The 60948-nt window shown below is 39.8% G+C and overlaps 6 protein-coding genes and 1 pseudogene across 8 annotated transcripts; 1 reads left to right on the top strand and 6 right to left on the bottom strand.

The window, feature by feature from the left end:
- Window positions 1–7174: 7174 nt before the first annotated feature.
- LOC133730230 (F-box/kelch-repeat protein At3g23880-like) lies at window positions 7175–8398 on the bottom strand. The gene has a single exon (XM_062157857.1). It carries the CDS (start codon window positions 8396–8398, stop codon window positions 7175–7177), a length of 1224 nt encoding a protein of 407 aa, XP_062013841.1.
- Window positions 8399–12559: 4161 nt separating this feature from the next.
- Window positions 12560–14126, bottom strand: LOC133733701 (cold shock domain-containing protein 3-like). The gene is made up of 2 exons (XM_062161343.1): window positions 12882–14126; window positions 12560–12696 (listed from the first exon to the last, which is right to left on the bottom strand). The coding sequence occupies exons 1-2, from the start codon at window positions 13597–13599 to the stop codon at window positions 12656–12658; spliced, it is 759 nt and encodes a 252-aa protein (XP_062017327.1). The 5' UTR covers window positions 13600–14126; the 3' UTR covers window positions 12560–12655.
- A 4833-nt stretch (window positions 14127–18959) lies between these two features.
- On the bottom strand, window positions 18960–20997 carry LOC133730229 (putative pentatricopeptide repeat-containing protein At1g12700, mitochondrial; annotated as a pseudogene).
- A 637-nt stretch (window positions 20998–21634) lies between these two features.
- Window positions 21635–26112, bottom strand: LOC133733173 (F-box/kelch-repeat protein At3g06240-like). Of its 3 annotated transcripts, none has more exons than XR_009857532.1 (2): window positions 25984–26112; window positions 21635–23379 (listed from the first exon to the last, which is right to left on the bottom strand). XR_009857532.1 is itself a non-coding variant. In XM_062160797.1 (2 exons), the coding sequence occupies exon 1, from the start codon at window positions 25680–25682 to the stop codon at window positions 24465–24467; it is 1218 nt and encodes a 405-aa protein (XP_062016781.1). In that variant the 5' UTR covers window positions 25683–25969; the 3' UTR covers window positions 21676–23379; window positions 24369–24464. The 3 variants fall into 3 exon arrangements, 2 of the variants coding, with proteins under 2 accessions (XP_062016781.1, XP_062016782.1); XM_062160797.1 differs by lacking the exon at window positions 25984–26112 and adding an exon at window positions 24369–25969 and having other exon boundaries at window positions 21676–23379; XM_062160798.1 differs by lacking the exon at window positions 21635–23379 and adding an exon at window positions 24169–25667 and having other exon boundaries at window positions 25984–26091.
- Window positions 26113–43304: 17192 nt separating this feature from the next.
- Window positions 43305–44537, bottom strand: LOC133730228 (F-box/kelch-repeat protein At3g06240-like). Its single transcript, XM_062157856.1, has one exon. It carries the CDS (start codon window positions 44535–44537, stop codon window positions 43305–43307), a length of 1233 nt encoding a protein of 410 aa, XP_062013840.1.
- A 3267-nt stretch (window positions 44538–47804) lies between these two features.
- LOC133731543 (nucleotide-sugar uncharacterized transporter 2) lies at window positions 47805–50869 on the top strand. The gene is made up of 7 exons (XM_062158911.1): window positions 47805–48069; window positions 48559–48710; window positions 48847–49055; window positions 49158–49251; window positions 49329–49495; window positions 49604–49774; window positions 49992–50869. The coding sequence occupies exons 1-7, from the start codon at window positions 47991–47993 to the stop codon at window positions 50263–50265; spliced, it is 1146 nt and encodes a 381-aa protein (XP_062014895.1). The 5' UTR covers window positions 47805–47990; the 3' UTR covers window positions 50266–50869.
- LOC133731542 (GBF-interacting protein 1-like) lies at window positions 50680–56542 on the bottom strand. Its single transcript, XM_062158910.1, has 9 exons — window positions 56285–56542; window positions 55219–55262; window positions 54577–54670; window positions 54310–54442; window positions 53696–54219; window positions 53067–53331; window positions 52547–52862; window positions 51601–52038; window positions 50680–51410 (listed from the first exon to the last, which is right to left on the bottom strand). Exons 1-9 carry the CDS (start codon window positions 56451–56453, stop codon window positions 51141–51143), a joined length of 2253 nt encoding a protein of 750 aa, XP_062014894.1. The 5' UTR covers window positions 56454–56542; the 3' UTR covers window positions 50680–51140.
- Between the last annotated feature and the right edge of the window lie 4406 nt (window positions 56543–60948).

Below are 60948 nucleotides of genomic sequence, written 5' to 3'. Positions count from 1 at the left end.
TCGGTCGAAAGGGAAAAAGAGCACAACACACTCTTCACGTTTTGAGACCATGTATGTAGACATCTCCCCCTCTGATTGATCTTTGAGGAGAGTCTGTTATTGCTGATTTTATGCTTGATGTTGTCGCTTTTGATGCAGCCTTGCTTCATTTGTTTCAAAATAAGCAGCATTATCTTAAATGCTTGTAGGCTCATCTGTGGTAGACTTCAAACCACAACTGTTCGAACATGCGTAACTATGGATCCAGTCCATATACATTCACGAACTACTTCGTGAAGAGCAATAATCTCTGCATTGTTCGAAGATATAGCGACTAAGGTCTATTCTGTAGACCTTCAAGATATTGCGGTCTTACCCATGGTGAACACTTTACCAGTCTGGGAAGACATTTGTATGGGTCAACAGATACCAAATATCAGCAAAACCTTCCAAAAACACTTATGTCATTTTGGGGTAGGGATAGAAAACGCAGGCCAGCGTTTGGCGGCGTTTCTGGTGTGTGATGGGTCTGATTCCATCATTTCTTTGTAGGGATAGAATAAGCCCATATCGATCGTACATCTCAAGTTATCGAAAGATATCTTTTTACACCAATCTAATGGCGTTGCGTTGGCGCAGAGCTATACCTTTAGCTAACAAGTTTATGGCAAAGTGAGATGTCCAGTCTTGTGCATTGAGCTAAGTACAATAATGCGCTTTATTGTACTTGAGTAAGGCACTTCAGCCTCTCTAGCACATCTTCGTCCGATCATCCATTCAAACGAAGAGGATCCTTTTCAGGATCAAGACTACGAATGATCATGGGGTGCTTGAAGGCTTGACTTTGTCAAAATGCCTAAGCATCTATCAACACGGTGCTCAAGTTCAAAAACTGAGGCTTAATCGTGTTTCCCCAAAAATCCTTCATCTCCAACTCGGATTTCAAGTGTTCAACGGTTTCCCTTAACTCTTTAAGGGCTTCTAATGAAGATCATGTCTAACATGAAAACCGTGATAGAATCCGAAACTTGTTATGGAAACGCACGGGCATATCCCTTCCCAATCAAGTAGTCACTTTAGTGAGCGTTTCAATTCTATTGCAAACGCGCTCCGTGGTCTAGAGCCACTTGATTTGGGTAAATAAAGTTTCACTATGAACTTTCTTGTATATTTCGTATTTAGATCCCCATAGAGATACGTAATGACCATATTTATAAGCTGCATGTTCAGTTATTTGGAAACTACCAAACTGACAGGGTAGTGGATGTAATGTCATCCATTACGTGAGAATATGTCTCATCGTAGTCAATTCCAGGGCGTTTTGTGAGAAGCCTTGCGCCATAAGGCGAGATTGCCATCTCGTTTTCTCAACACGCTTTCTAACGAAGACCCATTAATCAATAGGTTTTATGTAAGGAGGTGTTGGCATCACTGGCTCAAAGACCTTCCTCTTCGTTTAATCTGGATCGCATCTTTCCATTTAGGCTAAATTTCTCTACGTTGGTATTCATGCTTCAACGGAGCGTGGTTCGATATCATCGGTCTCAACAAACTCATGCGCAACAGAATGCGCAACTACATCATCAATTATGATGGAGTTTCTATTCCATGTCTCATGTACACTAGTGTAATTTTCATAGAGCTCTATATTCTCAGGAATAGGTTCTGACGTTGAGGCGTCCCCCAACGATAACCATAATCCAGAAGATACTCATGAGACGGATGTTGAGTGTCGATGATCTAAGGATGCCAAAATATCCTTCGAATCCACGGGCTTCCCACGCATCCTAGCTGGGGCCATGGCCTGTAACACCAGAGTGCCACTTTCTATGGCGTTGGCGCCTTGCCTACCTCTGTGTAGGGTGGCGCTACGTCCTTTTGTAGGGACGTCCTTCCTTGCAAGCATTTTTGCAGCAAATGTGTGTGATCTCGTCACTTTAATAGGGATCGAGATGAGACATAGTGGAGACAGACCACGACAATTCCTGTCGTTCCTGCTGAACATTCGTGTTCTTATCTCCCCCTAACGACGGGAAGACTGTCTCATCAAAGTGACATCCGTAAATCAAACGGGAAAGAGATCGCCTTTCAAGGGCATTAAGTGGCGGACGATTGTTGGAGTCTCAATTCCAACTAAGTTGCTGACTTGTTTTTAAGGACCTACCATAGGCGCTGTGGCGGCGCAATTGGCACATAAATGGCTCACATTGGCACATAAATGACTCACTCGAATGTGCGTAAGTACAAAATATTTGTACCCAGTCACTAGCTGTAACGCAGGGATACATTGAGTGGGGGTAGGTCATAGAGGAATTAGCATAGTTGTATGCGATATTGCATCACCCCAAGCGGATATAAAGAGATTGGTGCGCATCGCCAATGTCTGAACTACCATCGTAGTTATTTCCACGAGACCATTTAGGTGTGTATATGGGAATGTGATGTCCAACATCACTCCCTTTGCAATAACCATCGAAAATCTTCGATGTATACTCACTAGCATAGTCAAAATCCAAATGACTAAATAGGATGATCCGGGGAGTGAGCCCGTTGTCATATTATATGTGCTATGAGTATAGCATAAGCAGCTTTTATAGATGGACAATGGCACAACACGTGATTAGTGTGTTTGCGTGTCAACCAACATCATGAGATATTTAAATGTCCGCAAGTTGGTTGAATAGGTCCACAAATATCACCTTGAATTCTTTGCAAGAATGGCATATTTTCTTTAGTGTCCTTTGCATAGGATGGTCTCAATCCTATTTTTGCTAAAATAGCAAGCTTTGCAAAACGAATGATATCTTTTAGAAGTAACTCTTTGGACCAATCTTTGGTTCGTACTTCTTTTCGTTGTGAAGAATGGATGTCCGTGTGAAGTCTTTAATATACGGAGCATCATATCACAACCTGGATATCTCAAACGTTCTTGCCAAAGCCTATATGTGTCGGAATCCCATAAGTCATCTCTTATGACATGGTTTGATTCAATGACTTGAATAGTGGTTGCATGCAACCCACTAGAGCGACACATAAGTTTCTCTAATACTCGTTTTATGTTCGTAGTCATTAGAGGTGATGCAAAGGAACTCTTGTCCATTCTCACAATGTGTTTTCACATGAAAACTATTGGCTCTTTATATAAAGTTCGGAATTTAACACATGTCCATGACATTGAATAATAATGCGACACTTTATTAATAAGGAAAATAGCCAATGATTACATCAAAGTTTTCCAAAGTCTATTCCATAATAAAATCAAACTTTAGACAAATTGTAGTTACTTAATCCGTTTGGTAACTCCAATGAAATATGACCAGGAAAGTAGAGAGATGTTGGTGGAGCGAGGCTCGCTTAAGTACCCCGATCTCAATTACTTTCCTAGACATCATACTACATTGGATGCGCCACATGAGAAAAAGTTTTAATACAATTGTCATTTGACTAAGGCACATTTGCCATTCTTGGAAAATAGAAAGGACTATTCTAATCAAAGTCTGCGGCATCCTCGTGCTCTTTATCTGCAGCTTTGAAGTCCTCAGTGGTGAGAGTGATATCTTCACCATCTTCATCTTCAGCAAGATTGATATCTTCATCTTCAGCAAGATTGATATCTTCATCTTCAGCAAGATTTATATCTTCATCTTCAGCAAGATTGGTTTCTTGCTCTCTCAATTGCCTATACTCCTTGTAGCTTGCAGCTAGTTGGGTACTTGAATGGCATTTCTTGAACCAATGCTCAATTGATCCACATCGTTGTGGATATTGCCAAAGCGCTCTTCTAGCGCTACCCATAGGTCTCTTGCATCCTTGATCGACATGTACTCTAATCTGAGAGATTTATCCATGTGGCGTCGCATCAAGATGATTGCTTGAGCATGCTTTGTGGGTGTTCGTTGGAACACTAGGCCCTGGTCAGGTGCCTGGATTATGGGCAATATCCCACTCGCAGTGAGATGGTTCTCAACGTCGGTTACCCAGCCATGGTATTCCGAGCCTGTTGAGTCAAGCATTGGAAAGTCGAGTCTAGGTTCATTCGACATCCTGAAAAATAAGAAGGGAAGATATATTAGTTTCGGAGTTTAAACTTCCACGAAAACTAAAATAATAAGATTTCCGAGCTATGCTACCAAGAAATCAATTTCCAAGAATATTTGGATTTAGACCAAGCAATGATGTTTGCGGACGCTCTTAGTCCGAATATTATGAACACTCTTAGTTCATTGATTTACGAGCACTCTTAGTTCGTTTAGCGTGAATCCCCACGATTCCGCTTTAAGTCCATAAATTGATGTTTTGTGGACGCTCTTAGTCCGATTATTATGAACACTCTTAGTTCATTGATTACGAACGCTCTTAGTTCGTTTAGCGTGAATCTCCACGATTCCGCTTTTAGTCCATAAATTGATGTTTTGTGGACGCTCTTAGTCCGTTTATTATGAACACTCTTAGTTCATAGATTACGAACGCTCTTAGTTCGTTTAGCGTGAATTTCTATAATTCCGCTTTTTGATTACAAGTCCCTGAAAATAAGAGAAAGGAATAAAAACTCAAAAATGGGAACTTTAATCTTTAAAACTTACTTGTTGAAATTCAGAGCAAATTCGCTTCTGAATAGATCCCACTTCAAATGGTGTACATATCTCAAGACGGCTCCAACTTGGCTGAAATTTGGAGATCAGATATAAGAGACAGAGATTAACAACTTTGATGAAGAAAGGATTTTGATTAGATGTCCCGAAAAGGACGTTTCTCGGCGTGCAAGTAGGTTGATCTGCACAGGAACGAGCATGCTGAACAGCTCCCACTTTGAATAGTGTACATGTCTCAAAACTACTTCAACAGGGCTGAAATTTGTATGTCAGATAGAAGAGACAGAGATGAACAACTTTAATGAAGAAAGTATTTTTATCAGAGGTCCTGAAAAGGACGTTTCTTGGCGTGCAAGTAGATTGATCTGCACAGGAACGAGTATGCTGAACAGCTCCCACTTTGAATAGTGTACATGTCTCAAAACTACTTCAACAGGGCTGAAATTTGGAGGTCAGATAGAAGAGACATAGATGAACAACTTTGATGAAGAAAGTATTTTGATCAGAGGTCCTGAATAAGATGTTTCGGGGCGTGCAAGCAGGCTGTCGGCAGTGTCTCGGCAGCTGCTGCGCAGCTGTTCGGCAGGCCTTCAGCAGCGGTTCAAAAACTTCCGGCGGCCGGTTCAGGTGGTTTCCGGCCGGTTCCGTCGATTCTGAGGCCGGTTCTGGGCTTCTTGGATCAATGGCTTTGATATGAGCTAGGGTTTGGAGGCTTTTTGTAGGTTTGGAAAAATGACTTCGATTGCTTGATGAACTTCCTCTACTCTTGTCAATTTCGATTCTAAATCTAGAGCAACTTCGTGCTGATAACGTGTTTAAGGAAAAACGTAAATTAACAGAGAGATAGAGAGAGTAATGTTTCTGAGTGAATGAGGATTCATGTGTATTATTCATCTCCCAAATGAGTGTATTTATAGGAGTACATTTGTAGTGTGAAAGCTCAAAGATAAACTCAAGCTTGATATCAACTTGATTTACAGCTGCAGCTCCACATGGTGGCTGTGATGATGATAATTGCCATGCTTGTTGCCCTTTGGCATAAAGCTTGACACACAAGTCTCTATACCTACATTATACACTCAAGTACCTATTGTATACATGATATAGACATTTATACTATGACTCATATATACAACATGATGAGTCATATATACTACAACAGTTTTGATATTATGAGGTAAAATTTCACTAGAATTTTGAGTGTTTTGACTCCCATGACTTAGACCCAACACGAAAATTAATTGAACTAACTAACTTCACTCTCCGTAATCTGGTTACAGTGCAATAGATATATTTTGATGAGTATTTTCCTTTGTGTGGATTTCTCTAAAAGACCAAAAGCTTTAAAGTTGTAAAGATATAAATAACAATACAATCAGATCCCATATTATAATCAGAGTTTTCTAATTACTGAATAGAATCAAGAAAACTTACTGGCAAAGAGCTGGATGTGGTGGCCGGCCGCAAACTGCTCTAATGTGATCACAACCCAGAATCAAATCAAGGAATGTAGCGATTGGTTTTAGGTTTATGAATGATGGGCGGAAATGAAATGGAGGAGCTTTTGGATTATAGGAGAAAATGAGAAATGGCTTTAGGGTTTGCCTTGGAGCTTGTCATAAAAAGTTTCGGCTTTCTATTTGGACGGCTTTTACGAAGTGAGTATTTCGTCAACAACAATAGGGAGCATGCAGCTAGAAGAGAATGAACGGAGAAGTAAATAATAGGTTTGAAAGTCATCGTCGTTGTCAACACCAGTCAAATCATCGAATCCATCACCATTATCTTCTTCAGAGAGGTCGATGAAGACGGGGTACATCTTCTTCGTCAACGACATTGGCAAGACCTATGAACCTAATCAAAAAAGAAGATTTAGACTAGAATATATGAACTCGAGAGGTAACAACAAGACAAGAATCTTCGTGGCAAAAGAACACAACAGGAAATTATTTTAGGGTTTCTTCAGCCAAGATGAAATGAACAACTGAACTACTGCTTTTTTGGTCATGTATTTTGATTCTCTTCAATTCCTATTCTCCTACCTTTCGTTCTTCCTCTATATTAAGATTTAAATATATGAATATCACTAGTCGTTTCTGGTAACATTATGAATGTGAGTCATTCATTCCTTATTGACAGTGTGGGAAACAAAGCATATCTGGCCATGAAGTAGAAAAATACAATGGTAAAATCAAAATTTATCTGGTGGCACTAACATTTACTGAACTTTGGTAAGCAGTTCATGAATCGACCAGCAAGAATGAATAATTATTGTTGTTAAGAAGTTCAGACTGTTTAGTTCCAAAAGGTCAAAGACGTTTAGGGTAGAGAGACCTGGAATCACATATGATAAGCAAGGAGTTTCATACAAATAAACAGTACTAATAAACTAATAATGCTTCATAATTCCAGCTACTCAATTTGAAATAGACACACAGAGAACACAGAAAAACAATTAAGCATCAAAGATGGAGAATCCAAATTATATAGTTAAAGCTAAAAACAAGCCATGTTAAATGCACACAACAGCAATCCCTCCCCCACTTCGGTTCTGCTTCTTAGTTTTTCAGGCCATAAGAGTCCTCAGGCCATATGCTTCATAATCATTCAGGTACCGAAACTAAAGTTTCATCATATACAGTCGCGTCAAATATCGTACACCCAGGCACCTCCTCAAGTCTATAGTGGGCGCTGCAGACTGGACTCTCTCCTTGATGGCATTCAATCCAGACCAACTCCTTCTTGTCAGGCAGTTTGATCATAACAATACCGCCTTCTGTAACGTAACTAGGATCCCAGCTAGTGAACTCAGCTGGTGAATCAAGTCGACCAAATTGAATGAGTTTAACCCAAGATTCAGGCACACCATACTCTCTCATCACCCAAAATTCACTATTCGCATAAAGATCCCGAGACCATACACAAAGGCATCCTCCTAAAAGAATCTGAATTCTTACATGTCTCAGATTCAGATACATGCCACCTTCATTTTGGTTGAGAACAGGCAATGGCACTTGCCGGAACTCCTCCTCTGCTAAATTAAAAGCAACCATAGTTGGGTCAAACAAAGTTCGATCCATTTTACCATCTATGGGATAGTTGACCCAATGAATCGCTCCATTTGAAAGAGTCCCCTGTCCGTCAATCGAGCCGGTCAATGAAGAGGGAGCTTTAATAACTTTCCAAACGTTGGCTCTGAGTGAGAAGACATGAACATCCACAAAATCACCAAGGGCAGGTTTTATGAAAACAAGCTTGTAGTCGTCAGAGGCTGAAACTTGACCAAAACCATGATATAAAAAGCTACGGTTCTTTTTCTTCTCTGTTGATTTTTTCATGTCACGCCCAAAACTTGGACTAGGTATTTTGCGGAAAAATCCAGTTGATGGATTCCAGATAGACAAGTTCTTAAAAGAACTTTTATAGGATTCGCCTAGAAGTACCAAACCATTGCACGAGGCCAGTACTCGTTGGCTCTTCTCCACCGATGGGAAGGTGAGATTATTGACTGAAGAATAACCTTGGAAGGATTGAAATTGAGAGGGCAACCAGGGCATGTTATCTTCAAAACTATCGGGAATTTGACCTTCTACGGTTTTAACTGTAGGGTAGGTGGAGATGAGGAGTTTTCGACGGAGGGTTCCCTTCTGTGATGCTAGTTGAAGGTGAGACTTGCCAAATTGAGGATCAGAAATGATAATAGAACGCCATCGTTTCGACACACAAGTGAACCGGATCAAGGACTTGACCGGCAACCGGCAAAGAATTTTCACTATAACATCTTCATGGAGATCAAAGCTCTCCTCTTGTGTCTTTGACATTGACATGATTCCCGGACGCAATTAAACAAAAAAGAAGAAGAAGAAACTGCTGCAACCAATGCAACCAAGAAAGTATCAAGACTTCTGCAAAAGCTATAAACTGTCAAAGATCACAACAAGAATCCAATCAAATGTTTTGAGATTATGAGCTAACGTTTTATAGAATTTTGAGACTTTTGACTCCCATGACTTAGACCCAAACACGACAAATAATTGAACTGATTAACTTCACTCTCTGTAATCTGCATGCAGTAGAGATATATTTTCATGAGTATTTTCATTTGCGTGGATTTCTTTAATCAGTGTTTTACGGATACATAATAATTGAATTTAATCAAGAAAACTGATAACATTACCGCCATGAATGTAAAAGCTTAGAGAAGAAGAAGAACTTACAGAGAGTGAGAGAGAGTTTCAGACAAAATCTGAAGGAGAATTTCAATTAATGGAACACACAAAACAATTATTACCACAATAGCACTATTTATAGTAGGTCGAAAAACAAAGAAGAAAACCCTAGCTATTACAGCCTGTAAATCCACATCAGCAGAGCTTGACAGCAAATCACCACTACATGCGCTACAGCTGGACAGCTTCTTATTCATGCTTGAGAACCTTGACCTTTCACGTTGACTTGTTTAACACCTCCCCTCAATCTCAGTGGGGGATAACACACTGAGAGTGACACAGTGCTGCTTGAATATAGGACTATGAAGACCCTTAGTGAAGACATCAGCAGTTTGATTTTCTGTAGGCACATACTGCAACAGGAGATCTTGCCTTTGAACTCTCTCTCGGACAAAATGAAAATCATTATCAAGATGTTTGATCCTGGAATGAAAGACAGGGTTTGAACATAATGCAAGAGCAGAGAGATTATCACATTTCAACAAAGGTGGTGCAGGAATCCGGATATGTAAATCACAAAGGATATGTCTCATCCATGAAATTTCAGCAGCAGTGTTGGCAAAAGCTCGATATTCAGCTTCAGTAGAGCTTCTAGAAACTGAACCTTGTTTCTTTGATTGCCAAGACACAGGGCAATTCCCAAGATACACAATGAATCCTGTAGTTGATCTTCTTTGATTGATATCACCAGCCCAATCAGCATCACAGAATGCATTGATATATGCAGCACTATTACCATAGTTGTAAAATAACCCTTTTGTCAAAGTACCTTGCAGATATCTTAGAATTCTCTTAACTGAAGCATAATGCACATCAGTAGGTGTTGACATAAACTGACACACTGTGTTTACAGCATAGGCAATATCTGGCCTAGTGAAAGTCAAGTATTGTAATGCACCAACAATGCTTCTGTAGAGAGTAGGGTTTGACAAAGGTGTACCTTCATTTTTGAGAAGCTGACTATGAGGCAAACAAGGGGTATTACAATCTCGGCAAGTATCCAATCCAGCTCTGGCAATAAGTTCCTTGGCACATTTTTCTTGTGACAAAAACAATCCAGTGTCTTTGTATTGAACATTTATTCCCAGCAAGTAAGATAAAGGACCAAGATCTTTCATATCAAAAACATCATTGAGCTCGGATATAACAGATGTAATACCATTTTTACATGATCCAGTAATCACTATATCATCAACATAGAGCAATAATGCCACAATCCCTTCATTTGTAACTTTAACAAATAAACTCGGGTCAGAATGAGAAAACTGAAACCCCAAGGCAGGAAGAAAACTAGTAAATTTTTCATTCCAGGCTCTAGGTGCCTGCTTCAAACCATAGAGAGATTTTTTAAGTAAACACACATGATTGGGATTAACAGTATCAACAAACCCATGAGGCTGATGCATATAAACTTCCTCTTTCAGATCACCATGCAGAAAGGCATTTTTCACATCAAGTTGTCTCAATTCCCAATTATACATAGTAGCAAGTGAAAAAATGATCCTTACTGTGCTATGTCTCACCACAGGACTGAAAGTTTCATCATAGTCCAGGCCTTTTTCTTGACTATATCCCTGAGCAACTAACCTTGCTTTAAACCTAGAAACACTTCCATCAGGATTTTTCTTAACCTTGTACACCCATTTACTTCCAACAACATTTTTACCTTTTGGAAAGGGAACCAACTCCCATGTGCCTTGCTTCTTCAATGCATCTATCTCTTCATTCATAGCAATATCCCATTCTGGTATTCCAACTACAGCTTTAAAGCTTTTTGGTTCTAGAGGATCATGAATATCAATGATAGCACTAAGGCCACTAAAGAAAGACAACTCATCAAGCAAATTGTGCTGCATTATATATACAGGAGTAGGCACAGAACTCGTCAAATGACTTTTTCTTAACTATGCCATTCTTAGCTCTAGTTAACATGGAGTGATTATTGTAAGCAATAGTAGGATCATCAATAAACTGTAGCTCATGTGATAACACTGGACCACTGTTTTGTACTGACACAAGATCGGAAATATGATCCTGACTAGAGCTATGAATTTCACCTGAACTGTTAGCATTGGCATTTTCATCACTCACATAATGATTGTCACCATGATCATGATTTTCACCATCCATACCAGAAACACTACTTGCACTACTTGAACCACCACCTTCAGTTCCTGAAGAAGTATTAGAGTCACCAGAAAAACCAGAAGAAGTAGTAGTCCCCCCCCTCAGCCAATGCAGGCTCACCAGCAGGAGGCTGACAGGAAGGAGGAAATGGGAGAATTACTTGTAACTGATCAGAGGAGAGCACAGGCATAAGTGGTGAAGCAGGGATGATGTAGACAGGACACTTGCGTGAGGAAGAAGGTACAGGGGATGATGAATGAGAAGATGGGGGATGTCGAGCAGGAGAGTGAAAAGGAAAGATGGACTCATCATGAATAACATGTCTACACATCCAGAGTTTATTTTTCTCAATGCTATAGCAAAAAACACCCTTGTAACCTAAAGCATATCCCAAAAAGACACACTGAATGGTTCTTGGCTCAAGCTTATCAGTACAATAGGGACGAAGGAGAGGATAACATGCAGAACCAAAAACCCTGAGATGACTAAGACTAGGAGTAGAGCCAAAGAATTGAATGTAAGGAGAGGACATGTTCAATGATCTGCAGGGCATCCGATTAATAAGATAGGCAGAATGAGCCATGGCATGAAACCAAAAGGGTTTAGGTATCTGAACAGTGGACATGAGAGTAATGCAGGTCTCAACAAGATGCCTATTCTTTCTTTCTGCAACCCCATTCTGTTGGGGAGTATGAGGACATGTGATGAAATGCAGTATACCATGTTGATCAAGATAACTCTTAAAGACCTTGGTATTGTATTCACCACCACCATCAGTTTGAAGAGAAATAATATTGTGGCTAAACTGAGTAGAAACAAAATTATAGAATTTGACAAATGTAGCAAAAGTGTCTGATTTATTGATGAGTGGATAAAGCCACATAAACTTGGTGTAGTCATCAATGAAGGTCACATAATACTTGAAGCCTTCAATAGACAAACATGGAGCAGGACCCCAAAGATCAGAATGTACCTTTTGAAATGGAAGAACAGACTTTGACACAGACTCAGAAAATGGCAGTCTATGCATTTTGCCACTAAGACAGTGAGTACAAGTGTGAAAAGTTTTATCATTACTGAACTTGATCTGAGACAAAGACAACATCTTAGACACTATATCAGAAGAAGGATGACCAAGCCTATTATGCCAGATAGAACACTTGACAGCAGCTCCAACAAATGCAGTTTGAGTAGACTAAAATGATGGTGAGAATTTTGGTGTCTTGAAGAGGAAAAGACCATTCCCATTACTCTTGCCTTTGTATAGAAGAGCTTTTGATGCCTTGTCCTGCACACAAATATCAACATCATCCATGATGATGAAACAATGATTATCCTTGCACAACTTGTGAAATGAAAGCAGGTTAACTGCTAAGTTAGGAACATGAAGAACATTTTGCAGTTTAAAGGTATGCTTTGCAGGAGTAATTTGTGTGGCACCAATGTGTTTAACATGCAAACCTTCACCATTACCAATGGTAATTGTATTGTTGGACTCAAAGGGATAAGCAATTGAGAGATTCCTCAAATCAAATGTCATGTGATGTGTGGCACCAGTGTCTCCAATCCACACTTCAGAATTATTGCCATTAGAAGGATTTGAAGAACTTGCACCAGTGTATTGAGTGCCAGATAGAACACTTGACAGCAGCTCCAACAAATGCAGTTTGAGTAGACTGAAATGATGGTGAGAATTTTGGTGTCTTGAAGAGGAAAAGACCATCCCCATTACTCTTGCCTTTGTACAGAAGAGCTTTTGATGCCTTGTCCTGCACACAAATATCAACATCATCCATGATGATGAAACAATGATTATCCTTGCACAACTTGTGAAATGAAAGCAAGTTAACTGCTAAGTTAGGAACATGAAGAACATTTTGTAGTTTAAAGGTATGCTTTGCAGGAGTAATTTGTGTGACACCAATGTGTTTAACATGCAAACATTCACCATTACCAATGGTAATTGTATTGTTGGAATCAAAGGGATGAGCAATTGAGAGATTCCTCAAATCAGATGTCATGTGATGTGTAGCACCAGTGTCTCCAATCCACACTTCAGAATTATTGTCATTAGAAGGATTTGAAGAACTTGCACCAGTGTATTGAGTGTGAGCTGTCATGGCAGTGAGGGAAGCAGGAAGCTCAGAACCTTGGTAAGCATAGTTGCTCCTGTGGTGACAGTTGAGTGCAACATGTCCCTTGAGTCCACAAATTTGACATACTACAACAGATCGGGAGGGATGATCAGGAGGTATATCTCCTCGATAGAAACAGTTAATGGCTGTATGACCCTTCTTACTACAGATCTGGCATTCAGGAGAAACACCAATGTTGTTTCTATACTCAGCTCCTTGATTGTTGGCAGGATTCTGAAAACACTTGCTAGCAATGTGGCCCTTCTTGTGGCAAATATGACACTCAATATGTTGATAGCAATTGTTTGCATTGTGTCCCTTCTTACCACAGATTTGACACTCCATACCATTATAGCTCTTAGCACCACCTCCATTGGACCCTTCTCCCTGAGAAAACTTTCCATTGTGAGGCCAAGATTGTTGTTTTGAGCTATTATCACTCCAAACTGTCTTTCCCTTGTCACCATTGTAGTTGCTAGATGATCCAGAGAATTGTGAATTAGTATTCCCTCTGTAAGAAGATCCTTTGGCAGCCATTGCAGACAAAGATACTTGTGGCACAAGCTGCAGCTCAATATCTCTTTCAGCAGCCAACAGTTGAGCTCTGAAATCCTTCAGTCAGATTGGTGTATCTCTTGCCCTGATAACAGTCTTTATCATAGCATATTTCATCAGGTAAGCCATTTAATGTAACAACTACAATATCTTCATCAACAAGTGTAACTCCCACAGAGCTGAGTTGATCTCTTGCATGTTTGATACGCTGAAGGTACTTGTCAACAGTATAAGCTCCCTTCTTGATAGTTTGTAGATCAGTTTTGAGCTGGATGATGTTAGCTCTCGAGACAGTGGAAAACCTCTCAAGCAAAGCAAGCCATGCATCATGTGAAGATTTACTTCCTACTATAATTTCCATAATATCATCATCAAGAGTTGCCATCAGGAGACCAAGCAATGCTTTATCAGTTTTCTTCCACAGTTTATAAGCCATAGTGATCTCGCTTGTGATTTCACCTTCCTCAGTAAGAGCAAATCGAGGAGGACAAGGATATGTACCATCAAAATATCCACGTGGGAGTTATATTTTTCAAGCCAAAGGAGGGCAATGGATGGAGTGGCCCAAACCCTTATAAACTCATAAGCAAAGTTATATTTTTCCAATGTGGGAGTTATATTTATACACATTCTCAACACGCCCCCGCACGTGTGGCTATTTTTCAAGCCATACACGTGGACAAGTTATATTGGGTGACGGTGAGCACGTGTGGCCATCTCTGAAACCAAACATGTGGGTAACCCGCTCTGATACCATGATAACATTACCGCCATGAATGTAAAAGCTTAGAGAAGAACAAGAACTTACAGAGAGTGAGAGAGAGTTTCAGACAAAATCTGAAGGAGAATTTCAATTAATGGAACACACAAAACAATTATTACAACAATAGCACTATTTATAGTAGGTCGAAAAACAAAGAAGAAAACCCTAGCTATTACAGCCTGTAAATCCACATCAGCAGAGCTTGACAGCAAATCACCACTACATGCGCTACAGCTGGACAGCTTCTTATTCATGCTTGAGAACCTTGACCTTTCACGTTGACTTGTTTAACAAAAACTAACCGGGAAAGAGGCTGGTCCAGCTGGATGTGGTGGCCGGAAAATAAGGAACGTAGCGATGGATTTTAGATTTATGAAGATCGGAAAGGAAATGGAGGAGCTTTTGGGTTTATAGGGAGAAACGGCTTTGGGGTTTGGACGGCTCATACGAAGTGATGATTTCGTCAACAACAATTGGAGCAGCGAGTAGAGAATGAATGGAGAAATAAAAGGACTACTTACTACGTTACAAAAGGATCATATATAATAACACCAACATTTAAAGTTTTAAACTAGCTAGAAACAAGTCCAGACTGGCTTACAGATGATAAACAATTATAAACCAAATAGAAGGGTTTGATACCAAAGTTACTCGAAACAAAATAGAATGCTTGTCATGATAGTTACCCAGCAATGTGCCATTATTGGGTTATGGGGACATAGCAACAATTCTTCCTTTTTCATATTGAGTCTCCAGTGCAGATATTGTTGCATCACGATCATTCAGGTAGCGAGAATAGAGTTACCTCATATGTTACCTCATATAGAGTCGAGTCAAGAAAAGCTCATACCACAGCACCTTCTCAAGCTTATATCTACCACTGACAAGCAGCTTCTGTGCTTCACGACATTCACTCCTGATCATTTGCTTTAAGTCCTTCAAGCTGATCACAACTGTACCACTTTCTGTAAGGAGGAAGAGTAAATGGTAAAGCTGTTAGAAAATGAATTATCACAGTCAAGAATGAAACTGACATGCTTGTTATGAAAGTCATTCATTACATAAGGAATACGGATGTATATGAAGTATAAAACAATATGATTAAAGAACAAATATCAAAACAAGTTGAACAAGCTAAGTTGAAGGGCACATAATATCAATGCAGACTGTCAGACCAAGTTTGGGATGCAAAACAAGCATAATACACACAACATTCTTACCAACGGCAATTTAAAGGGAAAATGTGCATGCATCTTGCATCGGCTAGACTTCAGAGAGTTTTATACGCCACACGGTTCTGGCCACTCAATTACAATTTACAAACAATACACACAGAAATGGTTGAATGCATATACCAGTCCCTCTTCATTTCTGCTTGCACATGCACAAAGAACAATGGTCCATACACAAAGGCATCCGCAAACATAATGCTCCATATAGAAAACACATTTCATAGAAGGATAAAACATCAAAGGTGGTGAACCCAAATTATAATAGTTAAACCAATTTCTCAGGTGGTATGGGCAAAAAATGCACCCAAAATATTCAAGGTTACACTGTCAACAAAAATCCATATGCTATATATCTTTGCCGTTTAAAGCATTCTGGATATAGTTGGAGGCAATAAGCTAGAATGTCTAACAATCATAAAACAATGTCTTCAATGCACAGAAGCACATACAGTTTTAATGCTTCATACTTGATAGTTTTGGCTCCTCAATTAGAAATAAACTCACAGAAAAGACATTGAGGAAAACAAGATGAAAGGATTGAAACTCGATTAAATAAGCTCAAATAGCAACCAGCATTGGAATGCAAATAGCAACCTCGATCTCTTCATTTTTGCTTCTTAGTTTTTTCAGGCCTTGAGTCTTTATGCCAATGATTCACCATACTCATTAAGCTAGAGAAAGTAAATTTTCATCATATACAGTGGCGAATCTATATCGGCCGTTGCAGACCAGATTCTCTTCCTTACAGCATTCAATCCAGACCAATTTCTTCTTGTCAAGCAGTTTGATCACAAGTTCACAACCCTACCACCTTATGTAATGAAAATTATGTCCCAATTATTGGTTTTCTCCATCAGTCAAGTTTGTCATCAGTGGCCAATAGACAACCAAAACCATCATGTACAGAGCCAAGGTCTTGGTTTTCTTCATCAATCGAGTTTGTCATACCAATTCAAACCGAAAACTTGAACTTGGTATTTTGCGAAAAAATCCAGTCGATGAGTTCCAGATAGACAAATTTTCATAATAAATGTAATAGGATTCCCCCAGAAGTATCAGAGGTCCATTGCAAGACTCAATTACTGGTATTCACCTCCGATGGGAAGCTGAGATCATTGACCGAAAAAATATCTTATAATGATTGAAATCTAGAGGGTAAAGGACTATCATCGTCCCATGGTCTGAACTGAACCTTGGACCTGGTATCCGCAATACTAACAGAATTCCATGATAACCCAAGTCAGGAATCTTCAAAATCAAAGCAATGAGACAGAACATCCTTAAGAAATGGTTGAACGCAAATAGCAGTCCCTCTTCATTTCTGCTTGCACTATACCCAAAGAACAAGGATCCATACACAAAGGTATCCACAAACATAATGCTCGATACAGAACACACATTTCATAGAAGGATAAAACATCAAAGGTGGTGAATCCAAATTACAATAATTAAACCAATTTCTCAGGTGGTATGAGCAAAAAATGCACCCAAAATATTCAAGGTTACACTGTCCACAAAAATCCATATGCTATATATCTTTGCCGTTTAAAGTGTTCTGGATATAATTGGAGGCAATAAGCTAGAATGTCTAACAATCATAAAACAATGTCGTCAATGCAGAAGCACATACAGTTTTAATGCTTCATACTTGATAGTTTTGGCTCCTCAGTTACAAATGAACTCACAGAAAAGACATTGAGGAAAACAAGATGAAAGGATTGATACTCGTTAAATAAGCTCAAATAGCAACCAGCATTGGAATGCATATAGCAATCTCTCTTCATTTATGCTTCTTAGTTTTTCAGGCCTTCAGTCTTCATGCCAATGATGCACCATACTCATTCAGCTAGAGAAAGTAAAGTTTCATCATATACAGTGGCGTGTCTATATCGGTCGCTGCAGACACACCAATTCCTTCTTGTCAAATAGTTTAATCACAACCATACCACCTTATGTAATGAAAACTATATCCCAATTATTGGTTTTCTCCATCAGTCGAGTTTGTCATCAGTGGCCAACACATAACCAAAACCATCATTGACAGAGCCAAGTTCTTAGTTTTCTCCATCAGTCGAGTTTGTCATCCAAAACCCAAAACTTGGACTCTATGCTTTGCAAAAAAATCCAGTCAATTGGTTCCAGATAGACAAGTTTTCATAATAATTGTAATAGGATTCCCCCAGAAGTACCAGACCATTGCACAAACCAATTACTTGTATTCTCCTCCGATGGGAAGCTGAGATCATTGACCGAAAAATTATCTTCTAATGATTGAAATCTAGAGGGAAAAGGACTATCATCGCCCCATGGTCTGAACTGAAACTTGGACTTGGTATCCACAATACTCACAGAATTCCATGATAACCAACCTCAGGAATCTTCATAATCAAAGCAATGATCAAGTAACATGTTTACATGCTCTAGATAATATAACACGACAGAACATCCTTTAGATTAAGCACTCATCAGGACACCTGAACTGCAATAGGTAAGAGTAATCAATATCTTTCCTCATGAAGATTAACAACAATCTATCAGGGGTTAGCAGAAATGCTCAAGTTTGAATACAGGTCTTTATTGAATAAAGAACTTTGTGGATGTTCCTTTTTTTTTTTTACAAACTGATGTTAAACATCAGAGTTGCTGACACATAACTACAATCAAACAAGAATAACACTTTAGTTTGAAGAAACTACTGCCTTACAGGCATAAGAAATTAGAGACAAATTCACAAGAAAATAGGAATACTGACACCGTCAGATTGCCTATAGTTAAACATATGTCTTTTTCACATCTGCTATGTAACTAGACAAGCCAAGGTAAAATTCATCGTGCCTATAAATTAACCAAATCAGGTAAGAAAGAAGATACGGAGAAATAGAAAATTACAGAGCATGAGTAACACATTCTATGAGAAAGATGGCATGAGTTTGCGAAGTATTTAAGCCATACTGGGGAAGCACAGACACACAAGACACATCCATACAAACATAGATTATACAGATACAAATATTGAAATCTAAATAGCCCTAGAGTATTGCACCATATAATTGGCAGCTTGCACTATTCATTTCACGCAAATTTATAGTACTGTTTCAAGTGATGAAACTTTGATAGTTGGAATTTATATACATGAGGAGATGACAAAATTAAAATGCTAAAATTGGATACAAACAGGAAATAACATTGTGTTTTTAAACCATGCACTAACAATTAACATTCATAATTCTTAACAAAATTATAATAAAATACATGATACCTCCAAGGATGCTAAAGGAGCAGCAGCTTCAAGTTTTCTTGTTGTACTGGGAAAATTCTGTTTCAAATATTCAGATTAACTTTACAACTTATTTTTCAACAATGGCAAACAACGAATCAATTATCAATTCCATTGTTGATGCATCTGCAGAGTGACCTCTCTCGACCATTTCTTGAATAAGTCCCATAGCCCTTGATGCCTCATTATTATTGATAAACCCCTGGATAATTGTGTTATAGGTCCAGCCATTAGGAGAACAGCCTTTCTCTTCCATTCCTCTAAGCAAATCTTCTGCTTCACTTAATAAGCTTCCTTTACAAAGTCCCTGAATCATTATAGCGTATGTTCTCACATCAGGCTGTACTCCTTTTGATGACAAACCAGAGAAAACATCTATTGCAGAATCCATTTTCCCAGCTTTGCACAAACCTTCGATGATAATAGTGTAAATTACAATATCTAGTCCGAATTTCTTGCCTTCCATCTCTCTAAGCAATTCCAGTGCTGTACAAAATTGTTGGTTGTTACATAGGCCATCAAGTATAACAGCATAAGTTTGAACATCTGGAAGTTGGCCACAAGCTTGCATCTCAGAGAACAACTTTTGGGCATCTTGTATCCTCCCCACTTTGCAAAAACCGTCAATAAGAGTACTATAGGTAATGGTGTCTGGAACAAGCTCCATACAAGTCATTTTCTGACAAACCTTATTGGCCTCATCAATCCTTTTTTGCTTACAATATCCGTTTATCAATATGCTACAACTATGAACATCAACGATGGAGCCCTTGGAAACCATCAGATCAAAGACTTGTTTTGCCTCGTCCATTTCTCCTCGCAAACAGTAACCGTCCATAAGCGAACTGTATGTAACCACGTATAGTAGGTTCAATGTCTTTGAATCATCATTAGAACCACACTTTTGGCTTCCACAACCATCCCTTCCTTACAGAACGTATCAACCAAGACATTGAAGGTGACGACATTTGGAAAGATACCTTTACTCACCATTTCATTCAACAGCTTTAATTTGTAGCTTCTTTCCAGTGGCCTATATTGCAGACTCCGTCAATCAAAGAGTTGTAAGTTACAACGGTTGGAGCAATACCCCTACTGATCATTTCTGAGACGAGCTTCATTGCATCTACAACTAGTGTATCCTTGCAAAGACTGTCAATGATGGTACTATAGGAAACTATGTCCGGCTCGCAGCCTCTTTCTTCCATCTTCCTAAGTAATTGCATGGCCGCACTGTTGTTTCCTCTCATGCAAAAGCCCTTTGTTGGGCTTACAATGACCTGCCTCCAGCATTTTGCTGAAAATTCGTGCAGCCTCAGGCACTTGATTGTCGAGAACAAAGCCGTGGATGAGAGTGTTGAAGGTGAAGACGTAATTTGAAGAATTGTGCCAAGACAGATAAGCTAAACCCCATTTGATTCAAACGGCAAAAGCAATTAATGATAATGGTTAGAGTATAGTGATCAGGAACAATTCCACAGAGAAGCATTTGTCTATTCAAAGAGATTACTGCTGAATATTGTTTCGATTTGACAAGTTGACCCAATATCTGAGTGAAACGGCCCGACAACGGAAGGCAGAGGACGCGAGTGAAGCATTTCATCGAACACCTTCAAGGCATCCTCAACTTTGGGGTTTGAGGGTGAGGGTCAGTGAGAGTGAGGGTCTCTCACAAGCAGCTGGGTTTCTCTAGATTTGGTTGCCTTTGATTGACAATGTAATAAAGCATCTCCAGTTTGGAATGGGAATGGATTTATCAAGGGAGTTTCGAATGGGTATGGGTTTCCTTCGACAAAGCTCAAGTCTTTGAATCTGTATCCTCAATTCCAGAGTTGCTTTAGTAGTTTGCTACTCGCTTCTTTGATACTTGTGTACCATCCTTTTAATTTTACTAGATTCTTACCCCACTCAGTTATACATTCCTAACGCCCAATCAGCCTTTTGCCATCCACTCAATTTACAAATTTTTACTCTTTCTTTTTTTTCTCATGTAAAATTGGAGAATTTTCGGTACACAGCGTGAAAATACACAAACTGCTGAGATTAGACTGTTTTGAGTGATAAATAATGGACTCACATATGAACGGCTGAGATTGTATAGTACACATGTGGACTTGTACCGCCGTGTATATAAAATTTCCGATGTAAAATGGCCAATGGAGCTAAACAAACAAGCAAAGACGTAGCCAATGTACTACTAAAAAAAGGGTACTAGCCCCAGCTATCCCATCATTATCATCAACAATGGTTCGAGTGACTTGAGCAGGACAACTTGAGCATAAGACTTCCACATAAGGTCCTAGTTCAGCTACTCTACATCTTTGACATTGTTGGATAGTAAAATCGAAAATGTGCGAACATATAATTTTTTGCTTTGACATACCGTCAACCAGGGCACTTTTGCCTTTGTTGAAATGAAATCAAGGCATCTTCAAACTTAGCTTTTCCCAAAAACCGAAACAAAGTTTGGTGAAGGCCAACTGCCACTACAGGAAGTTACTGACTCTGAGTTCACCACTGGTTATATTAATGAATCAAGATAGCATAACTCAACATGCTGTAACAAGGCCATCTTATTATTCATCAAGTTTTGCTAGGAAAAGAAGAAGAGAAACTTGGGTGTCCAAATTTATCTGGTGGCACTAATATTTACTGAACTTTTGTGAGTAGTTCATGAATCAACCAGTAAGAATGAATGATTATTGTTGTTAAGAAGTTCAGACTGTTTAGTTCCAAAAGGTACAAAGAGGTTTAGGGTAGAGAGACCTGAAATCACATATATTATAAGCAAGAAGAATCATATGGCTACAAAAGCAGCCATAGACAATCACTAACAGTAATAATAATGCTTCATACTTTATACTTTCGGCAACTCAATTTCAAGTAAACACACAGAAAAACAATTCAACAACAAAGATGGCGAATCCAAATTACATAGTTAAAGCATAAAAACCCAACATCAGTAAGTGCACATAATAGCAATCCCTCTCCACTTGTGTTCTGCTCCTTAGTTTTTCAGGCCTCGAGTCCTCGGGCCACATTCTTCATAATCATTCAGGTAGTGAAACTAAAGTTTCATCATATACAATCGCGTCAAATATCACCCCAGGAAACTCCCGAAACTCCTCAATTCTATATTGGGCACTGCAGACAGGATTCTCTTCTTGACGGCATTCAATCCAGACCAACTCCTTCTTGTCAAGCCGTTTGATCTTAACTGTACCACCTTCTGTAACGAAACTAGGTTCTCACCTGCATGAAGTGAAACCATCTGGTAAATCATCTCGACTAAATTGACTGAGTTTAACCCAAGATTCAGGCACACCATACTCTCTCATCACCCAAATTTCACTACGGTCTAAAATATCCTGAGACCATACACCAAGGCATCCTCCTAAAAGAGCCTGACTTTTTAGAAATCTCACATCCATGCCATCTTCACTTTGGTCGAAAACTGGAAATGACACTTGCCGGAACTTCTCCTCTGCTAAATCAAAAGCAACCATAGCTGGGTCTATTTTCCCATCTATTGTATAGTTGACCCAATGAATCGCTCCATTTGAAAGAGTCCCCTGTCCGTCATTCCAGCCGGCCAATGAAAAGGGAGATATAATAACTTTCCAAACGTTGGCTCTGAGTGAGAACACATGAACATCATCAAAATCACCGAGGGCAGTTTTTACGAAAACAAGCTTGTAGTCGTCAGTGGCTGACACTAGACCAAAACCATAATATAAAAAGCTTCGGTCCTTTTTCTTTTCTGTTGATTTTGTCACCTCAAACCCAAAACTTGGACTCGGTATTTTGCGAAAAAAATCCAGTTGAGGGATTCCAGACAGACAAGTTCTTAAAAGAACTTTTATAGTATTCACCTAGAAGTACCAGGCCATTGCACGAGGCCATTACTCGTTGGCTCTTCTCCTCCGATGGGAAGGTGAAATTATTGACAGAAGAATAACCTTCTAAGGATTGAAATTGAGAGGGTAACCAAGGCATGTCATCTTCAAAAGGATAGGGAATTTGACCTGGAATGGTTTTAATTGTAGGGTAGATGGAGATGAGGACTTTTCGACAGAGAGTTCCCAGATGTGATGCTACTTGAAGGTGAGACTTGCCAAACTGAGGATCAGAAATAGAAGGTAAACAATCATAAACAAAGTAGAAGGGTTTGATACCAAAGTTACTCAAAACAAAATAGAATACTAGTCATGATAGAATCCCAGCAATTCATGTCCCATTATTGGATTGTGAGGACATAGCAGCAATTCTTCCTTTTTCATATTGAGTCTCCAGTGTAGACATTGTTGCACCATGATCATTCAGGTAGTGAAAACAGAGTCACCTCATATAGAGTCGAGTCAAGAAAAGCTCATACCACGGCACCTTCTCAAGCCTATATCCGCCGCTGACAAGCAGCTTCTTTGCTTCACGACACACACTCCTGATCATTTGCTTCGAGTCCTTCAAACTGATAACAATCGTACCACTTTCTGTAAGGAGGAAGAGTAAAATGGTAAAGGTGTAAGAAAATGAATGATCATAGTTAAGAATGAATATGAAAGTCATTGATTACATAAGGAATACAAATATATCATGAAGTATAAAACAATAGGACTTGATAACAAATATCAAAACAAGTCGAACAAGCTAAGTTGAAGGGGACATAATATCAATTCAGAGTGTCGGACCAAGTTTGGGATGCAAAACAAGCATAACACACACAACATTCTTACCGACGGCAATTTAATGGGAAAATGTGCATGCATCTTGCATCGGCTAGACTTCAGAGTGTTTTATACACTACACGGTTCTGGCCACTCAATTACAATTTACAATAGACATAGAAATGGTTGAATGCATATAGCAGTTCCTCTTCATTTCTGCTTGCATATACACAAAGAACAAGGGTCCGTACACAAAGGCATCTGCAAACATAATGCTCCATACAGAAAACACATTTCATAGAAGGATAATCCTCTATAAAACATCGAAGGTGGTGAATCCAAATTACAATAGTTAAACCAATTTCTCAGGTGGTATGAGCAAAAAATGCACCCAAAATATTCAAGGTTACACTGTCCACAAATCCATATGATATATATCTTTGCCGCTTAAAACATTCTGGATATAGTTGGAGGCAATAAGCTAGAATGTCTAACAATCATCAAACAATGTCTTCAATGCAGAAGCACACGCAGTTTTAAACTTTTAATGTTTCATACTTGATAGTTTTGGCTCCTCAATTACAAATAAACTCACACTAGAGACATTGAGGAAAACAAGATGAAAGGATTGATACTCGATTAAATAAGCTCAAATAGCAAGAAGAATCATACGGCTACTAGAGCAGCCATAGACAATCATTACTAACAGTAATAATAATACTTCATACTTTATAATTTCGGCTACTCAATTTCAAATAAACACAGAAAACACAGAGAAAAACAATTAAACATCAAAGATGGCAAATCCAAATTACATAGTCAGCCATCAGTAAGTGTACACAATAGCAATCCCTCTCCACTTGTGTTCTGCTCCTTAGTTTTTTAAGACTCGAGTTCTCAGGCCACATGCTTCATAATCCTTCAGGTAGTGAAACTAAAGTTTCATCATATAGAGTCCCGTCAAATATCGCCCAAGGAAACTCTTCAATTCTATATTGGGCACTGCATACCGGATTCTCTTCTTGACGGCATTCAATCCAGACCAACTCCTTCTTGTCAAGCAGTTTGATCAACATTGTACCACCTTCTGAAACAAAAGTAGGATCCCAGCTACTGCATGAAGTGAACTCATTTGGTAAATCATCTTGACTAAATTGAATGAGTTTAACCCAAGATTCAGGCACACCATACTCTCTCATCACCCAAAATTCACTATGCCCATAAAGATCCTGAGACCATACACAAAGACATCCACCTAAAAGAACCTGAATTTTTATCTGCCTCAAATGCACGCCATCTTCATTTTGGTTGAAAACAGGCAATGGCACTTGCCTAAACTCCTCCTCTGCCAAATCAAAAGCAACCATAGTTGGGTCTGATACCCCATATATGGGATAGTTGACCCAATGAATCGCTCCATTTGAAAGACTCCCCTGTCCGTCAATCCAGCCAATGCATGAAGAGGAAGGAGCTTTAATAACTTTCCAAAGGTTGGCTCTGAGTGAGAAGACATGAACATCCACAAAATCACCAAGGGCGGGTTTTATCAAAACAGGCTTGTAGTCGTCAGTGGCTGTCACTTGACCAAAACCATAATATAAAAAGCTTCTGTAGTTTTTCTTTTCTGTTGATTTTGTCACCTCAAACCCAAAACTTGGACTAGGTATTTTGCGAAAAAATCCAGTTGATGGATTCCAGATAGACAAGTTCTTAAAGTAACTTTTATAGTATTCACCTAGAAGTACCAAACCATTGCACGAGGCCATTACTCGCTGGCTCTTCTCCTCCGATGGGAAGGTGAGATTATTGACTGAAGAATAACCTTCCAAGGATTGAAATCGAGAGGGTAACCAAGGCGTGTCATCTTTAAAAGGATAGGGTATTTGACCTTGTATGGCTTTAATTGTAGGGTAGATGGAGATGAGGACTTTTGGACAGAGGGTTCCCTGCTGTGATGCTACTTGAAGGTGAGACTTGCCAAATTGAGGATCAGAAATGATAATAGAACGCCACCGTTTCGACACACAAGTGAACCGGATCAAGGACTTGACCGGCAACCGGCACAGAATCTTCACTATAACATCTTCATGTAGATCAAAGCTCTCATTTTTCATCTTCGACATTGACATGTTTTCCAATGCAACCAAGAAAGTATTTAACTTTTTTAAGAATTGAGCAAAAGCTATAAACTTGCAGAAATCACAACAACAATCCAGTCAGATGCTTTGAGATTCTATGAGCTAAAATTTGACTAAGACCCAAAACGAAAAATAGTTACTGATTAACTTCACTCTGGGTAATCTGGTTACAGTGCAATAGAGACATATTTTGATGGGTGTTTTCCTTTTTGTGTGGATTTCTGACGGAGACAAAAAGCTTTAAACTTGTAGAGATTTCAATAACAAGTTTTCTGAATCAAGAAAAACTTACCGGCGACCGGCCGGACGTGGTGGCCGGCAAACAGCTCCGATGTGATCACAACCCAAAATCAAAACAAGGAATGTGGCGAAACTGGCGATGGATTTTGGGTTTATGAAGATGAGTGGAAATGAAAGGGAGGAGCTTCTGGGTTTATACTTTATAGGAATGTGAAACTTAAATCTTTGAGGGTTTATAGGAGAAAAGGCTTGTGGGTTTGGGTTTGGGCTTGGGCTTTCTATTTGGGGTTGTGCAAGGTGCGTGGACTCATGTGCAAACCTCTAGAGTCTGTTTGGGAAAAAGCATTTTGACATCATGTGCAAACCTCTACGAGTATATCTATTGTTCTGTTTCTTAACTTTTGATTGTTTTTGTTGTTGTAGGAGAATTGTAATTGTGTTTATTATTGATAATAGGAGCCCTTTAAATATGGAGTTACAAGGTATACAAAAGGTAATAGAATTCGAATACAATTGAATACCTAGAACACTTTCCTATTACAACTCTAAACTCTAGTTTGTAGAGGCACATATTATGTCGACATCCTTCAACACTCCCCCTTACGCCGCTCAAACTTGGCGATGACGTTTTGATTGTTGCCTCGTTAAAAACCTTGTCAGGTAACAAAAACCCTGTGGGACAAAAATAACCCTGGTCGAAGGACAAAAAGAGCACAACACGTCCTTCACTCTTCGAGATCTAACATGTAGACATCATACCTCCCCCTGATGTCCATATCTCCCCCTGATTGCTACAATCATGGGAGTTCGGATAACTTCCTTAATCCGATGCTCTTCACATGTTTCTCGAAGGTGGATTTTGGTAACGACTTAGTAAATAAGTCCGCTACAATATCCTCAGATCGGATTTGGTTCACTTCAATATTTAGAAGTGCCTGTTGTTGCTGATTGTAAAAGAACTTAGGCGATATATGCTTGGTGTTGTCGCCCTTGATAAAACCTAATTTCATTTGTTCAATATAAGCTGCATTATCCTCATAAATGCATGTAGGTTCATCTGTGGTAGACTTCAAACCACAAGTTCCTCGAATATGTCTAACTATAGACCTTAGCCATATGCATTCTCGCACAGCTTCATGTAGAGCAATAATCTCTGCATGATTTGAGGAAGTACCAATAAGGGTCTGTTTAGTAGACCTCCAAGATATCGCAGTGCTTCCCATGGTAAAGACATAACCCGTTTGGGAGTGACCTTTGTGAGGGTCAGAGAGATACTCTGCATCAGCAAAACCCATCAAGACATTGTTGTCATTTTGATGGAGGGGAGGAGGAGCACGGAAGGTGGCGTTTTGCCTTGTGGAGTCCGATCCCACACTTCCGTTATTTCTTTTCTCTCTATAGGGATAAAACAAGCCCATATCAATCGTACCTCTCAAGTATCGAAAGATTGTCTTTACACCAATCCAATGACGGCGTGTTGGCGCAGAACTGTGTCGAGCTAACAAGTTCACTGCGAATGAGATATCCGGTCTTGTGCATTGAGCTAAGTACAATAATGCGCCTATTGCACTTAGATAGGGCACTTCAGCCTCTAATAAGTCTCCGTCCTCATCCCTTGGACGAAATGGATCTTTTCCAGGCTCAAGACTACGGCCGATCATGGGAGTACTCACAGGCTTTGCTTTATCTTCATTAAAGCGCCTTAGTAATTTTTGAGTATATGCTGACTGATGGATCATGATCACATCACTACGGTGCTCGAGCTCTAGTCCGAGACAAAACTGTGTTTTCCCAAGATCTTTCATCTCAAATTCGGATTTCAAGTATTTAGCAGTTTCCTTTAACTCATCTAGAGTTCCAATTAGGTTCATGTCATCGACATAAACTGCTACAATTGCAAATCTGGAACTTGTCCTTTTTATAAACACGCATGGGCATATTTCATTGTTGACATATCCCTTCCCAATCAAGTAGTCACTTAGACGGTTATACCACATCCGTCCAGATTGTTTCAATCCATATAGTGAGCGTCTCAATCTTATTGAAAACGGGCTCCGTGGTTTAGAGCCACTTGACTTGGGTAATTGAAGTCCATCTGGAACCTTCATATATATCTTTGAATCTAGATCCCCATATAGATATGCTGTAACCACATCCATAAGCTGCATGTCAAGTTTTTCAGAAACTACCAAACTGACAAGGTAGCGGAACGTTATAACGTCCATTACGGGAGAATATGTCTCCTCGTAGTCGATTCCAGGGCGTTGTGAGAAATCTTGCGCCACAAGGAGGGCTTTGTATCTAACAACCTCATTTTTCTCATTACGCTTTCTAACAAAGACCCATTTATGGTCAACAGGCTTTATATTTGGGGGTGTCAGTGTTATAGGCCCAAATACCTGTCTCTTTGTTAGTAAATCCAATTCAACCTAGATCGCATCTTTCCATTTAGGCCAATCTGCTCTTCGTTGACATTCTTCAATGGAGTGAGGTTCGATATCATCGTGTTCTATAATTCCTTGAGCGATAGAATATGCAAATACATCATCAAGGACAATAGAATCTCGATTCAACGTCTCATGTACACTAGTGTAATTCATGGAGATCTCCCTATTCCTTGGAATTGATTCTAACATTGGAGCGTCCCCCAATGATGTCTCTTGGACATAACCATAATCCGGAATATCTTCATGAGACGGGTTATTTATGTCGATGATTAATGGATCTCTTTGTGCCAAACTTGCTTTCTTTCTTGGGCGAGAATCCATCGAACCTTTGGGCCTCCCACGTTTCCTTGCTGGGAGCCCGGCCTGAGCCACATTGCCATCACCATTAGTGGTGGCGGCGCCATGCCCAATACCTCTAGGGGTGACGCCAAGTCCATGATTTTTAGGGACATCAATCCTTGCAGGCACGTTTGCAGCAGGTATATGTGATCTTGTCACTTTAGCGATATCAGAAAACGCGTCAGGCATAGAGTCTGCTACGTTCTGAAGATCGAGAATTCTCCGCACTTCAATTTCGGACTGTGCGGTTCGGGGATCAAGATGAGACAAAGTGGGGACAGACCACGACAATTCCTGTCGTTCCTGTTGAACATTATTGTTCTTATGTCCCCCTAACGACGGGAAGACTGTCTTATCAAAGTGACAATCCGCAAATCTAGCAATAAATAGATCACTTGTCAAGGGTTCTAAGTAGCGGATAATAGTTGGAGAGTCATATCCAACATAAATGCCTAATCGTCTTTGAGGACCCATTTTGGTGCGTTGTGGCGGCGCAATTGGCACATAAACTGCACACCCAAATATGCGTAAGTGTGAGACGTTAGGCTCATATCCAGTAACCAACTGGGACGCAGAAAAGGGTTGAGTGGCAGTAGGCCTCAAACGAATAAGCACAGTTGTATGCAATGTTGCATAGCCCCAAGCATAAACAGGGAGATTGGTGCGCATAACCAATGCTCTAGCAACCATTTGAAGTCTTTTAATGGAAGCTTCTGCTAGACCATTTTGGGTGTGAACGTGAGGAACAGGGTGTTCAACCTCAATCCCAATGGACATGCAATAGTCATCAAAAGTTTTTGATGTAAACTCTCCAGCATTGTCAAGACGAACTGACTTAATGGGATGATCAGGGTGGTGAGCCCTTAACTTAATGATTTGTGCTAGGAGTTTAGCAAATGCAGCATTTCATGTGGACAAAAGCATGACATGTGACCAGCGTGTCGATGCATCAACCAACACCATAAAATATCTAAATGGTCCGCAAGTTGGTTGGATAAGTCCACAAATATCACCTTGGATTCTTTGTAAGAATGGTATATTTTCTTTGGTGTCCTTTGCATAGGATGGTTTAGATACTAACTTTGCTAATGAGCAGGCTTTGCAAAACGAATGATGGGCTTTGGAAGCAACCAAGGAAGAATTTGGTTGTACCACGAAGTCACAATTGACTTTAGAAGTAGAAAAAGGAACCAAGGAGGCATTAGTGGTGTCAATACCACTTCTGGGCCGCAGGGGGTAGGCGGCTTTGGCTCTACCTTGGACCAAATTTTGGTTTTGACTTCTTTTCGTTTTGAAAAATGGATGTCCATGTGAAGTCTTTAGTATACGGATCATCATATCATGACCGGGGTGTCCCAGACGATCATGCCAAAGCCTATATGTGTCAGAATCCCATAAGTCATCTCTCATGACATGGTTAGATTCAACGACTCGAATAGTGGTTGCATACAACCCACTAGAGCGACACATAAGTTTCTCTAATACTCGTTTATGTCCGTAGTCATTAGAGGTGATGCAAATGAACTCTTGTCAATTCTCACAATGTGTTTCCACATGAAAACCATTGGCTCTTATATCTTTAAAACTCAATAGGGTCTTTCCAGCCCTAGGAGCATATAGAGCTTCGGTGACATTAATACTTGTGCCATTTGGCAACATAAATTGAGCTGGTCCTCGACCATGAATCAATTGTGATGGTCCAGCCATCGTAGTCACAGAAGATCGACTAGGCGTCATCCCTAGAAATAGTTGCCTATGTCGCAATATAGTACGTGTGGTGCCACTATCAACAAGGCATTCCAACTCTCCAGGAAACATACTGAAAAATAATAAAGTTCGGAATTAAAACATGTCCATGGCATTGAATAATAATACGATACTTTATTAATAAAAATAGCCAATGATTACATCAAAGGTTCCAAAAAGTCTAATCCAAAATAAAGAAAATCAAACTGAGACACATTGTAGTCACTCTATCCGTTTGGTAACTCCAATCAAATATGACCAGGAAAGTAGAGAGAGATGTTGGTGGAGCGAGGCTTGCTTAAGTACCAATTATCTCAATGACTTTCCTAGACATCATATTTTATTGGGTGCGCCACATAAGAAAGAGTTGATACAATTGTCATTTATTGACTAAGGCTTATTTGCCATTACAAATTTTTTTGGAAAATAAAAAGGACTATTCTAATCAAAGTCTGCAGCATCCTTGTGCACTTCATCTTCAGCTTTGAAGTCCTCTATGGTGAGGTTGACATCTCCACCATCTTCTTCTCCTTCTTCTGCAAGGTACACTTCTTGCTCCCTCAGGTCTCTGTATGCCCTGTATCTTGCAGCTAGTTGCTCGCTTGCCTTGCATTGCTTGAACCAATGCTCACTTGACCCACATCGATGACACATGTCATTGTGGTTACCTCCCCTCAATTGAGGTGCACGTTGTGGTCGTTCCCTAGGAGGGTTGGCGCCACCACCACGACCCATAGCGCCACCACCACGGGCTATGGCTCCACCACCACTGCTAGGGTTACCACGACCCCCTCTCCCACGTGTGGCATTGCCACCACGTGTATCCGCTCCAAACTTGCTGTTTCCTTCCTGATTAGGGCAGTTATATGGACCCATACGTCCCTCATATCCCTTATTCCTAGGGTTCCGCTCCTTGCGCCCTCCTTTGGGTGCATTATAGGATGCATTATAATTCGCCTCATGAACGCTCTTAGTTCCAATAGGCCTTGAATTATAATTCCTCACGAGTATGTTATCATGTTTCTCAGCTACAGATATGATATTGATAAGCTGATGAAACCTCGTGATCCGTCCAGCATTGACTTCAGTACGATATTGCTTTGATATCACAATGGGTGAAACGGGGAAGGTGGAGAGAGTCTTCTCAATTAGCTCTTGCTCTGTGATAGGTTTTCCACAAAATCTCAACATGGATTGTATGCGAAGAGCTTCTGAATTATATTCAGCAGCAGACTTGAAGTCAGCAAAGCGCAGATTGTTCCATTAAACCTTCAAGTCAGGGAGGAGGGAATCTTGGACATTGCCAAAGCGCTCTTCTAGCGCTACCCATAGCTCTCTTGCATCCTTGATCGACATATACTCCAATCTGAGTGCTTTGTCCATATGACGTCGCATCAAGATGACTGCTTGAGCATGTTTTGCAGGTGTTCGGACGAACACAAGATCCGGGTTAGGTGCCTGGATTATGGGCAATATTACCTTTGAAGTGAGATGGTTCTCAACATCGGTTACCCAGCTATGGTACTCCGAGCTTGTTGAGTCAAGCATGGGAAAGTCGAGTCTAGGTTCATTCGACATCCTGAAAATAAGAAGAGAATATATATTAGTTTCGGAGCTAAACTTCCACGAAAACTAAAATAATAAGATTTCCGAGCTATGCTACCAAGAAATCAATTTCCAAGAATCTCTTTTGGATTAGACCAAATAATGATGTTTTTAATATGGTCACAATTTGATGCTTACGGACGCTCTTAGTTCGTTTAATTATGAACACTCTTAGTTCATACGAACACTCTTAGCTCGTTAAGCGTGAATCCCCACAATTCCACTTTGTTAAATACTCAAAACCATTTGGCAACATATATTCCAATATTCTGCAGAAAATAAAAGAATTTAAAATACATGAAAGCAGCAACTTTAATTCACAAAATCTTACGTGACGGTTCTTGGCTTGAGGACACGCGCGTGTTGGAGCAGGCGTGTTTTGGGGCAGCAGCAGCAATTTGCAGTGGCAGCAGGTGCGCGGGGCAGAAGCAGGCTCAGCGCGGCAGGCAACAGCAAGGGGCAGCGCGCAGGGAAGCAGGGACGTAGGCAGCAGCGCGCAGGAGGCTTGCACGGGCTGTAGGCTGCAGCGCGGGGAGCAGTGGCAGCGTGGGTTGCAGGGACGCGCGGGTTGCAGGCAGAGTAGGCGAGGTAGTGCGCGGGCTGCTGCAGATTGGCAGGCTGATGTGCGGGCTGCAGGGGGCAGTTGCGCGGTGGGGCTGCAGCTGAGCTGGGCAGCGCGGGCTGCAGGTAGGCTGGTGGGCTGGTGCGCGGCAAGGGCAGCAGTAGACTATAGTGGCTTGCGGCAGGGAGGGCTGCAGCAGGGAGGTTGGAAGCTGCGGCAGGAGGTAGTTTTTGGTGTTTTCGGCTAGGGTTAGGGGCTGCAGCAATTTTAGGGTTTTTTCTTTTTCTTTTGGGCTAGGGTTAGAACTCGTGCTGATAACGTGTTGTAGGAGAATTGTAATTGTGTTTATTATTGATAATAGGAGCCCTTTAAATAGGGAGTTACAAGGTATACAAAAGGTAATAGAATCCGAATACAATTGAATACCTAGAACACTTTCCTATTACAACTCTAAACCCTAGTTTGTAGAGGCACACATTATGTCGACATCCTTCAACATTTGTAATAATCTTTTCAGATTTATTGGGCTCCATGGTCAAAGTATGCATGCAATCCAGTATAAGTTGCAAATAATGTTCCTATGTTGCTGCTAATTGTGTACCTGGTTACAACAACCGTCGTTTTGGTACTTGGCTAATCGAGTTCTGCTCGAGCTTAAACTAATTAGCTCACCTATGCCGCTATGCTACATATTATCTTAAACTGGCTGGACAGAAATTCAAATTGGATTCGAAATGTCAATTACATAGGCTCATGGAGGAATATGGTAAGATGAGGAAGGAATTTGCCATATAGTGGAAATTTACCAAAAAGTACGTGTCTGAACTCTTCCCTTTGCATAGTTGTTTTATTTTAAGGAGTTTGGATTGGAAGGTGGAGAGCCTGAGTAACTTTGATGATTTGTGCTTACTCTACACTTACCATTTGGTTTTTCACTTTTTCTTTTGATGATTTGAGCCTGGGTGAAACAACAGAAACAGAATGCGAGAACACAGAGAGAACACATTGACACAACAGAAACTTTTTGCCTAGTTTTTTCCTTCATCTTTTTCATCTGGAAGCACCAAAATTTCACAATCTTCTATATCAAGTTTCGGGTTGCATAAAGAATAGGTGTATTGGCCTTGAAGAATCATAATGCTTAAGACTTCATATATAGTTTGTGGTTACTCAATAGCAAACAAAGTAGCAATCATAAACTATCATCATTTAGCAGCACCAACAGTAACAATTTCTCATAGTTTTGGCTCATCTTTACAAATAAACACACAGAAATACAATCAAAGAGAGAAAATAGGAAGAAGTACTAATAATACTCAAATAAAATCAAAGGCGGAGAGTTCAAATTACAATAGCTATAACATAGAAACCAACCCACATTTGAATGCAATCCGTCTTCATTTCTGTTCTGCTTCTTGGTCAGTGATTCATCATATATAGAGTTCATCAAAAAGGTACTGAAACCAGAGTTTCATCATATACAGCCACATCAAAATGAAGCTTACACCCAGGCACATCCTCGAGCCTATACCGGCCGCTGCAGAATGGTTTCTCTTCTTTCCGGCACTCAATCTTGACCAACTCCTCCTTGTCAAGCAGTGTGATCACAACCGTCCCACCTTCTATAACGAAAATAGGATCCCACGTACTACATAAGGCAAAGACATCGGGTAAATCGTTTACACTAAATTGAAAGAGCTTAACCCAAGATTTGGTCACTACATACTCTGTCAATGCCCAAAATTCACTATGCCAATCACGCTCTCCAAACCATACGCAAAGGCATCCATTTGAAAGAACCAGAGTCCTCAACGCTTTTTGATTCGTGCCATCTTCATTTTGGATAGAAACAGGTAGTGCCACTTGCCGGAACTCCTCCTCAGCCAAATCAAAAGCATAGATAAAGCTCGAAACCTCATTTATGCTGTGGATGATCCAGTGAAGTGCTCCATTTGTAATTTGTAAGAGTCCCCCGTCCGCCAATCAAGCCCGGCCATGACAAGTAAAGAACTTCAACTCTCCAAACGTCGGCCCTCAGTGAAAAGACATGGACTTCCACAAGACCTCCAAAGGCGACTAAAATGAAAACGAGTTTATAGTCATCAGTGGCAGACACGTGACCAAACCCATAATTTATGAAAAACAGGCACTCTTCATTTCTCTCATTTGATCTTTTCTTCCCAATCTGGAAACGTGGACCAGGTATACTCCGGAAGAATTCCAGTAGATGGGTTCTAGATAGCCAAGTTTCCGTAATGAGTCCAATAGCAGTTCCCTAGAAGCACTAAGCCATTGCACGACCCTATTATTACTATGTTACTATTCTCTTCACATCCGAAGTTGAGATTTTGGACTGAAAAGTTATCTTCTAAAGATTGAAACCGAAACCGAGGATCGGATATTTGGGCAAGAGTTTGAAGTGTAGGGTAGTTGGAAATGAGGAATCTTTGACGGAGGGTTTTGTGCTGAGATGCTAGTTGTAGCTGGGATTTGGAAAATTTAGGGTCGTGAAGTATAATGGCACGCCACCGTTTTGAGACACAAGTGAACCGGATCAAGGATTTGACGGGCAACCGGCAGCAAATACTGGCTACAATATGTTCAGGGAGGTGGGGGAGCTCAACGTGCTCCTTCTTCCTCAACATATTGAAACAAAATAAGGAGATATTCCGGACTGGAATATTTAGAGTTCAAGAGGTAACAACAAAACTTGAATGGAACAGAGAAAACTTACGGGGAAAGCAAAGTCGTCGGATAATGAGGTTGGTGAAGCTGTCCATCACTCTGATGTGCGTGGAGTGTGCAGCTTTTGAAGATGAATCACCAAACCAGTCAGCTGCTGAAGTGTCAAAAACAATCAAAACAAAAGCATGCTCAACAAGACAAGCTCCGGATAAGGATAACTTGCACAACTCAAATGGAGCTCAGAGACAAAATACAACTCTGCAAAACAAAGCCAAAAGACACATTGCCATGGTGCAACAAATGTAGCAGAGACCAGACCTGTGTGTTGTTGACGTGTGAGTCATTATGTTGACATGTCAGTTATTATTAGTTGACGCGTGAGTTATTTAGAGAATATGTGTATTCAGTAGTTTCCTTATAGGAATTAGTTTCCTATACTAGATCATACTAATGTGTAGTACAAGTATAGTACAATAGGGTTTCTATATATATCCCTTACACAATTGTGAATAATAGTGAAGTATTCTCACTCACAAATATTTTCTCTTTTTCCATCTCAATATTTGACTTGGTATCAGAGCAAAGATCCGAGAGGACTTTGTCTCTTTGTTTTTTCCTTCATTCTTCTTTCCTCACACTCTGGGGTAAAATTGTTCCTTCCTCGAATTCGGAGGTTAGGATTTTTTTCTGTTTTGTAGAAGGTTTACTGTTGTTTCTTGACTAGTCGATTAATCTCTCTCGACTTGTCAACTTACCTTCTATCTCAATTCCGCTGCACGATTGTTTTTGTTGGTTTTCCAATGGCTGGCCCTGATACTCCACTTCTAGAAGGAGGGCATACCAGCAATTCCAGTATTCAGAAAGTTGAAGTTTCCGTTCAAAATCCGGATTCTTCCTCAGGTTCATTCGGAGGGGCAAAATTAAATGGACCTGGGAATTACAGAACATGGAAGAAGATGATTTCAGCCCACCTTCGTGGAATCCACAAGATGGGTCATGCCACTGGTACCATTAAGGTGCCGACGAATGATCAGAGTGAAGAATATGTCAAATGGGAAGATGTTGATGGACTTGTACTGTCAATTCTGTACAAGGCCATGACTGATGAGGTGGTCCAATTGATCATTGGGTGTGATACGGCTGCAGAAGTTTGGAAGACACTCAATAATCTCTATCTAAATGAATCTGACTTCTCTCAGATCTATGAGTTGTTGTGCAAGGCAACACGGATGAAGCAGGATGGACAAGCAGTTTCAGTGTTCTACACTCAGCTGAAGAACGTTTGGGCTGAGATTGATCAGCGGCGCCCAAACAAATTGAAGGATGCTGAGGATATCACCTAGTATGTCAAGGAGAAGGAGTTAGAGCGTGTGCACCAGTTTCTCAGTGGATTAGATGCCAGACATGACAGTGCCAAGGGAGAGCTGCTACGTCGACAAGGGTCTCCTTCCCTTATTGAGGCGTTTAACTACATCCGTAAGGATGAGTCTCAACAGGATAGCGCAAAAGGAGTCACTTCTGAAATCTCTAGCCTGACAGTCCAAGCTAATCCCTCACGGGCTCAAGGTCCACCTCCTGGCTTCATTGCACCACATTCAGGACTTCGTCCCATGACTCAGGCTCCTTCATCAGGAGCCAATTCTGGGATGGTATGTCAACATTGCAATCTACCTGGACATGCCAAGGAGACTTGCTATAAGCTGGTTGGGTATCCAGCTGGATATTTCAGCAAGCCTAAGCCAACAGGACTTCGAGGGAAAGGAAAGGCAATTGTCCATCTAGTTCAGAATTCGGAGTACCTTGGTATTGCAGGGCAAGATCATACCACATGCAAAGTTGACACTCATTCAGTATCAATGGTTGGTAGAGGTACTGGTAAGATTGGTATGGCTTTAAAAGTTTCAAACTTTGTAGGTTCAGATACTTGGATTATTGATTCTGGTGCTTCTGATCATATGACCTATGATAGGAAATACTTCATTAGTTTATCCACTCCTGATGTGTCACATGTTATAAATGTCAATGGTGAGTCCTTCCCTGTCCTAGGCGTTGGGTCCATTAGAGTCACACCCACCTTAGTTTTACATGATGTCTTATATGTGCCTGACTTGTCTCACTATCTAATCTCAGTTCCCCAGCTTAATACTCAATCCATGTGCTCTGTAACATTCTTTCCAATGTATGTTCTTTTTCAAGATCTTCTGACCAGGGAGGTAATCGGCAGGGGGTATCTGAGGGGAAGACTGTTTCATCTGGACCAAGCATATGACGGGGCGAAGCCAAGGAAGACTGCATCAGTCGCTCTAACTTTGAATTCTAGAGAATTGAATGAAGTGTGGTTATGGCATAGACGCTTAGGGCATCCTTCTTTCAGTGTAATGCGTAAAATTATGCCCTCTTTATTTGTTGGTATTCATGAGTCTTCCTTACATTGTGAAACTTGTGTTTTGGCAAAAAGCCATCGAGTCAGTTACCCATTGAGTCTTTCTAATAAAAGTTCCATTCCCTTTGAAATTATTCACTCTGACGTGTGGGGACCTTCCAAAGAACCCACTATTTCTGGAATGCATTATTTTGTTCTATTTATTGACGATTGTACTCGATTGTCATGGGTTGCATTACTTAGGTCTAAGGATGTTGTATTTCCTGCATTTCAAGCATTTCAAAAAATGATTCGAACACAATTTAATGGCCTTATCAAAGTTTTTCGTTCTGATAATGGGGGGGAGTTTGTCAATAGTGTTTTCCAGGCGCACTTCCAAGAACAAGGCATAATTCATCAAACTACTTGTCCCCACACACCAGAACAAAATGGTGTGTCAGCGTAAAAACCGTCATCTCTTAGACATAGCCCGAGCATTATTATTTGGTGCCCATATGCCTAAGTATCTATGGGGTGAAGCGGTCCAAACTGCATCCCACCTCATTAATCGTCTTCCTTCCAGTGTCCTTCAGGGGGGTATTCCTTTCGAAGTCTTGTCAACCCATGTCCCTATTCCTTCATTCCATAACCTACCTGCCCGAGTCTTTGGATGTGTTGCCTTTGTCCACATACCAAAAAATCAACGGTCAAAGTTGGATGCCCGGGCTCCAAAGTGTGTCTTTGTAGGCTATGGTTCTCATCAGAAGGGATATAAGTGTTATCATCCACCTACACGGAAGTTCTACATCACCATGGATGTGTCCTTCTATGAAGACATGTGCTATTTCTCCCTCACCAACACCTCTCTTTAGGGGGAGAATGAATTTTTTGACGAGATGTATGTTGGTGGAGTATTGAAGAAGAATCAAGATGCAGAAGAAGAAAGCACTGCTGAAATTCCAGAGTCGACAGGGGGAGTTGACATGTCAATCCCTAGACTTGTAGTCGTTGATGACCAGTCGACAGGGGGAGCTGACCTGTCAATCACATAAATCTTACAGTCGACCAGTCAAGCAATCGACCTATGAGTTGACATGTCAATCCCCAGACGAGAAGACATCGACGTCGACGTCGACTAGTCGACTTCTGAAGCTGAAGAAGATTCTATACAGGCTTTCCCCTTACCTGATACTTCACCCCCTAATGCTAAAATCTCTGGTCAAGAAGCTCCAATTCAGGTATGTCCAGTATCTTCATCTGGTAATCCAGTAGAGTCTGTCTCTTCTACATATGTGTTACCTAATAGAACCACTCGCGGTCAACCATCAAAAAGGTATGAACCTTCCATAAATGCTAAAGCCAAATATTCAGTAGCTAACTTTGTGTCACACCATAGGTTCTCCAAAACTTATGCATCATTTGTGAATCAAATATCCTATGTATCTGTACCTAACAAAGTGCAGGAGGTTATGAGAGATCCAAAGTGGGCCAAGGCATTGGAGGAAGAAATGGAGGCATTAGAGAAGAATCACACCTGGGAACTTGTACCACTACCCCGTGGGAAAAGGCCAGTTGGATGTAGGTGGGTCTTCACTGTGAAACATAATGCAGATGGCACAATAAGTAGGTATAAGGCAAGGTTGGTGGCTAAAGGATTTACTCAGACGTACGGGATTGACTATGATGAGACTTTTGCTCCAGTAGCCAAGATGAATACGGTTCGAGTGTTATTGTCACTAGCAGCAAACTTGAATTGACCACTCCATCAGTTTGATGTTAAGAATGCTTTCCTTCATGGAGAGCTAACTGAAGAAGTTTACATGAACTTACCTCCTGGTTATATACCTGACATACCAGGTGATGTTGTGTGTAGGTTGAAGAAGTCTCTTTATGGACTGAAACAGTCACCCCGTGCATGGTTTGGTAGGTTTACTCAATCCATGAGACGCTTTGGATATAAGCAGAGCAATTCTGATCACACCTTGTTCCTGAAACACCAAAAGGGGAAGGTGACTGTGTTGATCATATATGTGGATGATATGGTGATTACAGGGAATGATCTAGCAGAAATTGAAAGTCTTGAGGAGAAGTTATCATCCGAATTTGAGATGAAGAATCTAGGTGACTTAAAGTATTTCTTGGGGATAGAGGTCGCCATGGGGAGAGATGGTATCTTCTTATGTCAGAGAAAGTATGTACTGGACCTCTTGGCAGAAACAGGCATGTTAGATTGTTGCCCAATTGATACTCCAATTGAGCAAAACCACAAACTAGCAGAATACCCTGATCAAGTTCCAACTGACAAACCTCGGTACCAAAGGTTAGTGGGACGTCTAATTCACTTATCACATACTAGACCTAATGTAGCCTATGCAGTTAGTGTTGTGAGTCAGTTTATGCACAATCCAAGTGAAAGACACATGGATGCTGTAGTGAGGATCTTGAGGTATTTGAAGTCTGCACCAGGAAAATGTTTAATGTTCTTAAAACATCAACACCTTGATGTTAGTGGATATACATATGTTGATTGGGCTGGTTGTATCACAGACCGGAAGTCTACATCAGGCTACTTTACCTTTGTGGGAGGAAACCTTGTTACCTGGAGGAGCAAGAAACAGAAGGTTGTTGCAAGGTTAAGTGCTGAAGCTGAATATCGAGGTATGGCACATGGAGTGTGTGAACTCCTATGGTTACGTAATCTTCTTCGAGATTTGGGTTTTAAGCCTAAGTCAGCTATGCAGCTGTATTGTGACAACAAAGCTGCAATTGAAATCTCTCAGAATCCTGTGCAACATGATCGAACGAAGCATGTGGAAGTTGATCGACACTTCATTAAGGAAAAGCTGGACGCAAGGTTGATTACCTTTCCTTTTGTTCCTACTGAGGAACAATTAGTAGATATACTCACCAAAGCTGTATCTAGCAAGTTGTTCTATGACTCACTAGGCAAGTTGGGTCTTCGAGATGTTTATGCCCCAACTTGAGGGGGAGTGTTGACGTGTGAGTCATTATGTTGACATGTCAGTTATTATTAGTTGACGCATGAGTTATTTAGAGAATATGTGTATTCAGTAGTTTCCTTATAGGAATTAGTTTCCTATACTAGATCGTACTAATGTGTAGTACAAGTATAGTACAATAGGGTTTGTCTATATATCCCTTACACAATTGTGAATAATATTGAAGTATTCTCACTCACTCACTTACAAGTTAGATTGTGATGATTTAATTCTTGAAGGACATCTCCTGGATGAAGTTAGAATTTTAGTTAATTCTTTTGAGTTTTGTAGTATGCACTTTGTGAAGCGGGAAGGCAACAATGTTGCTCACCGTCTTGCAAAAGAGGCATTGAAAGTTAGTCAATCTTTCGTTTGTTTAGAGTCGGGGCCTTTTGGCTCATTCAGTGTGTCAGTATATATAGACTTTCAGTCTGAAGTCTAAGTGGCCAAGATTCTTCTCTTTTTGTAGAATCTTGTGCCCTATCTCATTGTAACTGAGTTCATTATGAATGAAATTCTCTTTTGATCAAAAAAAAAAAATTGTTAGCATCACATAATTATCATACACAAAGATATCCATTTAAACGAACCAGAATCCTAACACCATTTAGATTCACCCCATCTTCATTTTGGGTAAAAATAGGCAGTGGCACTTGCCGTAACTCCTCCTCAGCCAAATCAAAAGCATAGATAGAGCTCGGAATCTCATCCTTGTGGTAGCTGATCCAGTGAAGTGCTCCATATGAAAGAGTCCCCTATGGATATTTTTCCTTCGTTGGGAGTTGAGTTTTTGGACTGAAAAATTATCTTCTAAAGAGTGAATCGAGGGGGAAACCTAGAAATATCATAGGCAATGGAGTCGGATCTTTTGGGAGGAGTTCGAAATATTGGCTAGTAGACAAGGACACGGAGGGTTCCGTGTTGGGATGATAGTTGGAGCTGGGCTTTGGAAAATTTGGGGTCATGAAGGATAATGGAGCGCCACCTTTTTGATACACAAGTGAACCAGACCAAGGATTTCACCGCCAACCTGCACAAAATCTTGACCAGTATACCTTCACGGAGGTGCAGCTCAAGGTGCTCCTTCTTCATCGACATTGAAACAGAGCTCAAGATCCGTACTATAATATTTAAAAGGTCGAGAGAGGTAACTTATATTGTTAATTATAACAACACTAGAATCTGAAACAATCGAACAAAGAAACCTTGCTCTCTCTTTTTTTTAAAAAAAAAAATGAATATAACAGTTGTAAACGGCTAGCAACTACTAGTTTATGATTTCATTGAAGAAGAAACTTAGGAACATAACGTAGAAAACAAGAGTAAAATGTATAAGAAGTTCTTATCAATCACTATATATTAGTTTAATAACACAAGCAAAGGAACCAGAATATCTCGAGGAAACTTTTCCTATCACATACCTGTATTGAAAGAAGCAACTGTGGCATCTCATGATATCTATTCCTGGGAAGTTGTTTGTCAGAAACAAAATCCATTATGTTCATATGTTTTCGGTTTCATTTACAAATTACGACCATGCTATCATTGCTATGTTCTGAGAGCGATTTCTCAAAACAAAGCACGCAAAAACATGCACAACTCGGTTGCACAATAGTTTGTTACAAGTTTAAGTAGTGCAACTATCATCTGCATGTGACTGCTTGCATTGTTTTGGAGGGCGCATTTCACTTCATGAAATTTGAAATTTTTCTCTAATAAAATAAAAAAATAGAGAAGAGGTTCATGTCTACTCTACTTTGTCATACTATTGTGGCTGAGATACGATTGAGTCCACAATCAGGCTCGATCAAAATTACAGCCTTCAAGTTGTGAGGCATCACTCAATTTTTGGAAGCGCAATATTAATTTTTGCATGGAACCAAATATCCAGTGTAGTGTAGTATCAAACAAGAGAAGTGGCGCTGCATATGTTTCCTAACTACTTGTGCTCTGGTGATTGTTGGTTTTCAATTTTTATGGTGGCTCCTATTCATTCTTCTTGAATTTACGTCAAGCTCCAAAGCATGTGGTACATGCACTTTTAGGATGTCACGCAATTGTCATATTAATTGGAAGAAGAACCACAGCCTGTGAATCCACCCACAATTAGTTTGTAAAGATTGGGATCTATTTGCTAGTGTCACATAATTTGCCATAAGTAGCTCGTAAAAAATAGACTAAAGATCTCACACATGCTATGAATGTACTGATAGTTGAGGTTCTCTTAACAATGCCCTTTGTACTGTAAAAGGTGCCAAGCACCTTGTCCGAATCGTAGTAATGAGCTTTGATTTCAAGGTTTCGGTGGGAATATCATTTTTGCAGCCACATTAGCTTAGAGTCTTTCGCTGCTAGAGAGAAGCTACTTACAGTTGGTGGCACCCACTTCATTGTGAGAAAGCTGCCGTACATGGCAGCCCGTCCCCTAGAATTCACTTATAAAAGACAAATGCCAGCCAGCATTCAAGTGCACATATATAACACCTTCATATTTCTGCTCTCTCAATGTATTTAGGCCTGGAATCCCCAGACCCCATGATTCATCATAATCATTCAGCACAGACAGACGAGTTTCATCATATAAAGCTGCGTCCAACAAAAGATTACTACTACTTTGATTCATCGTAATCATTCTGGTGCTGAAATTAGAGTTTCATCATATACAGTCGCGTTAAAAAAGTTACACTCAGACACCTCCTCAAGCCTATAACGGCCGACACAGACCGGCTTCTCTTCTTTATGGCATTCAATCCTGAGCAACTCCTTGTTCTCAAAATTGATCACAATTGAACCACTACTTTCTGTAACCAAACTTAGATCCCAACCATAATATCCTGTAAGCGGAACCGGTAAATCATACTTGCTAAATTTGTAGAGTTTCGCCCATGAATTGGACACCCCGTAATCTCTCATCATCCACAATTCAATATCCCCACTCCTATCATGAATAGTCTGAGACGAAACGCAAAGGCATCCTCCTGAATGAACAACAGTCCGCATTCTTCTATCGCAATTTCGATCATCATCTTGCTTAAAACAAGGAATAGGCACTTTACGGAACTCCTCATTTTCCAAATCAAAAGCACAGACATCAATTGCTTCAATGTAGTCTTGTAGATAGACATAGTATTGGTTAACCCAATGGATCGCTTCATTTGAAAGAGTTCCACAGTCACTAGTCGGTTTGTACTTGAGGAATGGCCAGCGAGAAACTTCACTAATTTTCCAACAGTTAGCTCTCACTGAGAATATGAAGATCTTAACATCCGGTGCAGAAACAGCGTAATGAGAACCACCAATGTGGACTACAAAAACAAGTTTGTAGTCATCAGTGGATGAGACATAACCAAAACCATACGAATCTGGTTCAAATATTCTAGACTTTTTCGTTACTGATGAAAAGTCTGGAGCAGGAATTTTGCGGAAGAACCTAGTTGATGGGTTCCAAATGGACCATTCTTTGTAAGAATTACCTAGAACTACCAACCCGTTGCACGAACCCAGTATATTAATTCTGCAATGCTCCTCGGATGGGAAGGTGAGATTTGTGACCGAAGAATTATCTCCAAATAAACTTTCTAAGGATTGAATTCGAAGGGGTTGATCAACTCTGGTTTGTGATTGATGATCTCTAATGGAAACAGAAGGGGATACGGAGAGAATGAGTCTCTTAGTAATGCTTCGCTGCTCAGATGCTAGTTTGAGGTGGGCTTTTCTAAATTGTGGGTCAGAAATTATGATACTACGCCACCTTTTCGATACACAACTGAATCGAATCAAAGACTTGACTGGCAACCTACACAGAATCTGCAGAATTATATGTTCAGGGAGGTCAAAGTTCAGCTCCTCCTCCTCCTCCATTATTTTAACGCAGTGAAGCTATGAGGAAAATAGGTGAAAATGGTAGACAAGCGTCGAACCGAATATAAGAATAATATGTGAGATTAATCTCTCAGGTTTCTGAATTGTACGTTATTGAATTGTTGAATGCCTAATACAGCTTTATATAACCCATGAATATAAGTTGGAACTAGAAGTCCTTATTGAACCAAGAAAGTGAAGAAACTTATTCTAAGCCTATTACTATTAGGAACTAAGCCTATTACTATTAAATAATAAACCTAAGAACTATAGGAAACTTATGCTTGCTTACGACATTGCTTCTCGACGCGTTTCTCAAACTGCTCATCGAACTCTTCTCCAAGTCATTTTACATCACATATTCAGTGAACCTATGGTTCTTCAACTAATTAAGATGCAATGACAACTACAACAACACGTATGCAGAATCTGAATCAAAGTAATAAAAATTTACCAAGAAAAAATAACTTACTGTCGGAGCTAGAGCATTGGTGCGGCCGATGCTAATGGAGTTAGGGTTTGTTCAAACGTGAATGACTAGGGCTTGCTTATTTAGGAGATTATGGTTGCGTGTGGCACACGTAGATCATAAAACATGCGCTGCTTGGGGCGCTTTGCTTTGTTGGGCTAGCAGGCTAGCCCAAATTGCTACCATACTTCAAATTTCTAAATACACCCATCAATCCCCACAGTACACCCAATTAATGAAAGTGAAATTTTATTTTAGAGAATAGCTCATGTTGTCTTTTCAACTTACATCGATTCTGAGATTTTTTCCATCGATCAATTGCCTAAGACTAATTTATCTTAAATTAACACTAGACCTAGTATTGGAGAGCGCCGCTAGGGAGAGAAACCCTAGGCAAAACAGAAAGTGAGCAGCGCCTGTCCGGCGGCGCGCCCTCCGGCGTCGTCGTCGGACGGGACAGAAGGGACTTAGTACCCGATTGTGAGAGGTCCAGTCGGAGAAGAGATTGCGGGGGATGACGGAGCAAACCAGATCGGTTGGCGACATCGACGTTGGCGGCAGGCAAGTGGGATCGGTATTGCTCTATCCGAGGGAGGAGCGCGGACGGCGGGGGGTGGTTCTGAGTTAGAGTGGCGGGCTCGGAGGTCTCTTGGCGGTGATGACCGGGTGGCGGCTTCGCTAGTTTCTTCGGGCTTTCGATCCAGTCAGTTTGCTTCGATCGGATTCGGAAGGTTTGGGTTGGGTCTGGGGTGGGGTAGGGTGGCGCGCCTTGCCTGAGTAGTGGGTATGATGGAAGGTTGGCGTCAAGGCGGTGGCGGCGGAGCTGCCGGTGGCGGGACGATGGGATCTGTCCTCCGCTCCTTCAGGGGTGATGGCTGGTTCGATATTGATCTGGTTTACGGCGGAAGGGAAGATGGTATGATGCTGGCGGCGGTCAGTTTCCAGTGGTGACGAGTGTTTCGGCGGTGGCGGACTGGGCCTTAATCTGAGTGTGGGCCCGGCCTGGGCCTGGCGGTATTTGGGCCTGGGTTTTTTGTTTTAATGCTATTAGTTTTGTTTTGTTTGGCAGTTGGTGTGTAGTCGGTAATGTGGCACTACTAAGGATGTGGCAGCGACAATCTTCTCTTTCGCAGTCTCGGGGTAGTTCCTGTTCTGGAGTTGGGTCAGCAGCGGTGGCGAAAACGTCTGGCTATAGACAATCATCCTTGGCCTTCTAGTGGGTCCTTCCTGTCTGGGATCGAGTTGGAGCGATGGCGATTTGGAGCAGTGGTGGATGGATGGTGTTGACAATAGGGTGGTGATGGTGTTTTCTTTAGTCCCAGGTCTGAATGTCTGGCAATTCTTTTGGTTGAGTTTAGGTCACAATGAGTGTTGGCTTGGTCGATTCAAAGCTGGTCAAGAGGACTCTGGTTGGTGAGTTTAGTGTCGACACAAGTGAGTTGTCCAGTTTAGAGTTCTTATTGGCTGGACGAGAGGTGAGCTGTCAAGGATTCACTGCTCCTGCGCTTTTTGTCTTTGTCATACAGTTGTAGTGCCAGTTTAGAGTCAGTCACTATAGAGTTCCAGTGTGAAGTCTAGAGGCCATTTCTGGTTAAGAGATGTCGCCTAAAAATCGTTGTAAGCAGTTCATTATTAATGAAGTTCTTCTTTGATCAAAAAAAAAAAACTTACATCGATTCTGTCATGATTGCACATTTCACTCAATGAAATTTAAAATTTATTTTATTAAAAAGATACATTCAGGCTGAGTTTGAGATATATGATTGAGGCCGTGATACGATCAAACCCCATAATCCAGACTCGATCAAATTTCAAATAGTCATAAATGAAAATAGAAATTCAGCTTTCAAGTTGTCATGCATCTCAATTTTTGGGAAGCACAATAAGTTTTGCATGGTAACAAATAACTCACAAGTTGGGTGTAGTGTCAAATCTGAGAGATGGTGATGCATATGTTTCATAACTCAGTAAGCTCTGGTGGTTGAAGAAGTAGAGACATACAAACGTACTCTTCTGTTGGGATTTCAATTTTCGGGAGGACAATATCTCGCTTTCATTCTTCTTCATTTGGCTCCAACCATGTAATATATGAACTTTTGGGATGTCACGCAGTTATCATTTTAGATAATGTCCCGTAGTATTCACCCAAATGTAACTTGTAGAAATTGTGATCAATTTGTTAGCATCATATAATTATCACATGCTCTCCTTATTTTGCTAGCATCAATTATTTACTCATACGACCTACGTAAGTTACTGATAGCTGTTGATTGATGTAAAATTTATTCTTACTTTTACATGCACCGTGCCTCAGTTTAATAATTTTCCATTTTCCACCAAATTGAGTCAAGTAAACATCTATTCAAAAGCTATGGAGGTTCTTTTCATCATTTTGTCAAGACCCCTTATAATTAATTCATGGGCGTAAGCAACTTTTAATAGTTAATTCCAACATGATTAGGAAGGATTAATTACAATTTTTTATATGAAAGATGGTAATAGTTTGATAATTATGGTGATGTGTCACCGGATCTTGAAGAACAATATAGGAGATATTATCATCAATGAGTAATGAGCACTTGGCGGTCACTTTAGCACATGTGTTTGCATCTTGACTCTTTCTTGGTTATAGAAAATTAGAAATGCCAATGTTTCCTTAACTTCCCCGGAAACCTACATTATTTGGAGAGTTTTACATCAATCAATGACTGTTATTCTCACCCACCTGTCACTTTGGGATCCTAACAAAAATTGTATCCTAAAGCATAAGAAACTCTCCTTTTTCTTTATTCATTTCATTGTTCCTTTAGTTTTACACTTTTCAATTCATTTATTCAAGAAGAAGAAACAAAGAACAGACTTTATATGATTAAAGGACTCTAGTGCAGCTAAATTTTCTCATCCTTCACATTCATATAGAAACCTTTTCATCATGGCTACATGATCCCATATATATATGCCTCTGCCATTAATGTCAGATTGGAATGGCTTTCCTTGATTCATTGTTGGGGAATAAAGCCAAGAGATTTGTGAAAAGGAAAGACAGTGATGCAGGAGAAGCAGGTTTGAACATAATGCATTTCTGGGGACATCACCATTATGATCCTATGATTGTTCCTATTTAATTGTTCTTTCTTTTTGTATGAGTGACAATTTTGATGTGGGTATCTGGGTTTATATTATTGTGTGCCTGAACAATTCTTTTCCTTTTTAATATACACTTTCATTACTGCTGGTATATTTTCATGGTGTAGATGTTCATACCCAACTTATGTCATTCTATTTGTGGAGTAGCTATTTGTGATAGTTTCAAGAGCTTTGCTTTACAATGTGAATTATGTAACAATCTGCATTACTCTTATCTTCGTCAACAACCAATATGTGATTTACTTGATGTTCTTTGGCCAATTCCCTTTAAGAAAATTAGTTAAAAATAATAAAAGTAAGACAAATTCTGGATGTCCAACCTTTAGAGAAATCACAGCAGTTTTTTTACACACAAAATAATATTTACGTCTTTCTACTTGTAATTCTCATTCTCCAAATTATCAGGTAAAGCACTTGAAGAACTCAGAGGTTCTCTCTACAATGAGCTTAGAACTTCAGAAGGCGCCAAGCGCCAACAGCAACGATTTTGTGGCCCAGTGGTGGCGATGACCTTCAATTTCATGGTGTCTGTGGGGATCATTCTGGCAAATAAACTTGTACATGCCTTATCCTTCCCTTCTTGCCTTTCTGTAGTTAGAAAATGCTTTAGCATTTTGCAGGCTCAGTTCCATAGATTTTTGTAATCATTTTGTTTAGTAATCTTATGCCTAATTGTGTTTCTGCTTAATCCAGGTAATGGGGAGAGTTGGATTTAAGTTTCCAATCTTTCTCACATTGATTCATTATGTGACAGCATGGTTGCTTCTAGCCATTTTTAAGACGCTCTCAATTCTTCCAGTTTCTCCTCCGGCTAGAACTACTCCTTTCACTTCTCTCTTCTCTTTAGGTGCTGTCATGGCTTTTGCTTCTGGTCTTGCCAATACAAGCCTAAAACACAACAGGTTTCTACTTAGGTCTCTTTTGTCTTTTATATATGATGTACAAAATTGTAAACTCAATATGTTATTGCCTACTTTCCTCACCATTCTGCTCATTAATTGCAGTGTTGGTTTCTACCAGATGGCTAAAATTGCTGTCACTCCTACCATTGTTCTCGCGGAGTTCATTCTCTTCAGAAAAACCATTTCTTGTAACAAGGCGAGCTCAAATGAATTTGTCCCATTTCTTTTGTTTCTCCTTCATGTGAATTATTGTAAGTAGTCTTGCTTGTGCAGGTTTTAGCTCTAGCTGTGGTCTCAGCAGGTGTGGCAGTAGCAACAGTAACAGATCTCGAGTTCAATTTGTTTGGCGCTATGATTGCAATCGCGTGGATAGTCCCAAGTGCTGTAAACAAAATCCTATGGTCTAATCTGCAACAGCAAGGCAATTGGACCGCCCTTGCGTAAGACTTGATTCTCTATTTTCCTCCTAGCTCCTTGAAGATGGTTAAGTGTTAAGCATTAATCTGTCAAATATAAGCTATGAAATGACATTTAATTTCTGAGTGTAGGCTGATGTGGAAGACTACCCCAGTCACTATATTCTTCTTATTAGCTCTGATGCCATGGTTGGATCCACCAGGAGTTCTACTATTCCAGTGGGATATCAGTAACTCAAGCGCCATTCTTATATCAGCAATCCTTGGTTTTCTCCTCCAATGGTCCGGAGCATTGGCACTTGGGTGAGTTCATTGTTGTCATGCTTTAGAGGACTTCGGAGCTGTGCTGATATGATACTAGTGTCTAAAACTAAGTTCTCAGTAATTGTCTCTCCATTATAAAGATCAAATACAAAATTTCAGAACCTCAAAATGGCGTCGCCTAGTACAAACACAATGTCAGCACGTAAAACTTATTTCTAGTTGCAGTATTATTGATATCCTGTTCTCTTCTATGCAGGGCAACCTCAGCAACTAGCCATGTTGTTCTTGGACAGTTCAAAACTTGTGTGATATTACTAGGGGGCTATTTCCTTTTCAAATCAGATCCAGGGTTCGTGAGCCTCTGTGGGGCTGTTACAGCCCTCTGTGGGATGTCTGTTTACACATCACTAAACCTGAAAAAGCCACAAGACAATGTGACCAAGCAAACCTTACCGACATTAAAACCCAAAACCATTGACCAAGAAAATGTAGTAGAGTCAGAAGCCAAGGATACCCCAACTGTTGTTTGAACCAAGCAACATAATTTGTAGGCTTACAAATTTTGTGTACACCTAGTTGCTAAAACACGTCTTCTATACATTACTTTACTTGGTTGCTAAAGCACACTGGCATTTCATCTCAGTTGCAAAGGGTTACATACAGCATGCGACTTTCTTCGGTAAAGGCCTGATGGCCGAATGGTGAATATCAAAAGTTCTAATGTCCTCTGGAGCATGCAGTGTGTGCTCTACACAGTGAACTAATCCAGTGGCAGCCAAGTTTCAATACATGTAATATGAATGCAATGCAGCACATAGGGATAATTCTGTTAGATGGCAGATCGGTGCAACCAGACCTTTTTATAACATTACTCATGAGTTGGTTTATACCTATTTCATCATGAATACATACATAAAGCTTGAAAATGAAACAGATCAGCTAAGGAAATGAAAACGACACAAAATGTCAATTCTCATATTATACCAATTACAACCGTATGATCCATCATGTTTGCTATGATAATATCATAATATACAGGTGAGATATCAGAAAGGAAAAATTGGTAAAATCCCACCTACTCTATGATCCTCTCTTAGTTTCCTATGACATCTTAAGAAATCACTAGTTTCAAAAGCTAAAAACTCATTTCCCACCAAGACTTAATTTCTCAAAACACAAATGAGGAAAAACACTAGACAATAATGGAAAACCCAAACCTATCTTCTTCCAACTTCAGATGGTCAGCACTGCCAATTCCCTACCACAAAAGGATGACATTCCAAAAATTTCTGGCCAGCATTTCATATTTACACTCAGAACAAGCCAGATATCAGATTTCCAGTTTATCTTGAGCCTCCAAAAGATGTGATTTTGCGTTCATTCCTCATAGGTAAGTTTTTGTAAATCAAAAACTACTGTTCCAATTCATCTGTGCATGTTGAGGCTGCTGATAAGCAGCAGGTGGGGGTCCTATGGTCTCAGCAGCTCCAGCCGCAGCCTGGGACTGTTGCAGATATGTTGGAGAAGCCATCGTTTGCCCTGGTGGATAAAGTCCAGTCATGGCACCATGACCAGCATGGACAGGCGAGAACGCGAAGCGTTGCCCCTGAGGAAGGTTGTACAGAGAACTGATATCTTGTCCAGGAGTATGAATCCAAACAGTTGAACCCTCAGTCTGCAAAAACATAAGCAGAAAGTAACTATTTATAAGTGTGGCCAAACAATGACTATAGCACAAAAGAAACGTGGTAGGATGCAGGAGAACAGCAGATGTGATGAAGCATATTCCAATTTGATATACAGCAACTCCCTTAAAAGATCAAGGTAATTAAAAATTAGATTATAGATAACGAATCAAGACCTACCAGCTGTCCTGTAGTGTAGATATGACTTTCTTTCGATTGAGATGCTCCATGATCTTCAGTGTTACCAACTGAGTTTCCAGATGTAACTGCTGAACCAGGAGCATAACCAGCAGGGGTGGTTATGAATGAACCACCGGATTGAATGTTATACTGGGGTGGATTTCCAGCATTGCTCCCTGCCTTGAACTGTGGAGGAGGATATTTAATCCCAGCAGCAGCTGGTGCTGTTGGTGGTAGATATGCTGAAGGCTGTGGAGGAAAGCCATTGGGGCTTAAAAACTGGTGCATTGGTGGCAGATAATACGGCGGGAGATAGCCATATGGGAAATAATTCGCGGGATATGCATGCCTGAAAACAGGAATCTGTGGAGAAGCAGCTATGGAGCTTGGCAGGGGTGGGGTTGTATTTGGGCTGGGAACACCAACAGAATTTCCACCCTACAATATGAAAAGTAGAGATCATAAGCATGCAACAGCAACAGGAGCATTCTCCTCAAGCTCAAGAATATTACAAAACAACTAATTTAAAATGCTAAAAGAAATTGCACAGCATCTACAAATTTAATTTCAGCCTGAACTAAAATTTCAGACAGAGTACATTATCAGTATTGGATATTGTTGGATAATTATACCTTCCACTCATAGCACAAGAATTTTTTTTATTTCTTTTTTGGTAGAAACTCCATAAAATATCAGTAGATGAGAAATGAAATAGAAAAGTCAATGCACATTTTTAACAATACGGTGCAAACATGGTGCATTATACAAAAGCTGAATGTACCAATACTATAATGGAACAGATTATAAGCTTTCACCACAGAGAAAGCCAGCAATAAGATCAAACTGACATAAAATCAAGAACTGATTGGAGGATTGATACTCCAAATAAAACAAAGTGAAAGCAGTACAAGAAAAATAACTTTAGAGACTTAGTTAGCAAGCTTACAAAGTTCGAAACCCGAGGTGCTTCAGGTGCCTGATTATCATGTCCTTCCACTTGTAAAACCTGGCCTCCTAGCATCGGTGGCAAAAAACCAAGACTATAGCTGGGGCCATTTAGAGCAGTGAGGTTATGTGGAACTTCTGGAGGCAACTGCAAATCCTTCAACAGTTCACTTTTGGAGTCTGAGTCAGGGGCTGAAGGGACATTACTCTCTGAAGAGACATTACCCTCAGGTGGTTGTAACTTTTCAAGAACATTTGGTGAAGGCAGTGGATTCTCTGAAAAATCTCCTTGAACAGATGAGGCTACACTGTTATTGCTGCACCCAAAAGAGAAAAACAAATAACATGATAAATAAGCAAAATTATAAGTGTGCTATTGATAATAGACAGCTAAGATGAATATCTTATTCTCACTCATGCTTTTCTTTGTTCAGCAGGCAACTCACAGAAGGACAGAATTCATATATCAAACTAACTCAACCAGAAACCACAAAAAAAAAAAAAAAAAATCATTCACTAACCTAGGAGAAGGCTCTTTAGCAGTTTCATCAGTATCCTGAGAAGATTCTACACCACCCGTAGAACCATTGCCACCAGTACCGTTAACGCAGTCAACACTCGTTCCAAAAGTAGAATTAATACTTCCAAAAGTCAAAACATTTCTTAAAGATTCAGGGACCTTGATATGATTTGGAAAAGTCACAAGTTTGGTATCTGAGAGACTCGAGTCAGGTGGCAACTGAGAAGAAGGTTTAACAGCAACGGTTTCAACCTCCAGTTTGGCCACTGTTTCAGAAACATCAGCAAAATGAAAACATGTACTAATAAAACTGGTGAAAGATTCCAGGCACAAACAGTAATAGACAATGACACGTTATACCAAATGCCACAAAATCAAAGTAAATCAGACACTGGCATGAGGACAAAATTGTTATTCACCAACATAATGCATAAGAAAAGAACACAAAAGTCCCAAAATTAGACTTAATCAGGACAAACAATCTAGGCTTACAGTTGCATGGATCAAAGACACAATGAAGAACGTTTTGGGGCCCTCAACATATATGGCAGATTAACACATCAATGCATACACTACATATTTTAGCATAAGGGTTGAAAGCAACACTTAGACTGATACATGTTACAATACCTTTCAAAGCATCAGTCGACTCTATCTGTGATTCTCCATCAGAATTAGAAGGCAGAATGGCCTGAGAACCATCATGAGTTGAGGAAGGGGGTTCTGACGACTTAGTATGCCGATTCTTTCCAATTGCCTTAGCATTGTCACTTTGAGTCTTTTCTTTGATCACGTGATTATCAGATTTGGAGGCAACATTTTCACTCTTTGACAACTCTATGACAACAGATTCACCAGAAACATCTTTGTTTTCTGGTATATGAGTTGATAAGGAAGGATCTGAAGCAGATGAGTAAACACCAGAATCAGATGCAGAAGTGGCAGAATTTGGAAGATGATCAGATGTAGTTGTTGGGGCCTTGCGTTGATCCTTTAAGCCAACAACAGGTGTAGATGCCACAACGACAGCATAACGAGGTGCTGTAGCTCCCAACTTGTTTGCATCTACACCGGCAGAGGATTTTGGAGCAGAAACATGACTAGAAGTCCCATTTGACAGGTTTTTAATCCCGTTTGGAATGCCAATTGAAGCCCTGAATGCAGGAATATAAATTACAAATTAAAAGAGTGATACATAAAGTGTTTTTTCATAGATTCAAACCCATGAATAAAATTTGGCTTACTTTGCGATTGGAGCCGCAGCATTGTTCTTAGTTTTCTGCTGACCTGGCATAAAAGAGGACAGAGAACCTCCATCTGCAACATGACTGGCTCCATTTTCCCTCCGAGCAGCAGAATTCCTCCCACCACCAGCATCTAGAAAGTTCATATGTAAAATCAGAAGCTAATTAATATTTAACCAAAACACATATGCAAAAAGCATAGAAGAAATCCCTATATAAATATACACGCATATGTAGAAAGACAAAGATAGTTGAAAAGAAGAGTACCAGAAGAATAATTCCCTTGGCCACCACCCCTGACCATTCGCCTGTGCGCACCTGGTGCTGTCCTCGAATCTTCAGATGCCCTGCCTTTCAGGTTCTGCAAAAGTAACAGCATTGAATTATACACTAACTAAGCAAGTTTCACTTAAGACAGACAAACACAAATAAAAAGAAGATAAACACCAAAATAATCATCAAACAGGACTCCTGATATCATTTGATCAAATTAAAAACTGTGTACTATTATGAATTTATTTTAGTAATTTTGAATTGATAGACTAGGTTAACCCAAGTTATAGCGTTTCCATGATATACAACAGTGTTTTCCAAATAGTTTCTGCATTATGAAGAATGAAATCAAATTGCTGCTCAGGTTATTTCATAATTAAGAGTGCAGTCTATCTCCATATAATACCCTGGCAATTCACTGGCCAGCATATTCCCATACCCTCAATTGAGAAGTATTTCATAGCATAAAGCACTTGGCATGGAGAAGAAATAATGATATATACTCAGCTCCACCAAGCTTATAATACCAAGTTCACCATTTTTAACCCAGCATAAGTATATTCAATTATGTAACATCACTTGCACCATAAAGATGTCAAATCCTTGTGCAATTTATATAAGAGTGCAAAGTTTTACCTCCTTACTCCGATCACGTCTCTTTTTGACCTCATGAAATGTATCTGCCACGTGAAAGGATGTGCTCATTATTTCCAGTAATTACATGATATGATATGTAGTTACTAACTGTAGCATGGAGAAGATGCATGAATAATACAAAACAAAGATGAGGAAGGACACAAAGAAGAGATGGACAAGATAACAAATCCCTATTCGGTGAACAACTAGATGAGAAATATGACTCCTTTAAAAGCAGACATAATGCGAACCCAAGTGATACTCATTTTCTCAGGTCTTCGTCATATGATGTGCATTTCTTAAATGCAGCATAAATAATATGCCATGCGGAAGGACACTAGCAGAGACAAAAAAAAAATATATAACAAAATCCATAATCATTAGACAACTCAAGGAGCAATATAACTCAGACACGTAGATCAAATTCCTTCAAGCTTATTTGCAGCCAAAGATATTCACAGCTCCACAAGAAAACAAATGGCATAAGAACCCGAAAATAAAGATATCTATGACCACTTAACCAACTTATTATCACAGAATCAACATCTTAGGCTTAGGCTAGGTAACCTTTCAAATGCCTCAAACCAAAAGAAAAGCTTCTTGCAATAAGAACAACAATTTAGCTTAAGCCAGGTAAGCTTTGAAGCCTTACAAACCATAAAGCTTCAAATGAGGAGAGAATAACAAACTACTTTGCCCCATTGATAGAGTAAAGAACTAAACTTTATCACCTATACATCTTAGGTTAAACTCTCAGTATCCAAACTAGCATAAAAAACCCAAACTCTAAACCCTATACCACACACTTCCTCACCAAACAAACAAAAACAACCAAAGCTTCCTCCTTTACCCAAATTCATCAATAAAGTTTTCATCTTTCACTTCTGGTCTCCAAAACCCATCAAAGAAAAACCAAAACCCAGAAAAAACCCACCGATCACAGAGCCACAATGAAGCAAACCCAACAAAACCCATCACCCAAAAACACAAACCCACAAACACCCATCTACCCTACCCCTAATCCAAAACAGAGACAAACCCAAGATTAGAGACTGCAAGAGAGTACCTAAATACAAGAGCTTCTGGGCGGTCTCGTTGGGATCCATAGAGCACTCCTTGAGCACAGCATAGATTTCATCGTCGCTGTGAAGCTTCTTAGTGATCTCTCTGATGTTTTGGATCGTGCTGTGTACATTGTCTGGGATTGAAACCCTAGTCTCCCCACCGCCGCTCATGTTATGTTTACAGACACAAAGAAAGAGAGAGAAGAGAAGAAGGGAGAGAGAGAGGCAGTGTTTTTTGAGAGAGGCAGTGTTTTTTGTGTGTTGTTTTAGAGAGAGAGAGGCTTTAAGAGGCAGCTGAAAATAATAAATGGACCCTCTCTATTTATATTAATCCATATTTTTCTTGGGGTGAAATTCGAGGGCTGCCTACATGGAAAACCTTGGGGATCATGATATTGATTTGGCTGTTGGGACAGAGGGGCAAAAAGGGCAAGAGGTAAAAGGTGAAACAGTGACGGCGTTGAGAGGGATGGGTTTTATCTTTTTGTTTGAGAAATGGAGGTGGATGACTCGGATGTTGTGCAACTATGTTAGGGGTGGTGGATGACTAGAGATATGAACTAGAAATTGAGATTTTTCTTTTGTGTTTTTCAGGTTTTACAACCAAAATTCTACTCCGGTTCGTCGTGATGTTGTTCGGATGAATTAACAGCATTTAGGGATAACTTTATCATCTTATACGAGGAATACGTGGTGGACTTATCATGTGACAGATTAATTCTGGCATTTAATCGGTTGGATAAAATTTTGATATTGGATTCAAACTTGAGTCACGTTTTACGTGTGAACATTGAAAAGAAATACTCTTTTTTTGGATAGAAATCTTAACAAAATCTACTTTTAAATTTGATTTTTATGTGATTTCCATATGTGATATTAACCGATAATTAATAGGTATGGATTTTGTTTGACTAACTATGTTCACACGCCACGGACGTGTGTTGTGATTCTTGACCGTAGATTGATACGATTTTTACAATGAATGGTTGTAGATGCAACTCATTGTTGAGATTGTGTAACGATTAGATTAATTTAATTTTTAATTTAATGAATAATGATTTCATTTACAAGTGTTCTAATTTCAAAATTATGATATAATCAATCATCAAAGTCTTTTTTTTGACTGAATCATCAAAGTCTTTTAAGTTGTGTAGAAGTATGTATTAAGTTGTGTAGAAGTATGTGTAGGCTCAAAAGAGAATCAATATGTGATAGCATGTTTGGCTTGCTTTTTTACCCCAGCATAGTATTCAACTACTTTTCTAAGTATATATAATCGGTTGGATAAAGTTTTGATATTTGATTCAAACTTGGGTGACGTTTTATATATGGAATGTTGAAAGAAAATACTCTTTTTTTTTAGATAGAAATCTCAACAAAATCTACTTTTAAATTTGATTTTTATGCTTTTTTTTTAATTTACATATGTGATATTAACCGATAATTAATAGGTATGGATTTTGTTTGACTAACTATGTTCACACGCCACGGACGTGTGTTGTGATTCTTGACTGTAGATTGATACGATTTTTACAATGAATGGTTGTAGATGCAACTCATTGTTGAGATTGTGTAACGTTTAGATTAATTTAATTTTTAATTTAATGAATAATGATTTCATTTACAAGTGTTCTAATTTCAAAATTATGATATAATCAATCATCAAAGTCTTTTTTTTTTTACTGAATCATCAAAGTCTTTTAAGTTGTGTAGAAGTATGTATTAAGTTGTGTAGAAGTATGTGTAGGCTCAAAAGAGAATCAATATGTGATAGCATGTTTGGCTTGCTTTTTTACCCCAGCATAGTATTCAACTACTTTTCTAAGTATATATAATCGGTTGGATAAAGTTTTGATATTTGATTCAAACTTGGGTGACGTTTTACATATGGAATGTTGAAAGAAAATACTCTTTTTTTTTTAGATAGAAATCTTAACAAAATCTACTTTTAAATTTGATTTTTATGCATTTTTTTTTTTTAATTTCCATATGTGATATTAACCGATAATTAATAGGTATGGATTTTGTTTGACTAACTATGTTCACACGCCACGGATGTGCGTTGTGATTCTTAACCGTAGATTGATACGATTTTTACAATGAATGGTTGTAGATGCAACTCATTGTTGAGATTGTGTAACAATTAGATTAATTTAATTTTGGATTAAATACTTGTTACTCCTCAAACTTTTCCCTGAAAAACAGTTTAGTCCCTCGCCTTTCAAATTAAACTGGATAGTCCTTATTCTCTTTAATTCTCACACAACAGGTCCAAAACAGGTTTAAAATGACTATTATACCCCTAAGATCCTTTTTTTTTTTCTCTCTCTTTTTAAAATTTCTCTCTTTTTTTTTTCTTTTTTTTTTTTCTGGTTCTCTCTTTCTCCCTCTCTCTCTCCCTCTCCAAGTTCGTATATGACCTCCAGTTTATCCACTCGATCCACCTCCGTCGTCGTCCCCACTAAGATCAGCCACCTCTCCTCCTTCTCATCCTCCACCACTCCCACCAATAAGCCCCACCAGAACTGCAGTTTCCCAACCGAAAACGGTGCTGTGACGCCACGCCATCGGCCGCCGGAGCTCGACCTGGAGCTTCTGTGACGAGTCCTACACCTCACTCAAGGACCTCGTCCCCTCCTCCTCATCCTCCTTCGTGGCGGTCCAGTCCCCGATGCCCAACTTAACCACCAACTCCGGCTACGAGATCTCCATCTGTAGCCACCTCGTCAAGCGAGTCGCCTGGGCCTATCTCAAGTCCGTGTCCTCCACTTGCGGCCCACACTTGCTCCTCCGCCGGAGCATTGCCACGGTTTTGAGCCATGGTTGATCGAGAATAGGGTAGGTGGATTCCAAATACGCCCTCTCTCTCCTCGAGTTTTCTCTCTCTGCTGTGTCTTTCCTTGATATGAATTCGATGAACCCATGGAAATTTTTTGGGTCTGAGACAGATGTGAAAGGAGTGAGGGAGTACGAGTGGTGAAGTGTAATCGGGCAAGAGAAGAGTTGCAGCGATTGTATTGTTGCAGGTGATGAGTCTCCACGAAGAAGAAGGTTTGGGTGCCCAGAGAAAATTCTGGGTACCTGCGTGTTGGCGTGTGGACCATTTTCCGGTGTCGCTGGATGATGCGGAGGCAGGACTAGACTCGTCGGAGGCCGGTGAGTACAGTAGTGGTGGAGGTGAGCTGCATGGTAGTGTGAGAGACCAGTCATGGAGGAGAGAGAAAATCTCAGTTCCACTTTCTCTCTCCTCAAAATTTTCTGTCAAATTGAAACCCAGCAACTTAATTGCTTGATTTTCATGTGAAGGAGATAAAATCAAGAAGGAGACATGAAGAAGATGAGTTGCAAGAGTAGTCGGAGCATTTGTGGGTCTTGTCATGAAGGCCATGGCAGAGGATCCTGAATCCCAAAGAGAGATAGAGAGGAGAGAGAGAGAGAGAGAGAGAGAGAACCAGAAAAAAAAAAAAAAAAAAAAAAAGAGAGAGAAATTTAAAAAAGAGAAAAAAAATTTTAAAAAAAAGGATCTCAGGGGTATAATAGTCATTTTAGACCTGTTTTGGACCTGTTGTGTGAGAATTAAAGAGAATAAGGACTATCGAGTTTAATTTGAAAGGCGAGGGACTAAACTGTTTTTCAGGGAAAAATTTGAGGAGTAACAAGTATTTAATCCTTTAATTTTTAATTAAAAAATAATAACTTAATAAAATTATTTCATTTACAAGTGTTTTAATTTCAAAATTATGATATATTCGTGAATAGGTACAAATATATTTAAAGATAAATATGTGTAACAATTTTTTTTTTCATATGTTTCTCTTTATATTTTTACTGTCTGTGTTCCAAGGATAAACAAAATCAAAAAATAAATCTATTGATTTTTAAGCTCCAATCAATCATCAAAGTCGTTTTTTTGACTGAATCATCAAAGTCCTTTTAAGTTGTGTAGAAGTATGTATATGAATCATCAGAGTCTTTTAAGTTGTGCAGAAGTATGTGTAGGCTCAAAAGAGAATCAATATGTGATAGCATGTTTGGCTTGCTTTTTTACCGGCACAGTACTCAACTACTTTTCTAAGTATATTTCTCATGAAAGCTTAGAGTTCTTTTCTTTGTTGAGAGTAAACTTCTGTGTCAAAAATGCTGCAAGCATGTGAATGCTCTACACAAGACCACTGAGCTCAATACAAATAAATCAAAGCCCAAATGAATTTGTGCTAAAGGAAAAGTCAGCACCAAAATACACCAAGTAATAACCCTAGACTTCACCATTGAGCATTTCTTTAGTGAAAACTTGACCACTTTTTTCAAATAGGGGGAACAACCCTCGAAAACCACAATTGTTGAATTGTAGATTTGTCCGACGGAAGTTATTAGATGAGACACGTTAACTTCTTATGATTTATTTCAAGAATATTTTTCCACCCCAATAAAAGAAACTATTTCTTCTATTAGTATGTTGCCTAATCTTTCAACAAAATAGAACACTGTAACGTACCTTTTTTTTCTCTATGCTTAACTACTGTGATTTCCAAGTTCCAATCACAACACAACACCACACCTCTTGGCACCATTAAAGGAATAACTAAAATTAATACAATGTTGAACTAGCTTATTGGCCTTAATGGTGTGGCGGCTTGCGTTAAGGATTATTAAACACATTTTGATA

Source organism: Rosa rugosa, chromosome 2 (genome assembly GCF_958449725.1).
Source record: "Rosa rugosa chromosome 2, drRosRugo1.1, whole genome shotgun sequence".
NCBI classification, from domain to species: Eukaryota; Viridiplantae; Streptophyta; class Magnoliopsida; order Rosales; family Rosaceae; genus Rosa; species Rosa rugosa.
The sequence above is the reverse complement of the archived record's forward strand: the minus strand, read 5'-3'. Positions and strand labels throughout refer to the sequence as shown.

Excerpts from the sequence above, each read along its gene's own strand:
- LOC133730230 (XM_062157857.1), bottom strand. The coding sequence starts at position 8,398 with ATGTCAATGTCAAAGACACAAGAGGAGAGCTTTGATCTCCATGAAGAT.
- LOC133733701 (XM_062161343.1), bottom strand. The coding sequence starts at position 13,599 with ATGGCTGCCAAAGGATCTTCTTACAGAGGGAATACTAATTCACAATTC. Across the intron at positions 12,697-12,881 it reads CAACAATACAATTACCATTG|GACAAGGCATCAAAAGCTCT; the intron begins GTAATGGTGAAT and ends ATTTGTGTGCAG.
- LOC133733173 (XM_062160797.1), bottom strand. The coding sequence starts at position 25,682 with ATGTCAATGTCGAAGATGAAAAATGAGAGCTTTGATCTACATGAAGAT.
- LOC133730228 (XM_062157856.1), bottom strand. The coding sequence starts at position 44,537 with ATGGAGGAGGAGGAGGAGCTGAACTTTGACCTCCCTGAACATATAATT.
- LOC133731543 (XM_062158911.1), top strand. The coding sequence starts at position 47,991 with ATGGCTTTCCTTGATTCATTGTTGGGGAATAAAGCCAAGAGATTTGTG. Across the intron at positions 48,070-48,558 it reads CAGTGATGCAGGAGAAGCAG|GTAAAGCACTTGAAGAACTC; the intron begins GTTTGAACATAA and ends CCAAATTATCAG. Across the intron at positions 49,056-49,157 it reads ACAAGCCTAAAACACAACAG|TGTTGGTTTCTACCAGATGG; the intron begins GTTTCTACTTAG and ends CATTAATTGCAG.
- LOC133731542 (XM_062158910.1), bottom strand. The coding sequence starts at position 56,453 with ATGAGCGGCGGTGGGGAGACTAGGGTTTCAATCCCAGACAATGTACAC. Across the intron at positions 55,263-56,284 it reads CCAGAAGCTCTTGTATTTAG|ATACATTTCATGAGGTCAAA; the intron begins GTACTCTCTTGC and ends TTCACGTGGCAG. Across the intron at positions 54,220-54,309 it reads GCTGCGGCTCCAATCGCAAA|GGCTTCAATTGGCATTCCAA; the intron begins GTAAGCCAAATT and ends TCCTGCATTCAG.